The sequence below is a fragment of the Procambarus clarkii genome, chromosome 15, assembly GCF_040958095.1.
Source record: "Procambarus clarkii isolate CNS0578487 chromosome 15, FALCON_Pclarkii_2.0, whole genome shotgun sequence".
NCBI classification, from domain to species: Eukaryota; Metazoa; Arthropoda; class Malacostraca; order Decapoda; family Cambaridae; genus Procambarus; species Procambarus clarkii.
This window is the reverse complement of record NC_091164.1, coordinates 21,806,107-21,875,571: the sequence shown is the minus strand read 5'-3', so window position 1 is coordinate 21,875,571 and position 69,465 is coordinate 21,806,107. Positions and strand designations below refer to the sequence as shown.

Genomic DNA, 69,465 nt, shown 5'->3' with positions numbered 1-69,465 from the left:
TTTTGTTGAGAATGGAGAGTTAGAGGAAGAAATTCTAGAGGAGTTAAGAGAGGAGTCGAGTGATCAGATGACATTAAAGCGTCTTGAGTTAGAAGCGCAAATAGCCAATGCTAAGCTTGAAGCTCAAAAAGAACAGAGAATATTAGAGGCTGAAGCTCGTCAAAGAGAGATGGAAGCTCAACAGCAACAGCAAATATTAGAGGCTGAAGCTCAGCAGAGGGAGCTTGAGACTAGACGTTTAGAAATTGAGGCACAGTTGCACATAGAAGCCACAAAAAAGCAACAATTAGAGATTCAACAACAAATGGCTGACACTAACTTCAGGCTTGAATCACAGCGTATGGCAGCTGGGCATGGAAATACTAGTAATGTTTCAATAAATAGTGATAATAATCCCATAAGGATGAATAAGTATATAGAGTTACCAAAGTTCAATGAGGAGGATCCTGAGGTTTTCTTTGCCCATTTTTATAAAATTGCCATCAGTATGAACTGGCCAAGGGATCAGTGGGTAGCCATTATGCAGTCTCAATTTAAGGGGCGTAGTCAGGAGGTTTTTACATCCCTACCTGACGCTCATAGCTTTGATTACGAATTTGTAAAGAAAAGCATCTTAAATGCATACCAAATAAATCCAGAGGCACACAGGCAAAAGTTTAGGAACCTAAGGAGGATAAGGGATCAGACAATAGCAGATTTTACTCGTCAGAAGACGAATTTTTGCAACAGATGGTTAAAGTCACTTTCAGTCACTGACTTTGATGCTCTAAAGAATCTTCTTATAATGGAAGAAGTATTGTCATGTCTCCCAGACCAGTTGTCTACTTTTATGGCAGAACAAAAGAATGTAACAGACATTTATGAGCTGTCAAAGCTCGCGGATGAGCATGAGTTGTTGACTAAGGCCCAGTTTACGGCCACTTCACCTAAGTCTAGTCGTAGAGTAAATTATAATGCTCACCGAACTCCTTATCAGAATCCATCCCGTCCTAGTGCTCCAGTTACTCCCATGAGCTCTTCTCTTACAAAACCTAATCCTGCTACTTCATTGTCAGGAATGTCAAATAATAATAAGGTTATTTCTAAACCTACAGTTGGTTCTACCAGTGTGTCCACTGTAAGGTCCTGTTCCCATTGTAAGAGAAAAGGCCATGGAATTAATTCCTGTTTTATATTGCACCCTGAGTTACGACCAACTGGTCTCATTTATTGCAGAGGTGTGCAAAATAAACTTACTAATAAACATGTAACTGTAAACCCCAATTGGGTGAAACAGTATTCACCATATATGTCTTCAGGTGAAGTTTTGTGTATTAATGGGAAGTGGAAGCCAGTGGTTATTCTTCGTGATACAGGTGCTTCCCAAACCATAATTTCATCCAGTATTCTTTCTGATGTTGAAAAGAGAGAGACTGGAAAGTTTGTTGTTCTTCAGAGTGTTGCAGGATGTAAAACTGTACCTCTAATAGACATTAATTTCAGATCCACCATTACACCAAGTTTATGCACTGTGGGTGTTAGTACACAGTTGCCCATCCCAGGTGTGGATGTTATATTGGGTAATGATGTGGCCATAAATCATGTTGTGGGTGAGATTGATCCCCGTTTGTGTAAACAGCCAGTTGCAGACCATGTTTATTCTGCCTGTGCTGAAGTTAGTTCTATGAATGAACAACCTGTTGTAGAAGATGGTTTTGTCCATTCTACCTGTGCTGATGTCAGTACTAATATAAATCCAGTTGTCAGTTCTGATGTTGTTACTCAAGCATTTGTTCCAGAAACCAGTACCCTTTCAGTGGAGAAGTGGGATGTGGTTGTTCCAGATTCCTGTGTGGCCGATTTAGTTGTTGAGAGTAAGCCTGATACTATGACTCTGCTTTATTCCAATAAATTGGGAAAGGATGTCCATGTACCATTGTCTTGCCGCTCACTACGAACGTTGTGCCAGGAGTTGAGAGAAACTTAAAAGCCACGACTCTGTATTCCAGCCAAGTGAATGGTTTAGGACAAGATGTCGGGTTGGCAGAAGTATTCCCGCTCACTCAAAGTTTAGAATCAGTTGTCGAGAGTAAGTCCGTTGTAGAGGCCCCGCCTCACCCTAGTCAAGGTGATATAATAGGGGAGGAGGTCAAACTACCTGTTACTTGCCCGCTCGTTTCAGATTCCCTTAATTTAAGTGCATTGAGTAGAACTGACCCTAAGATTTCAGAGAGAAGCAAGGAGACAGTCTGTACTGTAGATCCAGTTTTGGAGAGTGTGGGAAAGCAGCCAGAGGATCAGCTTCTGTTGAGTAGATGGAGACCCATTGAGCCTCCCTCTTCAGTTGTCTGTGAGGATGTGACCCAGCTTGGTAGTGATATTATTGATTGTGAGCAGACAGTACTCCGAGCAGCTCCAGAAGTCATGGGAGGAACTTTTAGTAAAATCATTGAGAGTGGTAAGGTAGCATTTGGATCTAAGTTGCGGAGTTGTGATTCTTATTCTATGTGGAGTAAGTATTTCTCATTGTGTACATTGAGTCAGAGTGTGTGTAGGATGTTGAAATCTATTTTTATTCTGCAGCCATTTTCTTGTGAAGTAATGGACTGTGGGACATCTTTGTCAAGCCTTGTGGTTGAGCAGAGAGAGTTTACTCAAGTAGGTTGTGCACCCAGCAGTTCTGAGGAAGTGGTGAGTTATGCTAGAACAGTGTCTCTATATTCAGATCCAGGTTATTTTGATGCACGAGTGATAAAAGTGTATGTTCCACTTAAGTGTGGTGTTGACTTTCAGAGTCATATTGGAGTTGATATTCAGAGTCATATTGTGGGTGAAGGATTAAACCATACTGGGGAGCAGATGTTTGAGGCTCCAGGTGTGTATTTCAAGTTGGGGGATAAGGTTATCCTACCTAGAATTAATCATTGTGAAGGGTTACAGATTATCCTTGGGTGTTTCCCAGGTAATCTGCTGTTCATCTTCAAGATGTTAAGACCCTTAAACCTCTTGGTTGATTGGTTGTCATCAGACGTAAATCACTTGGGAAGTGATGGTGAGGGTTGTAAAGTTTTCGGCATGTTTTATTTAGTCTTTTGGAAGACTAGACGGTTGATGAAAGTGTGTGTTGTGTTCAAGTTCACCATCAGGGGGTGTGAACTTGTCTTCGGAGTTATGATTGAGATATGGTGCCTAGGCATATGCCTGTTTTCTTTCACTGATCGTTATGACAGAGTTATGAGGCAATTGATTTCTGTGTTCCTTATGGATCATCTGAGTCAGTTCGATCTGGTAGTCTTTGCACTTATCTTGGGTTGTATTTCTTGGTTTGAAGGTCAAAGGTTTGCTAAGTCGGTGTCTTGTGTTTCGGAAGGTTCTATGAATGGGAAAGTCTTATGCATAATTGTGAGGTTTAATGCTAATTTCTCTAATTTTAGTATCCATTGGGCGAGAGTATGTGTTCCACAGAGGATCAAGAGTGATGAAGAGCAGATGTCTGTGTCAGAGCATACCCAGGAGAAGTCCCAAATCTACTCAACATCCAGTCAGCTTCAATTAAGCAGTTCAGCTCCAGAAAAAGGGAGTAATGGAAAATGGAGTCTGTCTTGGAAAACTTCACCATGTGGAAAAGGGATCACATGGAAATACGGAACTGATCTTAGAGAAATAGTAGAAACAAATGAAAAGCTAAATTGCCATGATAACTGTGTGAAAGCAGCTACCTTTATTGACAATTCTATTCATGCTAATAATGATAATGTTGTAGATAGGAGTGTGAAATATGATCTGCAACAAAGTGAAATAAATGAGATAGTACCTTGGAGAGATAAATTTGCATACTCCAGTGACACATATGTAGAACATAGTCATAAGACTGAAATTTCTGAGTTTCCTGTAAGACTATATTTGGCGTGTTTTCATTTTTGTCCAGAAATGTGTTCTAATTACTTTTACATGTTTGGTGTAATTAATAGCATAAATCTCAAGTGTCATACATTTTACTTTGAAAAAATGCCATTGATCTTCAATCTATTGCATTTTTTTCTTGGAGGTGGAAGTGTTACGTACTCCTAGCAGAATACGTATATAAATTTAAAATAACTTGTTTTGTTCCATTATATCATTGCCTGTATATGTACACACATTGTGTTTTTGTAAATTATCGTGTGGTGTGGCAGTGTCAGTGGAGACAGGAGCGCGGTTGCTTTGCACACGTCTAATACCTGTTAAATTCGGGAAGCTGGACCTGTTCAGTTGGGAGTTCCAGATGTCACTTTTATTTAGTTTAGGTAATTGTTTATTTTCTGTAATTAAACAGGTGGCATTGTACTTATATATTTTGTAAGTAACTATTATATGTAATTTGCAGTCTTATGTGTTTTGAGAACAAGTGGTTGTTCAATTAGTTTTAAATATTAAAAAGTCCTTGGTTTCCATCCCTCATCCTGGATGAGGCAGAGGAGGTGAGGATTTGGGTAGCGACAGAGCGAGAGTTCAGTAGCTGATACGGGCCAAGGGAGATCACACCTTTTTAGAGTTAAGTCTGTAACATTCATGTTGTGCCATATTTTATTATGTTATATTAAGTGAGATGACAATACTTTTGGTTTGTTGCATAAGTTAACTTTACCATCTGTGTTTTTTTATATTATACTGTCTTGAATATATATCTATATAATATTTTGTATCTATTCTTCAGTCCTAAAGGAAGATTTTTATTTATGTGCTCATTACTTATCAAGGGGTTATACTGGTGACCCGCTCTTGAGAACAGCAGTTTTCCCGTATCCCTAGACGTAATTAAAGCTTGGCTGCTGTAGGGTCACGAGCCGTAACGAACGATAGGTAACACTATGCAAGGCCCGATTTGCCTAATAAGCCAAGTTTTCCTGAATTTATATATTTTTCAATATTTTTTTCTTATGAAATGATAAAGCTATCCATTTCATTATGAATGAGTTAATTGTTTTTAAATTTGAGTTAAATCTAATTTAGATATATGACCGAACCTAACCAACCCTACCTAACCTATCCTAACCTATCTTAACCTAACCTAAACTAACACAGTTAATAATTTAAGTTCTTAATATAATATAATATAATAATAATTCAAATAAACTAATTGGAAACAATTTATTGAAAATAAAGAAAATTACTCGGCCTATTAGGCAAATCGGACCTTGCATATTAGGTCGAGAATTTTGTTCTGGCTACTAGGTACGACATTATATATATATATATATATGAATGAAAACTCACACCCCAGAAGTGACTCGAACCCATACTCCCAGAAGCAACGCAACTGGTAACTACAGGGCGCCTTAATCCGCTTGACCATCACGGCCGTCAAAAGGAAGTGATAGCCGAGGCTATTTGAGCCACTTCCCCGACGGCAACTCGGATGGTAATCTTGGGCATAGCATTTCACCAAATCACCTCATTCTTTGGGGCACACGTGAGGAACACAAATGCGAACAAGCCTGAATGGTCCCCAGGACTATATGCGAATGAAAACTCACACCCCAGAAGTGACTCGAACCCATACTCCCAGAAGCAACGCAACTGGTAACTACAGGGCGCCTTAATCCGCTTGACCATCACGGCCGTCAAAAGGAAGTGATAGCCGAGGCTATTTGAGCCACTTCCCCGACGGCAACTCGGATGGTAATCTTGGGCATAGCATTTCACCAAATCACCTCATTCTTTGGGGCACACGTGAGGAACACAAGTATGGGAGTATGGGTTCGAGTCACTTCTGGGGTGTGAGTTTTCATTCGCATATAGTCCTGGGGACCATTCAGGCTTGTTCGCATTTGTGTTCCTCACGTGTGCCCCAAAGAATGAGGTGATTTGGTGAAATGCTATGCCCAAGATTACCATCCGAGTTGCCGTCGGGGAAGTGGCTCAAATAGCCTCGGCTATCACTTCCTTTTGACGGCCGTGATGGTCAAGCGGATTAAGGCGCCCTGTAGTTACCAGTTGCGTTGCTTCTGGGAGTATGGGTTCGAGTCACTTCTGGGGTGTGAGTTTTCATTCGCATATAGTCCTGGGGACCATTCAGGCTTGTTCGCATATATATATATATATATATATATATATATATATATTATTAAATATGACCGAAAAAGTAAGATTAATAATTCTAACACGAATTTTCTCAATCTTTCGTACATTTCGTTTCACTGTTGGAGGTAAATCAAAAATCAATTCTCCAAAATTCATTTTTATTTCTAGTCTGACGCGACACGAGCGCGTTTCGTAAAACTTATTACATTTTCAAAGACTTTAGTTCACAAATACACAACTGAATAGAACTTACGCATCTCCGATTTTATATCTACATTTGAGTGAGGTGGAAGGGGTGATGTGGCATTAACACAAGACAGAACAAGGTGTGGTATTAATAGGGTATTAATTTCATCAACACAAGACAGAACAAGAGTATTAATAGGGTATTAATTTCATCAACACAAGACAGAACACGAAACAATGGATATTGAATAGAAGTGTTTGTAGAAAGCCTATTGGTCCATATTTCTTGATGCTTCTATATTGGAGCGGAGTCTTGAGGTGGGTAGAATATAGTTGTGCAATAATTGGCTGTTGATTGCTGGTGTTGACTTCTTGATGTGTAGTGCCTCGCAAACGTCAAGCCGCCTGCTATCGCTGTATCTATCGATGATTTCTGTGTTTTTACTAGGATTTCTCTGGCGATGGTTTGGTTGTGGGAAGAGATTATATGTTCCTTAATGGAGCCCTGTTGCTTATGCATCGTTAAACGCCTAGAAAGAGATGTTGTTGTCTTGCCTATATACTGGGTATTTTGGAGCTTACAGTCCCCAAGAGGGCATTTGAAGGCATAGACGACGTTAGTCTCTTTTAAAGCGTTCTGTTTTGTGTCTGGAGAGTTTCTCATGAGTAGGCTGGCCGTTTTTCTGGTTTTATAGTAAATCGTCAGTTGTATCCTCTGATTTTTGTCTGTAGGGATAACGTTTCTATTAACAATATCTTTCAGGACCCTTTCCTCCGTTTTATGAGCTGTGGAAAAGAAGTTCCTGTAAAATAGTCTAATAGGGGGTATAGGTGTTGTGTTAGTTGTCTCTTCAGAGGTTGCATGGCTTTTCACTTTCCTTCTTATGATGTCTTCGACGAAACCATTGGAGAAGCCGTTATTGACTAGGACCTGCCTTACCCTACAGAGTTCTTCGTCGACTTGCTTCCATTCTGAGCTGTGGCTGAGAGCACGGTCGACATATGCGTTAACAACACTCCTCTTGTACCTGTCTGGGCAGTCGCTGTTGGCATTTAGGCACATTCCTATGTTTGTTTCCTTAGTGTAGACTGCAGTGTGGAAACCTCCGCCCTTTTCCATGACTGTTACATCTAGAAAGGGCAGCTTCCCATCCTTTTCCATCTCGTAAGTGAAACGCAGCACAGAACTCTGCTCAAATGCCTCCTTCAGCTCCTGCAGATGTCTGACATCAGGTACCTGTGTAAAAATGTTGTCAACATACCTGCAGTATATGGCCGGTTTCAAGTTCATGTCGACTAAGACTTTTTGCTCGATGGTACCCATGTAGAAGTTTGCAAACAGGACACCTAGGGGAGAACCCATGGCGACCCCATCTACTTGCTTATACATGTGCCCATCCGGGCTTTTCCCCTCTGTATCACCACACTGAGGCGCTGGAAAAGAAAGCTTGCAGCTCTCGGGTCCCTTGTCTTTTCAATGAGCCTAGAACCCAGTTCCTTCAAAAAACTGGTAGCACTTTTACCCCAGGCGCCGAGTGTCTCAGAAGCAATGGGGACAAAATTGTAGTGGTGATCCAGTTCTCTATACTTACGGGATTTTTCTGCTTCCCTGTGGGTGGCAGCGCCACCTGGTTGTGCAACACTGAGGTTAATGTAGGTGTTAGCCAGGGTTGATACGCACGTGTAGTCCCGTACCAACTGCTTGCCATTCTTCCAGGGGTTCACTGTGATACCATCCGGGCGACCAATAAGAGCATCAGAGTTACGGGGCGTTAGGTAACGGGGCTCTCTTTCAGCTGGGCATCCAGCTGTGGTGAGGCTCCTCTTGATGATGTCGTTAACTTCACTGTGCCTCGAGTGCCATCCCCCTGTGCTTTGGCAGAGTAGACCATGGTGGCCGTACCTGTCAGCCACCACCTCGCCGCAAATACACCTATATCTGGTGTGGATTGGGGCAGCAAGGCGGAGGGCCACAGCAATTCGGAGGGCGTGTGGTGTGAGACGCGTGCCAGTTGCCGACATTGGGGTTGCTAACAGGAAATCCCCTGCATGTGGTGCTGCTACTGCTGTGAGGCGAGCAATGTCGTGTTGTGTTGTTGCAGCACCCAGGCACTCTGCAGCAACTTGGTCTATAATGGGGCCATCCCAGCTGGATTGCTTGTGGGCTTTTGGGGATGGTGGTTGAGGTGATTGGCCTGCACGAGAGGCCCACTCTGTGGCACAGCGTGTAAAATTGGGATCATGTATACCTGCCAGCTGATGTAGGTGGGCAGGTAGAATTTCCTTCACAAGGTCGTCGGATGCTGATAAGGAGGACAGGAAGGCTGGAACAGCGATTTGCGTTGCTGTTCGAACTCCGAGGCCCCCAAGTCTTACGGGAAGAGAGGCTTGTTTCCACTGTAGGTCGTCGAGAGAGAGGTTAAGGGCTTTTTCTAACATTGATTTATATATATATATATATATATATATATATATATATATATATATATATATATATATATATATATATATATAAAGTATATTTTGGTAACAGTCTTTCTTGTAAACATATGTTGTTGAATATGACCGAAAAGGTATGATTAATAATTCTAACACGAATTTTCTCTATATTGCATTAGTTTTTCTTCATTATCGGTGGTAATATAAATATCAATTCTCCTAAATTCATTTGACCCTTTCCTCCATTTTATGAGCTGTGGAAAAGAAGTTCCTGTAAAATAGTCTAATAGGGGGTACAGGTGTTGTGTTAGTTGACTCTTCAGAGATTGCATGGCATTTCACCTTCCTTTTTATGATGTCTTCAACGAAACCATTGGAGAAGCCGTTGTTGACTAGGACCTGCCTTACCCTACACAGTTCTTCATCGACTTGCTTCCAATCTGAGCTGTGTCTAAGAGCACAGTCGACGTGAGCCTTGACAACACTCCTCTTGTACCTGTTTGGGCAGTCACTCTTGGCATTGAGGCACATTCCTGTTTGTTTCCTTAGTGTAGACTGCAGTGTGGAAGTCTCCGCTCTTTTCCATGACTGTTACATCCAGAATAGGCAGCTTCCCATTATTCTCCATCTCGTAAGTGAAACTCAACACAGAAATCTGCTCAAATGCCTCCTTCAGCTCCTGCAGATGTCTGACATCAGGTACCTGTGTAAAAATGTTGTCAACATACCTGCAGTATATGGCGGGTTTCAAGCCCATGTCAACTAAGATATGGGCTTGAAACCCGCTATATACAATTTATTCCAATATTCTATATTTATTCCAATATTCTATATTGTTGTATATCCAATATCAATTTTGGAGAATTGATATTTGATATACAACAAGAAGCAATTACATTTTCACCAATATATATTATATATCCAAGTATATCTACACATATTTAGACTGTGTCGCTTTCACCTAGGACACTCAATAGCTCTGCAGTGTTCATCAAGTCCCGGTGAGTTCACTATCTTCACATGTACGTCGTCCACACTCAATAGCAATCACCGACGAGTTCGCCTTTAACATGGGCCAGTCCACACATCATATCGTCACAATGTCCCAATACCGGACATTCTCTCTCCAGAAACACACTGGCAGAAGGCTTCAGCAACACGCTGACAGGGGTTACAAATAATCAATTACAGGGGTAACTAACACCTTGGCAGAAGTCTCCTGCAGCACGTCTCTAGCAGCACTTCTCAACAGACGCATCACTGTCATCTCGTAACTCTTCTTGGCCAAATCTCGGGTACGTCAGCCAATTCAATACTGCATCAATCCAGCAGCTAACACACTGCTACTACCGACGGCGGCCACTTTGTCCTCTCACAGGACCATGTCAAGAGTTCTGGACTGCCCGAGGTGAACTGCCCTCCTCAGCTTAATCTCCTCCTCGCGTCACTTCTGTAAACATAAACGTCATTAGACAGACAGTATACTGGGTGGCCTTAGGATAACACCCCTCCTCCGGGGAACTGAAATTGTAATTCTCTCCACAACCTAGATAGCGTGGGTATCGTTACGCCACCCATCATCGACCTCACCTCCTAACTGAGGCATGAAACAAGAGCCTTTTACTGACGCCACACCACAGCCAACAGATGACATTGTCAGCGTCTCACCTAATATTTGGGAGTTGGGGTGCAGGTTCATAGATGGTGCCGAAATCGCCACTCAACACTCCAGCGATGGTGTTGATATCGTACCATGCCACCATAGTCAAGCACTGGGCAGCGTCACTCACCCTGTGAGTGAACACACTGCTATAACACATCAATACAACTCCATCAAGTGAAGAAACCTGATGAGTTGTTCATCATGTCACTTGTACCCAGACATACAGGCATTATGTATTATTTCTACACTTTCACACAAGCTGTATAGTTCCCCTGCCATCAATACACCTTTGTTGTATTGCTCCTCCGCCACCCTATATATGTTGTATTGTTCCTCCACCACCACACATGTTGTATTGTTCCTCCACCATCCTCCACCACCACACATGTTGTATTGTTCCTCCACCATCCTCCACCACCACACATGTTGTATTGTTCCTCCACCACCACCACACATGTTGTATTGTTCCTCCACCACCACCACACATGTTGTATTGTTCCTCCACCACCACCACACATGTTGTATTGTTCCTCCACCACCACCACACTTGTTGTATTGTTCCTCCTCCACCACCACACATGTTGTATTGTTCCTCCTCCACCACCACACATGTTGTATTGTTCCTCCACCACCACCACACATGTTGTATTGTTCCTCCACCACCACCACACTTGTTGTATTGTTCCTCCACCACCACCACACTTGTTGTATTGTTCCTCCTCCACCACCACACATGTTGTATTGTTCCTCCTCCACCACCACACTTGTTGTATTGTTCCTCCACCACCACCACACTTGTTGTATTGTTCCTCCACCACCACCACACATGTTGTATTGTTCCTCCACCACCACCACACTTGTTGTATTGTTCCTCCACCACCACCACACTTGTTGTATTGTTCCTCCACCACCACCACACATGTTGTATTGTTCCTCCTCCACCACCACACATGTTGTATTGTTCCTCCACCACCACCACACATGTATTGTTCCTCCACCACCACCACACATGTTGTATTGTTCCTCCACCACCACACATACGTTGCATTAAACAATAAAACAGGCAAGAAAGAGAGGTGTGGGCAGACTGCATATAGTTGGATTGCACGAAAGCCGTCGACACAGTACCACACAAAAGAGTAGTGCATAAGCTGGAGATGCAGGCAGGAGTGAGAGGGAAGGTACTCCATTGGATAAGGGAGTACATAAGTAACAGAAAACATCGAGTCACTGTGAGTGGTGAGGTCTCAGAGTGGCGAGGCGTCACTAGTGGAATCCCTCAGGGTTCAGTCCTTGGACCTATCCTGTATCTGCTGTATGCAGAATCTCCCAGAGACTAAACTCTTTCCCTCTCAGTATATGCTGATGATATTGTACAGTGCCCATTGTGCAGTAGTAAAACACTCACCAGGCACATCGCGATCTATTTGGCCTGGGTTCGTATCCTGACCGGGGAGGATTAACTAGGCACAAGTTCTTAACTGTACGCTTCTTTTCACCCAGCATTAAATGGGTACCTGGTTGTTAAACGATTTGGTGGGTCGTATTCCAGGGAAAATTAAGATTAAGGACCAGTCGGAAACGCTATGCATGCTGCTGGCTTTACAAGAATGCAAGAACTGATATTCATAAACAAAATAAAATAAATTTAAAATTATAAAAAAAATTATGAGGAGGCTTAAGACTTAAGAGGCTGCAAGATGACCTGGGCAAATTGAAGAAATAGTCCAACTAATGGCTACTAAAGTTTATCCCAAGTAAATGTAAAATACTGAAGCTAAGTGGAGGGGGGGGGGGAGGGGAGGAGGCCAGACATAAGGTACCGAATGGAAGTCCTGCCATATTGTACCTCTGGTCTATGAGCTGATACCCCGCCTGTAACTCTCGGGGAGACCTGCCCGTCTGCCCGTAGGTCAGACCCAGGTGACCCTGACCACCTGCAGAGTTGGAGTTTGTTTCGGTTTACAACGTCTTTATGGAAACATTCCTGTTTCAAGCCCTCGTCTGGTGTGGCACTGTGTCAAAGGCTTTCTGGCAATCCAAAATTATGCAGTCTGCCCACCCCTCTCTTTCTTGTTGCCTGGTCGTAGAATTCAATTAATCCTGCTAGGCATGACTTGCCATCATTGAAACCATGTTGGTGTTGTGACACAAAGTTCCTTCGCTCCAGATGCTTCACTAGTTTTTTTCGCACAATTTTCTCCATTAGCTTGCATGGTATGCAGGTTAGGGACACTGGCCTGTAGTTGAGTGCCTCCTGTCTATCCCCCCTTGTATATCAGGACTACATTAGCCGCCTTCCAAATTTCTGGCAGTTCACCTGTTACCAGTGATTTGTTACACACTATTGAGAGTGGAACGAAAAGTATTTCTGCTCCTTCCTTTAGTATCCATGGTGATATTCGATCCGGGCCTATAGCCTTTGTCACATCTAACTCTAGCAAAAGCTTCCTTACATCTCCACTGGTAATTTCAAATTCCTCTAGTGGTGCCTGGTTAATTATTCCTTCTCTTATCTCTGGAACTTCTCCTTGCTCTAATGTGAAGACTTCCTGGAATTTCATATTGAGTTCCTCGCGCACTTCTTTGTCGTTTGTAGTGCCCCTATCCTCAGTTTCATTACCAGTTCCTTCACTGTTGTCTTTCTCCTGATGTGGCTGTGCAGCAATTTGGGTTGGGTCTTAGCCTTGCTTGCTATGTCGTTTTCATATTGCTTTTCTGCCTCTCTTCTCACCATGACGTATTCATTCCTGGTTCTCTGGTAACCATCTCTGCTCTCAAGTGTCCTGTTAATTCTATAGTTTCTCTGTGCTCTTTTACTTTGTTGCTTAGCTATCTTACATCTCTGATTAAACCTTGGGTTTCTCATCTACATTTAATTTTTTACTTTTTGAGCAGGGATAAACTTTTCTGCTGCCTCCTTGCTCTTCTGCATGCAAGTTAGGAATTTTCTTATCTCCTCGTAATTTCCTTACGGAATGCTTGCCTTTTTGCTTTCAGTTCCCTTTCTCGAGTACTTTAGCCCTTCTTCGACCAGATACTCAAACGTCAGTACACTGTGATCGCTCATTTCTACTGGGGCCTCGAATTCAATTTCCCATACGTCAGAGTCATTCAGAGTGAAGACTAGGTCGAGTCTCGCTGGTTCATTGTTTCCCCTCATCCTAGTGGGTTCCCTGACATGTTGGCTTAGAAAGTTTCTTGTCGCTTCCTCCACTAGTTTGGCTCTTCATGTATCCTCTCCTCCGTGCGGTTCCCTGTTCTCCCAGTCTATCCTTCCGTGATTGAAGTCGCCCATGATGAGCAGATGGGATCAATTTCTACTGGCAGCAGAGGCTGCCCTCTCAATTATGTTATTAACTGCCATGTTGTTTCTGTCATACTCTTGCCTGGGTCTTCTGTCATTTGGTGGAGGGTTATATATCACTGTCCCTAAGTCCCTTCATCAGTGTGTAGGGACTTAGAATCTGAGGAGGATATCATAATTTTGACTGCTAAACTCTTGTTAAAATTCCATCTGTATGTGTCACTTGGTCCTCGCCGCCTGCCATCTCCCGTGTGTGTCATCAGAGACAATGAACCTCCCAAGTTCTCCAGCATCATTGTTTAACATACTGTCAGTAAGTGATTACATCAACAGAAGAACCCTCTCAGTACAGCAGTGTTTGTCACATTGTGGTATATGTTTTAAGATGTCATTGAGGCATGATAGTGGCAGCATTAGTGATAAATTTCTCAGTCTTCACTTTATACTAGTTCCCCTCTACCTCTCTTACCCTTCCCGTTTTCTATTCCCTTCCCTCCCTCCCTCTCTCACTCATCCTCTTCCCTCCTTCCTTACTCGTTCTTCCATACTCTTCCTTCTTCCCACTGATGTATAAACATTCACATCTTGTTTCTCCTTCTCCTAGTGAGGTTAAGCAGTCCCCTGAAACCATACTATTAGTCCCGTGTCACTCAGTGAGTACCAGGTCCCGTGCCACTCAGTGAGTACCAGGTCCCGTGCCACTCAGTGAGTACCAGGTCCCGTGCCACTCAGTGAGTACCAGGTCCCGTGCCACTCAGTGAGTACCAGGTCCCGTGCCACTCAGTGAGTACCAGGTCCCGTGCCACTCAGTGAGTACCAGGTCCCGTGCCACTCAGTGAGTACCAGGTCCCGTGCCACTCAGTGAGTACCAGGTCCCGTGCCACTCAGTGAGTACCAGGTCCCGTGCCACTCAGTGAGTACCAGGTCCCGTGCCACTCAGTGAGTACCAGGTCCCGTGCCACTCAGTGAGTACCAGGTCCCGTGCCACTCAGTGAGTACCAGGTCCCGTGCCACTAGGTGAGTACCAGGTCCCGTGCCACTCAGTGAGTACCAGGTCCCGTGCCACTAGGTGAGTACCAGGTCCCGTGCCACTCAGTGAGTACCAGGTCCCGTGCCACTCAGTGAGTACCAGGTCCGGTGCCACTCAGTGAGTACCAGGTCCGGTGCCACTCAGTGAGTACCAGGTCCGGTGCCACTCAGTGAGTACCAGGTCCCGTGCCACTCAGTGAGTACCAGGTTACCCTCACCTCTACATATTGGGGAGACGGTTTAAGGAAATATAACTAAGAGCACCAGTTGGTAAGTTGGTGTTACAGAGATATCAGTCTTGGCTTACACTTAACGTTTTCACTTGATGTTATAATAACGTTAAGTGTTACAATGGTGTCAGCTGGTGTTACAATGGTGTCAGCTGGTGTTACAATGGTGTCAGCTGTTGTTACAATGGTGTCAGCTGGTGTTACAATGGTGTCAGCTGTTGTTACAATGGTGTCAGCTGGTGTTACAATGGTGTCAGCTGTTGTTACAATGGTGTTAGCTGGTGTTACAATGGTGTCAGCTGGTGTTACAATGGTGTCAGCTGGTGTTACAATGGTGTCAGCTGGTTTTACAATGGTGTCAGCTGGTGTTACAATGGTGTCAGCTGGTGTTACAATGGTGCCAGCTGGTGTTACAATGGTGTCAGCTGGTTTTACAATGGTGTCAGCTGGTGTTACAATGGTGTCAGCTGGTGTTACAATGGTGCCAGCTGGTGTTACAATGGTGCCAGCTGGTGTTATAATGGTGCCAGCTGGTGTTACAATGGTGCCAGCTGGTGTTACAATGGTGCCAGCTGGTGTTACAATGGTGACAGCTGGTGTTACAATGGTGTCAGCTGGTGTTACTATGCCATAATAACATACTATGTATGTTACTAATGTCTGGTCAACTTACTTTAGCCACGTTATTGTGACTCATCGCCTGCATAGCTGTTAGGTGCACCACGTATGATTAAGCGAGCTCGCGTTTTAGTTGCTCGGAGCCACACATAAGTTTTAAGTGAAGATCATTTATTGCATCATGGTACACCAGCTGGGTTAGGCGCATGCGTTCCGCTTTGAGATTTACGAACGGGAAGTTCATCTCGTTCCTTCCCATAGCTTTCAAAGGTGTTCAACCGAGTCATTTTTTATCTTTTCATAAAATACATAAATATAATATAAAACAAAGCAGCAAACACACAGAGAGCACAGACACCAACACAGGGAAACAAACCAGCCATCCCGGGGACAGAGCAACAAGGCAGTACATAAATAAATGACAGGAACATGAATGAAAACGAGACGGAGGGGAACACAACAAGAAGACAACACAAGGGGGAAGGATTACACCCGCATACCTCAACAGTTCACAACCCAGAAAACACAGGACACACAATGCAATATAATTACTAAAAAGTATAAATACCTAACCCACCTCGACCGTAACACTGACGAGACAACACACAGACCCGATGGCCGGGGACACGCAGTAGAAAACATGGACAAAACACACACAAATATATACACAAATTATACACAAAACACTTAAATTATTAGGTATAAACAAAGTTCAAAATTAGAAACATAAAAAGGCACCTGAGCGCCACAGCAAACCAAAACTACACAACAGGAAAACAGGAAAAACAAAGGAATATAAAAAACAAAAAAACTATACAATCGAAACAACATGCGGAGAAACACCTGTGAACTAGCTCAGTAACATGTATACTTTCCCAGAAACATAACTTAGGATATTTTTAACAGTACGCATTCCACACATGGCACTCATCTTGCGTCGGGTAGACACCTGCATGTGAGCGCCGCGGACGACACAAACTCTGGAACAACTTGCACGAGGCCCAACACCTCCGGTGGGGGGGGGGGAGCCTCGTGCCGGTTGCCTACAAGGCGACGGCTGGACAGAGTCCCTCACCACAGGGCCTAGCAGTACGAAGTCTCCGGACAGCGTCCTTTTTCAGCACGAGTACTTACTCACGGTTCGTACCAGCGTTCACATCAGGGGGCAACAACCCCCGGAGAACCGGCACACAGAGGCGGGGAGGGGGGGGCGGTACACAGGAGTAACATCGGAAACTCAGGCAGGAACAGGCACCACACCACTCCCACCTGTTCCCTCCGCAGGCACCTCCACTATCGCCTCATCCTCACGGCTCACACCCTCACCGTCAGGAACTCCCACAGAGGCCACACTGCCCACATGTTCCACATCATCCTGGGGACACCGGCGCGCACTCTTCTGCAAAAGGAGTAAGTCATCAGAACTGTAGTGCGCTATACTCACAGGCGCGACCCAGGCGCCTGTGAGTATAGCGCCTCCTCACCGACCCAAGCTGAGGCATCTTCTCCAGATCTGAAGACACTGTGGCCCTGGGAGCCGGGGCCCACAAGGGCAGGTGGGAGCAGGACCTCCACCAGGGCGACCCCAACCAACGGATGGTCCACCGACACCGTAAATGAAGGACCTGCCGACGTCCTCTTCACCGGAGGCCGATAAGTCCCCATGTCAATTCAACCGGCGCACCTCGCCCGCACAGTCGTCAGGGACACCTTCCTCACACACCCGCTAGGTCTGAACTGACGAGCGCTGCCCGTGACACGTCCACACCCTCCATCGGGTGACGAGCCAATCACAACCGTGTTATTGATTGCACAGCAATCTGTTTGGCAGGTTGTCTGGGAATTGTTAAGAGAGGGTACGTTTTATATATATATATATATATATATATATATATATATATATATATATATATATATATATATATATATATATATATATATATATATATATATATATATAAATATAAAGTACATGGAGTTGCTTCAAGTTCTAGATTTTTGACAGTAAAGCTGTTTTTTTTATTATTATTATTTTCTACCATAGACGTGGCCACACATTTACAATGCTAACCAGCATATATACATTTTCTTCTGTCCTCCATGGACAGGGTGAAAGATTTGTCAAACATACAGTTCAGAGATTTATTGAACAACCACAGAAGGTGATCGTAGTGCTTTTAAAATGTTAGGCTCAGCTACATACGTAAATACATAGATACAAGATTTATGAATGCATTAATGTGAATTTATAATGGTGAAATGTAATTCTGATCAGCTTTGTACTTTATACACATACATACACACACATACATACATACATACATATATACACATACATACAAATATATTTGTCTCTTTTACTCTGACAGGGTGAAATACCTGACAAGAGAAACTAGTGTGCAATTAAGAACTTAACCACTGAAGGTGATTAAGATGCTTTTACAAGCTCAGGTTATAAAGTTACATCTATGGTTAATTTAGGGTACAAGTCCAATATATCATCAAGTGTTCCAGTACTCATATAGTAGTTACAGAGTTCAGCATACCTCAGCCCAGGAGGGCGAAAGTCAGACAATATGCGACATTCTACAATATAAGTAAGGCTGTGGACGGTGTCCACACCACCTAGACCATAGCTCAGTTACCATCATAGAAGGAGGCAAGCTTTAGCAACGAAACTTATCTCAAAAATTCTGGTCGTTAATTGTGTCCTCGTTAGGGCGGCTTGTAGTGTCTGACACTGTGACCAGAAGGGCAGGTCAACACTAGTTGCAAGTCATGGATTAACGGGGAACAATCGTAGTTTTAATCAAGACGAAAACTAGTCTTAAATGTTTAAGACACACTGACAACGCCCCACACACTGACAGTGACCCACACACTGACAGTGACCCACACACTGACAGTCTCCCACACACTGACAGTCTCCCACACACTGACAGTGACCCACACACTGACAGTGTCCTACACACTGACAGTGTCCAACACACTGACAGTGACCCACACACTGACAGTCTCCCACACACTGACAGTGACCCACACACTGACAGTGACCCACACACTGACAGTCTCCCACACACTGACAGTCTCCCACACACTGACAGTGACCCACACACTGACAGTCTCCCACACACTGACAGTGACCCACACACTGACAGTGACCCACACACTGACAGTCTCCCACACACTGACAGTGACCCACACACTGACAGTGACCCACACACTGACAGTGACCCACACACTGACAGTGACCCACACACTGACAGTGACCCACACACTGACAGTCTCCCACACACTGACAGTCTCCCACACACTGACAGTGACCCACACACTGACAGTCTCCCACACACTGACAGTGACCCACACACTGACAGTGACCCACACACTGACAGTCTCCCACACACTGACAGGGACCCACACACTGACAGTGACCCACACACTGACAGTCTCCCACACACTGACAGTGACCCACACACTGACAGTGACCCACACACTGACAGTCTCCCACACACTGACCGTGACCCACACACTGACAGTCTCCCACACACTGACAGTGACCCACACACTGACAGTGACCCACACACTGACAGTCTCCCACACACTGACAGTGACCCACACACTGACAGTGACCCACACACTGACAGTGTCCTACACACTGACTGTGACCCACACACTGACAGTGTCCTACACACTGACTGTGACCCACACACTGACAGTCTCCTACACACTGACTGTGACCCACACACTGACAGTGACCCACACCCTGGCAGTGTCCCACACACTGACATTGACCCACACACTGACAGTGACCCACACACTGACAGTGTCCCACACACTGACAGTGACCCACACACTGACAGTGTCCCACAAACTGAAAGTGACCCACACACTGACAGTGTCCCACACACTGACAGTGACCCACACACTGACAGTGACCCACACACTGACAGTGACTCACACACTGACTGTGACCCACACACTGACAGTGACCCACACACTGACAGTGTCCCACACACTGACAGTGACCCACACACTGAAAGTCTCCCACACATTGACAGTGACCCACACACTAACTGTGACCCACACACTGACAGTGACCCACACACTGAAAGTCTCCCACACACTGACAGTGACCCACACACTGACAGTCTCCCACACACTGACAGTGACCCACACAATGACAGTGACCCACACACTGACAGTCTCCCACACACTGACAGTGACCCACACACTGACAGTGTCCCACACACTGACAGTGTCCCACACACTGACAGTGACCCACACACTGACAGTGACCCACACACTGACAGTGACCCACACACTGACTGTGACCAACACACTGACAGTGACCCACACACTGACAGTGACCCACACACTGACAGTCTCCCACACACTGACAGTGACCCACACACTGACAGTGTCCCACACACTGACAGTGACCCACACACTGACAGTCTCCCACACACTGGCAGTGTCCCACACACTGACAGTCTCCTACACACTGTGACCCACACACTGTGACCCACACACTGACTGTGACCCACACACTGACAGTCTCCTACACACTGACTGTGACCCACACACTGACTGTGACCCACACACTGACAGTCTCCCACACACTGACAGTGGCCCACACACTGGCACTGTCCCACACACTGACAGTCTCCTACACACTGACTGTGACCCACACACTGGCAGTGTCCCACACACTGACAGTCTCCTACACACTGTGACCCACACACTGACAGTGACCCACACACTGACAGTCTCCCACACACTGACAGTGACCCACACTTAGGGGCCTCGTAGCCTGGTGGATAGCGCGCAGGATTCGTAATTCTGTGGCGCGGGTTCGATTCCCGCACGAGGCAGAAACAAATGGGCAAAGTTTCTTTCACCCTAAGTGCCCCTGTTACCTAGCAGTAAATAGGTACCTGGGAGTTAGTCAGCTGTCACGGGCTGCTTCCTGGTGTGTGTGTGTGTGTGTGTGTGGTGTGTGGGAAAAAAAAAAGAAGTAGTTAGTAAACAGTTGATTGACAGTTGAGAGGCGGGCCGAAAGAGCAAAGCTCAACCCCCGCAAAAACACAACTAGTAAACACACACTGACAGTCTCCTACACACTGTGACCCACACACTGACAGTCTCCCACTCACTGACAGTGTCCCACACACTGACAGTGTCCCACACACTGACAGTGTCCCACACACTGACAGTCTCCCACTCACTGACAGTGTCCCACACACTGACAGTGTCCCACACACTGACAGTGTCCCACACACTGACAGTCTCCCACTCACTGACAGTGTCACCCACACACTGACAGTGTCCCACACACTGACAGTGTCCCACACACTGACAGTCTCCCACTCACTGACAGTGTCCCACACACTGACAGTGTCCCACACACTGACAGTTTCCCACACACTGACAGTCTCCTACACACTGTGACCCACACACTGGCAGTGTCCCACACACTGACAGTTTCCCACACACTGACAGTGTCCCACACACTGACAGTGTCCCACACAATGACAGTGACCCATACACTGACAGTGTCCCACACACTGACAGTGTCCCACACACTGACAGTGTCCCACACACACTGACAGTCTCCCACACACTGACAGTGTCCCACACACTGACAGTGTCCCACACACTGACAGTGACCCACACACTGACAGTGACCCATACACTGACAGTGTCCCACACACTGACAGTGTCCCACACACTGACAGTCTCCCACACACTGACAGTGACCCACACACTGACTGTGACCCACACACTGACAGTGACCCACACACTGACAGTGTCCCACACACTGACAGTGACCCACACACTGAAAGTCTCCCACACACAGACAGTGACCCACACACTGACTGTGACCCACACACTGACAGTGACCCACACACTGACAGTGTCCCACACACTGACAGTGACCCACACACTGACAGTGACCCACACACTGACAGTGACCCACACACTGACTGTGACCCACACACTGACAGTGACCCACACACTGACAGTGTCCCACACACTGACAGTGACCCACACACTGAAAGTCTCCCACACACTGACAGTGACCCACACACTGACAGTGACCCACACAGTGACCCACACACTGACAGTGACCCACACAGTGACCCACACACTGACAGTCTCCCACACACTGACAGTGACCCACACACTGACAGTGTCCCACACACTGACAGTGTCCCACACACTGACAGTGACCCACACACTGACAGTGACCCACACACTGACTGTGACCCACACACTGACAGTGACCCACACACTGACAGTGACCCACACACTGACTGTGACCCACACACTGACAGTGACCCACACACTGACAGTCTCCCACACATTGACAGTGACCCACACACTGACTGTGACCCACACACTGACAGTGACCCACACACTGACAGTGACCCACACACTGACAGTGACCCACACACTGACAGTCTCCCACACACTGACAGTGACCCACACACTGACAGTGTCCCACACACTGACAGTGTCCCACACACTGACAGTGTCCCACACACTGACAGTGACCCACACACTGACAGTGACCCACACACTGACAGTGTCCCACACACTGACAGTGACCCACACACTGACAGTCTCCCACACACTGACAGTTACCCACACACTGACAGTGTCCCACACACTGACAGTGACCCACACACTGACAGTCTCCCACACACTGGCAGTGTCCCACACACTGACAGTCTCCTACACACTGACTGTGACCCACACACTGACTGTGACCCACACACTGACTGTGACCCACACACTGACAGTCTCCTACACACTGACTGTGACCCACACACTGGCAGTGTCCCACACACTGACAGTCTCCTACACACTGTGACCCACACACTGACTGTGACCCACACACTGACAGTGACCCACACACTGACAGTCTCCCACACACTGACAGTGACCCACACACTGGCAGTGTCCCACACACTGACAGTCTCCTACACACTGACTGTGACCCACACACTGGCAGTGTCCCACACACTGACAGTCTCCTACACACTGTGACCCACACACTGACTGTGACCCACACACTGACAGTGACCCACACACTGACAGTCTCCCACACACTGACAGTGACCCACACTTAGGGGCCTCGTAGCCTGGTGGATAGCGCGCAGGATTCGTAATTCTGTGGCGCGGGTTCGATTCCCGCACGAGGCAGAAACAAATGGGCAAAGTTTCTTTCACCCTAAGTGCCCCTGTTACCTAGCAGTAAATAGGTACCTGGGAGTTAGTCAGCTGTCACGGGCTGCTTCCTGGGGTGTGTGTGTGTGTGGTGTGTGTGGAAAAAAAAAGTAGTTAGTAAACAGTTGATTGACAGTTGAGAGGCGGGCCGAAAGAGCAAAGCTCAACCCCCGCAAAAACACAACTAGTAAACACACACTGGCAGTGTCCCACACACTGACAGTCTCCTACACACTGTGACCCACACACTGACAGTCTCCCACTCACTGACAGTGTCCCACACACTGACAGTTTCCCACACACTGACAGTGTCCCACACACTGACAGTGACCCATACACTGACAGTGTCCCACACACTGACAGTGTCCCACACACTGACAGTGTCCCACAAACACTGACAGTCTCCCACACACTGACAGTGTCCCACACACTGAGAGTGTCCCACACACTGACAGTGACCCACACACTGACAGTGACCCACACACTGACAGTGACCCACACACTGACAGTGTCCCACACACTGACAGTCTCCCACACACTGACAGTCTCCCACACACTGACAGTGCCGTTTGTGCAAAACACAATCTTTAACTCTTGAAAATTATATAATGCGGATGACTTTAATAGAACAAATTATATAATAGTATAATTTAAATCATCAATTACTTATATTCATAATATCTCTAAAACGAGGATTTTACTTCAGTAATAAGAACTGTACGAGTTACTGTACCTCAGGCCAGGATAATGTGAGGTGCTGTGGGCGTGGCGTCACCTGGGAGAGGGAGGTGGGAGGGACTATGTGAAGGTCTGTGGGTGGAAGAGGAAGGTCAAGTGACCTTACAAAACACACATATAAATGCACACATTATACAGATAATTAATTAGTAACAGAGTGAAGATATGGACGATATTACTATGGACAATAGTCAACAGAGATGTTGACTATTCAAGAAAATTGCAATATAAATTCGTAGAAAAAATATTTATATTCTTCACAATCCTTTTAACTCTTAATATCAAATAATATAACATAAATAACAAAATCCAAAATAAAATATTTTGACTTAATTCGTTTACCCTAAATATTTGAATTTCAAAATAAGTTGGCAGACAGACAGGAAGCCGCAGCTTAGTCAACAAATAAGATCAAATTTAAACGTAATTCCCGGGGAAATCCTTCAAAATCTCGTCTTCTAAATAAAAGTCCACGACTCTGATGGAACCAGAGTGCTCAACGGTGAAGCCATTCCTGTGTTTTAAAAAATGCTTAATAATACCACGTTTCTGGCAGGGATTACGAGAGGTGCCCTGAGTCTTGTTTATTGTCGGCGTCACATATATTTCTGGCTCCTCACAGCGTGATGTGAACACAGTATATACACTGAGAAGTGTATTCTAAGTGTATATACACTGAGAAGTGTATTCTAAGTGTATATACACTGAGAAGTGTATTCTAAGTGTATATACTGTGACGGTAACGCGTTGGTGTTCGGCTGTTCAAAAGCTAGGGGTATGGCCTCGTCACATATAGAAACAAAAAATAGAAAATCTGGAACTTCGTCTGTGGTAAGGTAATGAGAAGACACACAAAACACAAGTAAATTTAATAATGAAATTTTAATTAAGTTAGAAAAGCAAAACATGAATAAAATGGACATACAAATTCGTATAATAAAATCAATCAATCAAAATAGTAAGAATAATCAAATGACAAAATGAAAAGTTACGTTAAGACAAGTGAGTAATAACAAGTGAGCAATATACAATCAAATAAGAGGTGCAGAAATATTGGCTTTAAGCTATCACATCTCTTAGTACACGTAAGCCACAGCTTAGTCTACCAACGAGACGTGTTAACCTGATGAAAGCACTGGATATTCTGAGGACTGAGGTCGGCGCGGCCCCAGACATCAAGTAGTGTGGTGGGTGGAGTGCAGTTGCAGCTGGACCCGCAGCCAATCAGCGATGAGCAGGCGACAAGACAGGTAGTTTGGTGGTTCGAGGTGGAGCAGGTGTTCCTGGCTGCATACGTTTTGCTCTCTGGCAAACCTTGGAGATGTTGTCGTTGTTGGATATTTCTTCCAAACTAGTTTTATAGGGATTTATGTATCGACGTTTTTTGGAGGGAAGAGCAGGCTCAATCTCTTGAAGGAGATTATCGTCACAATACACTGAGAAGTGTATTCTAAGTGTATATACACTGAGAAGTGTATATACACTGAGAAGTGTATTCTAAGTGTATATACACTGAGAAGTGTATTCTAAGTGTATATACACTGACAAGTGTATATACACTGACAAGTGTATTCTAAGTGTATATACACTGAGAGGTGTATTCTAAGTGTATATACACTGAGAAGTGTATTCTAAGTGTATATACACTGAGAGGTGTATTCTAAGTGTATATACACTGAGAAGTGTATTCAAAGTGTATATACACTGAGAAATCTGAGAAATGTATTCTAAGTGTATTTACACTGAGAAGGGTATTCTAAGTGTATTTACACTGTGAAGTGTATTCCAAGTGTATATACACTGAGAAGTGTATTCTAAGTCTATATACACTGAGAGTTTAGTCACTGACTCTCTTTAGGATTAAACAATTCTTGCAAATTGAAAACTAAGTCTGTTTAGATATTATTACTGAAAATTAAACGTGTTAAAATCCCGACCCTCGACCTCAGCTTGTGGGAGGTGACTCCTATGTAAGGACTCTCCAGCATAAGTAAATCAATTATGTAAATAACTCACCCCAGGTAAAGTACCGTTGTAAACAATGCCAGTCGTAAATGACAACAAGTTCATGGGTCATCACACACACTTAACCTACAAAGACCTTCACTACAGACTATTCCGTCTTAATATGATTGATTAATTTTTTTTTTTTTTGAGATATATACAAGAGTTGTTACATTCTCGTACAGCCACTAGTACGTGTAGCGTTTCGGGCAGGTCCCTGGAATACGATCCCCGCCGCGAAGAATCGTTGTTACAACCAAGTACACATTTTACTGTTGAGTTAAACAGAGGCTACAGTTAAGGATTTGGGCCCAGTAAATCCTCCCCGGCCAGGATACGAACCCTATGACAAAGCGCTCGCGGAACGCCAGGCGAGTGTCTTACCACTACACCACGGAGACTAACCAGACATCTGCTCCCCGGCTCCAGACTGTTGTAGTCCTGCACCAGACTGTTGTAGTCCTGCACCAGACTGTTGTAGTCCTGCACCAGACTGTTGTAGACCTGCCCCAGACAGTTGTAGACCTGCCCCAGACTGTTGTAGACCTGCACCAGACTGTTGTAGTCCTGCACCAGACTGTTGTAGACCTGCACCAGACTGTTGTAGTCCTGCACCAGACTGTTGTAGAGCTGCACCAGACTGTTGTAGACCTGCACCAGACTGTTGTAGTCCTGCACCATGTAACAAACTAGGCTGGTTGTAAGAATTATCCAGAGTGGTTTATCGACAAAAGAGAATGGGAAGCTGAGCCGCGTGGTGACCCGGGACCTGACCCCAGGGGAATTCGCGGTGAAAATAATCGACGCCTTGTTCATAGCTGCGTATAATGAACCATCCTATAGTATTCAGTAAGTTAGAGAAACTAGCCTTTATTCATTTTGTATTAAAATTGTATTGTATAATAGTACTGGGTACAATATCAAGAGTATTCTAATTGAGTTAAGTCACCATCAGTGACGTCACGAATCAGATCTAAGTTGTAAGGTGGAGTGACTGGCGGTCATAGGTCATCAGGGTTGACATGTCTACTATTTTCAAAGTTCAATTAACCATTTTGGGGATCGGGAACAGCTCTACCGTTAGATGCTTGTGTAATTTAATTTCAGTAAAATAATTCAACCAGTCTGGATCAATTAAGTACAACAGAGGTTAATTGTTATAACTTAAACCTGGCTAAGTAACTTGGTAAAACTTAGACTATGCGGAAGGATACAATGCTCTAGTCTGGGGTAGACCAGACGAGGGAGAGATCAGTGTGGACTCCAGATCTACTGGGAGAGGTCACCCATCTTACCTCTCCCAAGACCAGCCCTCAACATCTAGCTGGTTGCCCAAGGTATAGTTGCTATGGTTATTTATAGGGATAGTCACATTGCCATTCAGGTCAAGTAGGGAGTGTTAAAGTGACAGGGAGTGAACATATTTAGATTTTGTTTTAGTTTTTCTTTTAATAAATTAATTAGTTAATATTTTGCATTTTTATTGTTTCCATTTGTTTATGTTTACTTGTCCTGGTCACGTGGTCCACACGAGGCAGAGTTGGATTGGGCGCCGATTCTAACACTAAATCGGAAGTCATCCTTACCGTGTAATTTATTCCACACTCAAGGTCATCGGTTATAGTGGGGATCAAGCCCCAAGGTTGATTAATTAGCATGATCAATCCAGACCTCGATCATTGCTCTGTGTTGCTGGTCTGGTGGTGGCGGCGGAGGCGACTCTAGGGTTTTGCTCAAAGCCTAGGTCACGTCATACTGGGTGTAGAATCCTAAGTCGGTCAATCGTCTTAGGACCACGTGGCGTGGAGTTGGCTTTGGTAAAAGTTTTGGAGTCCCTTGTAGAGAATAAAGAGTAAGAATGCGGGTAGAGGGGGAAAAGAAGAAGGAAAGATAAGCGGGAAACCCTAACCCGTGTTACAACCAGACTGTTGTAGTCCTGCACCAGACTGTTGTAGACCTGCACCAGACTGTTGTAGTCCTGCACCAGACTGTTGTAGACCTGCACCAGACTGTTGTAGACCTGCACCAGACTGTTGTAGACCTGCACCAGACTGTTGTAGACCTGCACCAGACTGTTGTAGACCTGCACCAGACTGTTGTAGACCTGCACCAGACTGTTGTAGACCTGCACCAGACTGTTGTAGTCCTGCACCAGACTGTTGTAGTCCTGCACCAGACTGTTGTAGACCTGCCCCAGACTGTTGTAGTCCTGCCCCAGACTGTTGTAGTCCTGCCCCAGACTGTTGTAGTCCTGCCCCAGACTGTTGTAGACCTGCCCCAGACTGTTGTAGTCCTGCCCCAGACTGTTGTAGTCCTGCACCAGACTGTTGTAGACCTGCCCCAGACTGTTGTAGTCCTGCACCAGACTGTTGTAGTCCTGCCCCAGACTGTTGTAGTCCTGCCCCAGACTGTTGTAGTCCTGCCCCAGACTGTTGTAGACCTGCCCCAGACTGTTGTAGACCTGCCCCAGACTGTTGTAGTCCTGCACCAGACTGTTGTAGTCCTGCCCCAGACTGTTGTAGTCCTGCCCCAGACTGTTGTAGTCCTGCCCCAGACTGTTGTAGTCCTGTGCAGGTGACATCTTACCTGCGCTGCGTTTTATGTTGGAATATCTGGAAATAGATGATAAATATATTAAAATTATCTAGGAACAGAATTCGAAAAGATATTTAACGCGGATGCCCTAAACCAGAGATGTTTAACATTGATTCAACAGAACATGAGGAGATGTTCAACATTGATGCAACAGAACATGAGGAGATGTTCAACATTGATACAACAGAACAGGAGATGTTTAACATTGATACAAAGCAACATGAAAAGACTTCAAACATTCATGTAAAAGAAAATGAAAAGGGTGTTTGACAGTGGTGTAACAGCAGGAACTAAGCTGTCTAAGACTGAAGCAGAAGAAGGAGAGAGGAGCCATAACAGTGTAGCAACAGAGCGTGAGAAGACTGACTCAGACCAACGGGAGGAGCTACAATAACAGGGATGCAACGGGACGCGAGAAGGTGCAATAACCCTAATGCAACATTTGTGTGCGAATGATTCAAGATTCAGGCCAGGTTTACCGGGCCATTACTTCCTTAGGTAAACTGTTTCCAGATAAGTTCCTGCGAGGTGATGTAAGTGAGGGAGTTTACCGTGGGGCGGATCTTCCAGCCCGCGGCGGCGCGGAGGGCGGGAGAGGTCAGGAATGTCGTGAAAGTGTTTTTAATAATTATATTTATACTAGAAAGGACACCATTCAATGTCCAGGAGAGTCTGTCACCCCCTCCATTCCACCCCCTCTTCCCTCCCCCGTCCACCCCATTACCACCCCTCCCCACACCTTCTCTCCCAACCAAACTTCGCCAAGCAGACACCAAGCGAGGGTAGACACTCTCTCTAGTAATATATAACAAAGTTAGGTAAAGTTAGGCGTGACGCAGATGGTGATGACTAGGGCAGTAGGTGACCTGGAAGCTGTTAGACGATGGTTGAACGTATCAACGTCTGAATGCTTCTAAGTCAAACAACCTCATCCAATGTTGATGATAGTTGGATGAAATTGCTTGATTTCTAATGTGTTCTGACGTCATTTCTTCTATTTTCGTTTTATATATTGATTATTTCGGTGAAGCTGTGGGAAAATCCCAGCTGGCAATTATTTGATTTTATTCTTTGTGAAGATTTATTTCTATTTGTTATATGATTATTGTTTAAGTTCAATATTGAATTATGATGATTCTAATTGGACTGTACATTTGATTCAGCCTGCCAGAATTATGTCCCCACATAGTTTGAAGGGATATTTATAGCTTATAGCACAATGGGTGCTCATATAATAAACTATAAATATTTACCTTATTTTACATATGAATTATACCACACATGGTGGTCTAAACTACAGTAGGATTAAATCTAGTGATCTACTGTGTTAATAAAAGGTAATTTGAGTCCTTAGCTATAATGTAGGTACGGCCTGATGAGGCAGTGAGATAGCTGTTAGGGCGTGGCTCATGTTGTCCAGTTGTAAGCTGGCGGCTGGCACTCAAGTGGCACCTGTGGCACAGCTAGTGTATGGTAACTGGCACTCAAGTGGCACCTGTGGCACGGCTAGTGTATGGCGGCTGGCCCTCAAGTGGCACCTGTGGCACAGCTAGTGTATGGCGGCTGGCACTCAAGTGGCACCTGTGGCACGGCTAGTGTATGGCGGCAGGCCCTCAAGTGGTACCTGTGGCACAGCTAGTGTATGGCGGCTGGCACTCAAGTGGCACCTGTGGCACAGCTAGTGTATGGCGGCTGGCACTCAAGTGGCACCTGTGGGGCGGCTGGCACTCAAATGGCACCTGTGGGCAGCAAGTGTATATCGGCTGGCACTCAAGTGGCACCTGTGGCACAGCTAGTGTATGACAGCTGGCACTCAAGTGGCACCTGTGGCACGGCTAGTGTATGGCGGCGGGCACTCAAGTGGCACCTGTGGGGCGGCTGGCACTCAAATGGCACCTGTGGGGCAGCAAGTGTATATCGGCTGGCACTCAAGTGGCACCTGTGGCACGGCTAGTGTATGGCGGCTGGCCCTCAAGTGGCACCTGTGGCACAGCTAGTGTATGACAGCTGGCACTTCAGTGGCACCTGTGGCACAGATAGTGTATGGCGGCTGGCACTCAAGTGGCACCTGTGGCACGGCTAGTGTATGGCGGCTGGCCCTCAAGTGGCACCTGTGGCACAGCTAGTGTATGGCGGCTGGCACTCAAGTGGCACCTGTGGCACAGCTAGTGTATGGCGGCTGGCACTCAAGTGGCACCTGTGGGGCGGCTGGCACTCAAATGGCACCTGTGGGGCAGCAAGTGTATATCGGCTGGCACTCAAGTGGCACCTGTGGCACAGCTAGTGTATGACAGCTGGCACTCAAGTGGCACCTGTGGCACAGCTAGTGTATGACAGCTGGCACTTCAGTGGCACCTGTGGCACAGATAGTGTATGGCGGCTGGCACTCAAGTGGCACCTGTGGCACAGCTAGTGCATGGCGGCTGGCACTCAAGTGGCACCTGTGGCACAGCTAGTGTATGGCGGCTGGCACTCAAGTGGCACCTGTGGCACAGCTAGTGCATGGCGGCTGGCCCTCAAGTGGCACCTGTGGCACGGCTAGTGTATGACAGCTGGCACTCAAGTGGCACCTGTGGCACAGCTAGTGTATGGCGGCTGGCACTCAAGTAGCACCTGTGGCACAGCTAGTGTATGACAGCTGGCACTCAAGTGGCTCCTGTGGCACACCTAGTGTATGGCGGCTGGCACTCAAGTGGCACCTGTGGCACAGCTAGTGTATGTAAGCTTCACAGACTGTTGAGCAGCTCACCTTCTCAGTAACTTTGCAGTGTACTGCTGGTGTATGGTATGATTATTCAGTCCTAGTGAATACTATTTTATTAAGCTTAAACAATAGACTGTAGTTTGAAAGAATAATTAGACTTCACTATATACGTGTTGTGATGACGTCACGGAATCTCCCATTTTCTTTAAATTCTTAGTGGGTAACTATATTATGTTGACATGTGGGTCAGATTTCCGACAGTAGCTGGTTAAGATATCGGTGAAGGTGGTTAAGATATCGGTGTAGCTGGTTAAGATATCAGTGTAGATGGGTAAGTTAAAGGGGTAGCTGGTTAAGATATCAGTGTAGATGGGTAAGTTAAAGGGGTAGCTGGTTAAGATATCGGTGTAGCTGATTAAGATATCCGTGTAACTGGTTAAGATATCGGTGTAGCTGGTTAAGATATCAGTGTAGATGGGTAAGTTAAAGGGGTAGCTGGTTAAGATATCGGTGTAGATGATTAAGATATCCGTGTAACTGATTAAGATATCGGTGTAGCTGGTTAAGATATCGGTGTAGCTGATTAAGATATCGGTGTAGGTGGTTAAGATATCGGTGTAGATGGGTAAGTTAAAGTGGTAGCTGGTTAAGATATCGGTGTAGATGATTAAGATATCCGTGTAACTGATTAAGATATCGGTGTAGCTGGTTAAGATATCGGTGTAGATGATTAAGATATCCGTGTAACTGATTAAGATATCGTTGTAGGTGGTTAAGATATCGGTGTAGGTGGTTAAGATATCGGTGTAACTGGTTAAGATATCGGTGTAGGTGGTTAAGATATCAAGTAGCTGGTGACGATCTGGTTGTATGTAGGAATTATACAACGGTCCTTGATGAAGCGTTGTTGTTTGTGCATTTGCATATACATTTAGAGAGATGTTTTTGTCGTGGCAGTATTTAGATATAGTTAGTGCTGACAGTCCCAGAGTGGAAGTGTCCACGTGCAGACTGTCAGCCTCAGAGATCAGTACAAGAGATTCTTCATAAGCAGGCGATGAGTCACATTAACGGGGCTAAATTGTGTTGACCAGACCACACACTAGAAGGTGAAGGGACCACGACCTTCTAGGGAAAGTGTGAAGGGGTCTAGAGGTCTAGGTGAAGGGACGACAACGTTTCGGTCCTGGACGGACCAAAACGTCGTCGTCCCTTCACCTTCTAGTGTGTGGTCTGGTCAACATTCTTCATAACTTAACGACAGGAAGAAACCAACTAATTGCCGCAATGTCCAGCAGAAGATGCAATATACGTTAAAGGAAAATGCAATAAGCTCCTAATTGTCAAAATTCGTCACTAATATGCACACCGAGTGCTCACACTGTATTTTTATTTTTGTTTCGAGAGAAATAGCTTCGATACAATTCATTACAGTTCAGTCTCGATATTATCACATGCAAGGCCAAATGCTTCTTACAAATGAACGTCATTCACGTTGATTTCTGAGTGACCGTGGTATATGTTAATTCACGTAGCAAAGTATATTTCCATATATGCAGAGGGGACACCAGAGCTTATGGCTGCACCTCCAGCTGTGGAGCCAGCAACTCAGATATGCTCTCAAATGAACATATTACTGCAGTAGCTGGTGATGCTGCTGATTTTGATAAATATGTTTTTGATAAAGTTTATGAAAACATCCTTAAAGATGTCCAACAAGAAGCGATATTTGTTTCCTAATTCAGATAATTCTCTTGCAATGACAGAAACTAAATATTATATGGCAAATATTTGTAAGAGGATCATCCTTGGCAATAAATGTTTACAAAATACGTTATATTCACATTGTACTCAATTACAATCTTATCTTATTGATAGAATCTTTCCTCTCTAAAAACGTCTTTTTAAACAAGAGAAAGTTCTCCCATAAAATATTTAACAAATACAGCAAGTCTCGTCGAATTGAAAACGAAATGTTGGTTTGTTCAACTATGATCAGATTGGTGTCAGAACTGTAAATGATAACTTTCAGAGGCCTCGACGCCTGAGGAATATAAAGTATTTGCTGCCTTAACAGGAACTCGCATCAAAGACCAGTGTGGCAGCAAAATATGCATGCAGATCAAAATACAATTTTGTCAGGAGAGACAGAAGACACAGGTCACAGGGCAGCCATTAGTGACATGGAATAGTGCTAAACGCCAGAAAGGAAGTGTTGATAATGAAAATAGAATCTTAAATATGATTATTGTTCTAGTAAATTAGCCATAAAGTATAAATCTTCAGGAGTTTAAGGACTAGCTGATAGTAAAGAATTATGCTTAGAAAACTTTACAAACATCATCTTGGTTGGTAATTTCATCTAATGTCACTGAAGATGAAAAAATATGGAAAATAGAGATATATGAGCCAAAGGAGTCTAGGTCAACACTCACAAATATCTTCTTACGGATGTATGACAAATTTGCCAACCAACAAGTAGTAAAGCCTACAACATATGAAAACACCTTAGACCTTATTTTTACAATGATATATTAATTAAGAACATAAGGATTATATATACAAGTTACTTAAAACACAGCCAAATCGAAGTTCAAATTAGCATGGACAACAGATCTGAGCAGGCGCTCCCAATCCAAGAGGAGAAGAGTTCAGCAAATTCAATTTATATAATAAATTGATTAAATGGGAACCAATTAACCGCAACTTCACATAATTAAGCTAAAAAAAAAAGAACAGGCAAACAACACAAGCCAAAATGAGCACCTCGAGAGAGTAGGCCCATGTGTGCCCACTGTACTATGATGGGTCCCATAAGGCAGTCCTGACGACGACTCGCACACCGTGTTCTCTGGTCTCGTCTGAAGGTTTTCCTTGCCAGTAGAAGGAGAAGGTTCTCTCTCTCTCTCTCACACACACAGATCCTGATCTTGTAAACCTGATCATTTGGAGAGCAACAATATCCATCCGCAGTCTGCTCAGCTCCTTATCGATGGTTACTGTTTTTCGGGCGTTGTTGATTTCCTGCAGGTCGTCATAGTAACCGGGTGTCAGTGTCCTGACGTTCCGTGTCCCAGCTTTAGTGCAGTTGATATTTTCTTTCTGGATCTGGTATTGCTTTGTGCAAAGTTGTTGGTCCGCTTGTTTGTTTTTACCCCTTAACCCCTCGCACCCAGTGAGGTTAATGGACTTTGGCGAGGCAACACCTTACTGGCTGGGGCTTGCCCGCGTGAGGGTGGGGGGGCGGTATGGGTGGGGGCGATGACCCCTCCCACCGTCGGAAGCAACCCCTGGCGTCGTCCTCTTGGCCAATCGAGCAGGAGACTAATAACCGGTAGACTGTCGCTTCCCGTGCTGGTTCGACGCTGTGAGGCGAGACTGGAGTGTCCTCTCCAGGGAGCAAAGCCTGGGTAGGTCGATATGGCAGGGAAGTTGCTACCCATGCAGCAGGTCCCCCCTCTCCACGTTGCTGTAATTTTCCAATGGAAAGGCAAACGTCAACATGCTTGGTTCCAGCGCCGTCGCAGGAGCTGCCAGAACGAGGTCCAAGTCAACATCGAACTGCCTCACGGGCTCCAGCTCCGGAGTTTTAACTTGTTTAACAACAGGGTCTCGCGGCCGAGTGATCACTGTTTACAATTCACAATCCATGGACCCAGGTTCGATTCCCAGATGAGACAGAAGCAAATGGGTAGTTTCTTTCACTTGATAACTCTGTTCACCTAGCAGTAAGTAGGTGTCGGGGAGTTAATAGCTGTTATGGGCTGCATCCTGTACTCACCTAGTTGAACTCACCTAGTTGTGCTTGCTGGGGTTGAGCTTTGGCTCTTTGGTCCCATCTCTCAACTGGTGTACAGATTGTGGAGCCTATTGGATTCTACCAAATCTACTTAATGCATTCCAATTGTTAACTACTCTGACACTTAGAATTACTTTCTAATGTCTCTGTGGTTCATTTGGGTACTCAGTTTCCATCTGTGTCCCCTTGTTCGTGTACCACCCGTGTTAAACAGTTATTTTTATCTATCCTGTTAATTCCTCTGAGAATTTTGTAGGTAGTGATCATATCTTCCCGAGCTCTCCTGTCTTCCAGCGATTAGAGGTGCAGTTCAAGCAACCTTTCCTCGTAACTCATGCCTCTTAGTTCTGGGACTAGCCTAGTGGCATACCTCTGAACATTTTCCAGCTTCGTCTAATGCTTGACATGGTACGGGCTCCATGCAGGGGCTGCATATTCCAGAATTGGTCTTACATATGTGCAATACAATGTTCTGTGTGTGTGTGTGTCTGCAGACATCACACCACTCCATAATGGAAGTAGTGAAGAAATTTGAAAACATTAAAGACTGATAAATATTATATACACAAAATCCATTAAAGAGTATTTAGAAATGAGATCACAGAACACGCGGAGTCAAAGCGTCTATATAACCCTTGATAACATGGGTTAAAGTCCTGAGGTTCGTGCCCCTCTCCGTCTTGTTAGACCACTGTGACACGCCTTACTGGCCATGGAAGACACTCAAATTGACAATAAAATAAACGCAGATTTCACTAAAGCATTCCATAAGTGACGAGTGTGCTGTCGCGCACAAAAAGAATATCTGGCAAACAATGAAGAGCGATCTTCAGTTCCTTACCCAACAGCACCCAGAGAGTAATAGTCAATACATTAAAAGAGCCTCGTCTTGTCACTCTCGTGTGGGACACAGACAACAACACAAACTGCTGTACTGTATAATATTTAGCAGATGACATTACGATATTTTATGAGAGTAGAGAATATAGAGGACTCGCCAAACCTCCAAATTGATGTAAATGAGATCTTCCAATTGGTTATAGAACGCAACATGCTCATTGATGATCGGTTCCAGCAACTCCGCTTTTGAAAACGAAAATATCAAAACGGAACCCACAAACAAAACTCAGTCCAATCACAACATCGAACGAAAAGGTTGAGACATAAACATAACAGTATAAAAGATTGGGGAGTAATCATGCCATAAAACTTTATTCTTAAAGAACGCCATAAATTTGCGCTCACAACTGCAAGAATATTGGCAAGCTAGATGACACGAACCTTCACACAAGAGACGCCAATCCAATGATGGTACTTTGAGACTCAAGTGCTCTCTAGGGTGGAGTATTGTTGCAACCTAACAACATCATTCAAAGCCCATGAATTATTAACCCTTGAGAATGCAGAGATCTTTTACTGCAAGAATCCACGCAATAAACCATCTTAATTTTTTGGAAACATTTACCATTTTTCAATCTGTCTTCTCTAGAGCATAGGCGAGATAATACGGCCACTTTGGGCCAGTCACCGGGTTCTTGCTGTTAATGTATCGTATAACCTCTTAGTCTTTAGCCAACCCCAAGTCGGTGGTAAGTTTCAAGAACTGGCTGAGGCAAGATGTAGTGCAAAGAATAAAGGGGGATAAACAATACACAATTAAACAATACACCATATATATATATATATATATATATATATATATATATATATATATATACATATATATATATATATATATATATATATATATATATATATATATATATATATATATATATATATATATATATATATATATATATATATTAGTATATTTTGGTAGCAGTCTTTCCTGTAGACATATATTATTAAATATTACCGAAAAAGTAAGATTAGTAATTCTAACACGAATTTTCCCAATATTTCTTATGTTTCTTTTCACTGTCGATGGTAATTGAAAAATCAATTCTCGAAAATTCATTTTTATTTCTAGTCTGACGCGACACTTGAACGCGTTTCGTAGTAACTTATTACATTTTCAAAGACTTTAGTTTACACACACACAACTATAACCTGCAAACACTAAACAGAGTCCTACTATGCTATAATTTAAACAGCTTTCATTTTATATACCCGCATTTGGGTGAGGTGATATGTTACAAGTGTTTTGGATGAGGTGAACAAAACTTTCAACACAAGACAGAAAAAGAAACAATGGGTATAAATTGGGTAAATTAAAGGGAAGAATGGAAGTAACTGCAAAGGGCCTATTGGCCCATATTTCTTGATGCTTCTATATTGGTGCGGAGTCTTGAAGTGGGTAGAATATAGTTGTGCATTAATTGGCTGTTGATTGCTGGTGTTGACTTCTTGATGTGTAATGCCTCGCAGATATCTAGCCGCCTGCTATCGCTGTATCTATCGATGATTTCTGTGTTGTTTGTTAAGATTTCTCTGGTGATGGTCTGGTTGTGGGAAGAGATTATATGTTCTTTAATGGAGCCCTGTTGCTTATGCATCGTTAATCGTCTGGAAAGAGATGTTGTTGTCTTGCCTATATACTGAGTTCTTTGGGGCTTACAGTCCCCAAGTGGGCATTTGAAGGCATAGACGACGTTGAGCTCCTGGTAGAGGAGGACCACCTAATTGTGTGCTCCTTCAAGAGGAGGGAACCAGGCAGGCATTTATGTGTGAAGCCTGTGAGAAGATTTAATGTATTCAAGTCAGGAGCAGAAGAGCTATGAGACAGTCTAAAAGAGACCTGGTTGGATGTCATAGGAGGGATGACATCTTGGAGCCACAGCTGATCGAGCGCCCTCCAGATACAAATTCTGCAGTAAGCTAATATAACAGTTGTTGCAGTGGTTGCCTGTGTTAGATCGTGTGCCCAGCGATCATGGCAGATGTTTATACATGTAGAATAAATATTTTATTAAGGCAGTAAGCTGATATAAGAGAGTAGAGATAGGAGAACATCTTGGAGGAAGGAGTGATACGTCCTCCCTCGACGAAGGTCAGGGAGGACGTATCACTCCCGGCCCCTAAGAAAAAAATGATATTAACTGAAGGTTGATTTCATTATTTTATTGCATGAAATATAACATGAAAATGCAACATGAAAATACTTCAACAAAAGCTCAAAGTAGAAAACAATGAAATTTCACACAGTAAAAAAAAATACAAAATTTACATACATCTTATGAATAAAGAACACTACATATTATGGCACTGCAACAGGAAATCCCCTGGATAAGGCATCAGCAATAACATTTTGCCTCCCAGGAATATGACGAATTACAACATTGAATTCTTGCAGAATCAATGACCATCTAAGTATTCTCTGGTTTTTACACTTCATAGAGTTGATAAATGTCAATGGATTATGATCTGTATATACTACCACTTGATTTCCTGACAAATATGTCTCAACTTTCTTAACTGCCAATATCAAACAAAGTGCTTCTTTCTCAACTACAGAATAATTAGTTTGTGTCCTGTCAAATTTACGAGAGAAATAATAAACAGGGTGTTCTAACTCATCTGGTCCTACTTGGAACAGAACAGCACCTGCTCCTAGGTCTGAGGCGTCTATGTGCAGAATAAAAGGTTTATCATACTGTAGTCTAGCTAGCACAGGTGAGGTTGAGAGAATTCCTTTCAACTTCTGAAAAGAGTTCTGACACTCCTGCATCCACTTAAATTTTACCTGTTTCCTTAGAAAATTTGCAGCAACAATGGAAAAGTTTTTACAATATCTCCTATAATACGCACACATTCCAATAAATCTCTGCACAGACTTCTTATTTGTTAGGACTGGGTACTCCACAATTGCCTGGATCTTGTCTTGCAATGGGACTATCCTTCCTTGTCCGACCTCATGTCCTAAATACACTATTGTTCCTTTAGCCCAACTACATTTCTTCAAATTCACAGTCAAATTAGCATGTTGTAACACAGTAAACAACTTCTTTAAACTGGACATATGAACTACCCAATTCTTACTGAAAATCACAATGTCATCCAAATATGCACTACAATCTGGCACATCCTTCAACAAAGAATCATTAACTTCTGAAAAGTTGCTGGAGCATTCCTTAATCCAAATGGCATTACATTAAACTCGAAAGCTCCATCAGGGGTGATAAATGCTGTCACTTCCCTTGCAAAATCTGTAAGTGGGATCTGGTGATACCCTTTAGATAAGTGCAATTTAGATACAAACTTAACATGACCTATAGTATCGATACATTCCTCCAATAAAGGTAATGGATATACATCAACTACAGTTACCTGGTTGAGTTTTCTATAATCCACTACTAATCTCCACTTATCTTCTGGTTTTGGTACTACTAAACACGGTGAACTCCAGGAGCTCTGACTGGGTCTAATGAACCCATGTTGAAGAAGATAATCAACCTCCTCCTGGATGATACGACGTTTATCGGGTGTCACTCGATAAGGGTGCAGCCGAATTGGAGTTACATTTGTCAGGTTAATGTCATGAGTAATGAGAGACGTCTGAGTGGGGACCTCCCCAAACAAGCTAGAAGACACCTCCAAAAGGTCCAGGAACTCTGCTCTCTCCTCATCCTGCAAATGACACAACAATTCTTCCCCGGAACTGGAATTAGACAAACACGAATTACCATCTTCTCTTGCAACACTCAACTCTTCAGGATTTACCTCCTCAGCAACACAACAAGCCACAATACTAGGCCCACAATAAGGCTTCAACCGGTTTACATGTACATTCATGGTCTGTTGTTTCTGTTTGGGATGGCAAACTTTGTAAATAACTTCCCCAAGACGTTTTACTACTTGATGCGGTCCTGCAAATTTATGAGACATATGCCATTATGCAAGACAATAACACTACCTCTCCAGTGTCTTCTGTGCTAACATCAGTAAGAACACAGCGAGAAATTAAAGACTGGGAAGCACCAGTGTCCCTTAACAACTGAACTGGTTTCCAGGTTCCACTAGTACATAATAGGGTTCCCGAATGTAGGTATGGATCAAAATTAGTCATCCACTTGGGCATGACTGGAGCAACATTGGCATTAAAGGTTTGCAAACCCCTACTCATAATCAGACCAGTTGGTCTCAACTCATTGTGCAAAGCATAACAGGAATTTACCTCATGACCTCTTCTCCTGCAATGCGTGCAATATCTGCCAGTGGTCGGAACAGCCGAACCCACTGCAGGCTTAATCACTACGTTACTTGAGGTTGACAACCCTGTCTGTTGTTTCTCAGATTTAGGCTTTACAGGAGAAGGGTTAAGGGGAGAAGGTGAGGTAGCTGGTCGAGTCTGGAAAACATGATTTTTAGGCGCATAATGATTAGTTTTAGCATTACAATGATTAATTGGTGCTCTAAAAGGCACTTTAGTAAGTAATTCATGCTCATCAGCTAGCTTGACTAGTTTTATAAGATCAGTGGTTTGTTTATTTTCATCCATAAACAAAGCTAATTTCTCTGGTAGACATCCCACTACTTCCTCAGTTACTATGAGGTCTCTCAAAGTCTAAAACTCTATAATATTAAGTGCTTTAATCCATCTGCCAAAGTGATTTAATTTAACCCGTACATAGTCAGAAATAGTCTGATCATGTGCTCTTTTTAAACTTCTGAATTTTTGTCTATGTGCCTCTGGGATCTGCTGGTATGCATTCAAGATGCTCTGTTGAATAAATTTAAAATCGAAAGAATTCTCAGCAGGAATAGATGCAAATACCTCCTGAGCTTTCCCCTTAAATTGTGCTTGCATAATGGCAACCCATTGATCCACTGGCCAGTTCATGCTGACTGCTAAATTCTTAAAATGTAAAAAAAAATCTTTCTGGATCTTCCTCATTGAACTTAGGTAAATCTACATGTTTACTGTACTGGGAAGAACTAATTGTACTCTCTGGATTATTACTAGTGTTACCCAAACCTGCTGCAATTCTCTGCTGTTCCAACCTGTTATTATTTTCAGCCATACTCTGCTGAATTTCTAATTGTTGTTTCTTTGTTGCCTCAAGTTGCAACTGGGCCACTAAACCACTATTTTGTGCCTCAATCTCCAACCGTTGAGCTTCAAACTCTAATACTTTCTGTTGCTTCTCAGCTTCAATCTTAGCATATGCTACTTGCGCTTCTAACTCAAGACGCCTTAAAGCAATCTGGTCACTAGTCTCCTCTCGTACCTCATCCAGAATCTCTAACTCACCATTCTCTACTAAATGGATCACAATCACTCTCAATATTTGTGCCTTAGTCATTTTATTGTTGGCTGTTAATTCTAGCTTATTTGCCATATTTATTAAGGCAGACTTTTTTAAGTTTTTAATTCCCTCAAAGTCTGGATTAGCCAACAACGACTCAACTTGCTCCTCCATGGTTGGCTCAATTATCACAACTTAGCACTTGAAAAGACACTGAAAATTATGCTTGGCCCCTGGCACAAGATGGTCTGGTAAACTTACCTCAAATCGTGAAGAGTTGAGAAGTTTTCACAGCAGCTCAGATTGACATAGAAATGCACATAGGCTTGATTAGGTGTCACTAGATAATCACAGAGCACCTAGGACGGTAATTGCTATTAATAATTAGCACTGTCACTTTGTACATACATTACAGGGAATTAAGGTTTAAGATCCCGGACAGTGGTCCTCATTTGTTACAACCCTTGAGACTTAGTAAGATTCTTTTCCCGCAGTGATCAAAGAATAAGAAAATCGGCCTTGCCAAAAAGTGTCTAGGGTATGAATAAAACACTACATGAACGGGAAAACAATATAACTATGCTAAGGGTGACACAATACAACATATAAATGGTAAAAATATTGCAACCAGAAATATTCTTCAGCATGCAATAATATAAATGAAAACCCTTAATAAACACAGACCATCACTTAAAACACATGAATGAATAAATGGTGTAGCACAGTTAGGCATACCAAGGGAATTAACTGGGTAAGGAGCTAAATAAACAATATCCCTGACTTAACTTGTACACGTCTCCTCTCCATGCAGCTCACCCACGCGTCTGAGTAAGTCCTGGCTCGCAGGGCAGGCGTCCTACCAACACATCAACTAAGCATCCACATGAACTCTTGTGAAACTCTACTAACAAAAGTATAGTACTAATAACCATTAATTCCATAATCTTAAGAGTATATAATACTGTTACATTACTCTCAAGAATTTAATGGCAAACAATAATAGGAATTAATCAAGGTTGAAATATAAACGCTCGCTTGACAACCAGCCCCACTCTGGACACATCCAGACATGGTCATCTCCCCACACGGAAGAAACCTCACTCCCTCCAACAGGAAATAACTTGCACTCATAAAATAACAGTGCAACTCAGGCACACCACAGCATGTTACAATATACAACATACAAGTCTATAATCTTACAACGTCAATCGGATACACAACTGGATACTATACTAATTATAGAATAGAACAATAATTATTTAATAAGCATCATGATAATGTTAGGATTCATGTAGGATTCGTAGCAGCATGACAATGGAATTGCAGGTTTGATTGGGAAGAAGTTAATGGAGGAAACTTCGAGGCTGGAGAAGTGTCTGCTGAACTCTGTGGGAGAGCAGGACTCTAGAGTGAGGAGTCGACTATAAGCAGTGTCAAGGTGCAGTGAAGAGGAGTTTCACGTGTCTCCGTGGGATCAGTGGTGAAGCATAACTGGTGTTTGAAGAGGACTTCCTTGTGCAGCAGTTTTGGGAGAACTGCAGAAGAGCCTTCTTGAATATTTTGGAGGACCCAGAGATGTACATGGTAGTGAGCCTCCAGGAGCAGAACAGAGGTTTATGGAGGATACACAGGAATGTATAAGGGGAGTGTTTGAATGCTTATTGGCGTGTAAGACGCAGTGTAAGGTGAGTGATTTCTTCTTGTGTTGGGGAATATTCATGCAGATTTTTCTAGTGTTTGAGCCCCAGGCTGAGTATTATATACTCTCAGGGCTGATTGTACAATATTATTGTTAGGAGATTTCAGCCTCATTTAGTGAAGGAGTGGTAAGTGGTAAGCCAAGAGTTGGGCAGCCACTTAATATGGACGGTTGGTGAAGACAGGATATCATATTGGATTGCTACCAGGTTGTAGTAGCTTAGACTGTTGTATGTCAATATTTTATCTTTTGTATATCATGTATTGTATCTGTTATTTTTTTTCATTTATTAAATGTGTATTGTTAGCTAGCTTTTTCTGTTGTCCTGGTGAGGCTTCCCAGAGCGAGAGCAAGAGAAAAGATCACAGCTGCGGACAGGGTAGCAGAGAGTACTAATTCGTAAAAGAATGATTTAGGAGATCATACCAAACAAGGAGAGAGTGGGGAGTCACGGCGGCTCAAGTAGGGTGTGTACACACGAGAATGAAGCCAGTGTTGGAGCTTCACCTCTAAATGTGTGATGCTGAACCCCTCTCCAAGATCACGAAGCGCACAGGGTGATCTGAGTAAATTACAAGCACTCCAGTGTTCATTGTTGGTCGACCGGCGGTAGCGGGAGGGTGGCTACCGAGGTCGGCTGTTTGGTCCGTCAGGGAGTGGTTGGGGGACACTGTCTGCCTGTACACAACTAACAGTCTGCTGCAGCAACCAGAACTCTCTTTGGAGGTTTAAGTTCATAAACCCCATTCCCTTCAGATCAGAACAGTACTCACCACTGTAGAGTGTACTCACCACTGTAGAGTGTACTCACCACTGTAGAGTGTACTCACCACTGTAGAGTGTACTCACCACTGTAGAGTGTACTCACCACTGTAGAGTGTACTCACCACTGTACAGTGTACTCACCACTGTAGAGTGTACTCACCACTGCAGAGTGTACTCACCACTGTAGAGTGTACTCACCACACTAGTGTGTACTCACCACACTAGTGTGTACTCACCACACTAGAGTGTACTCACCACACTAGTGTGTACTCACCACACTAGAGTGTACTCACCACACTAGAGTGTACTCACCACACTAGAGTGTACTCACCACACTAGTGTGTACTCACCGCACTAAAGTGTACTCACCACACTAGAGTGTACTCACCACACTAGTGTGTACTCACCACACTAGTGTGTACTCACCACACTAGAGTGTACTCACCACACTAGAGTGTACTCACCACACTAGAGTGTACTCACCACACTAGTGTGTACTCACCGCACTAGAGTGTACTCACCACACTAGAGTGTACTCACCACACTAGAGTGTACTCACCACACTAGAGTGTACTCACCACACTAGAGTGTACTCACCACACTAGAGTGTACTCACCACACTAGTGTGTACTCACCGCACTAGAGTGTACTCACCACACTAGAGTGTACTCACCACACTAGAGTGTACTCACCACACTAGAGTGTACTCACCACACTAGAGTGTACTCACCACACAGAGTGTACTCACCACACAGAGTGTACTCACCACACAGAGTGTACTCACCACACAGAGTGTACTCACCACACAGAGTGTACTCACCACACAGAGTGTACTCACCACACTAGAGTGTACTCACCACACTAGAGTGTACTCACCACACAGAGTGTACTCACCGCACTATAGTGTACTCACCACACTAGTGTGTACTCACCACACTAGTGTGTACTCACCACACTAGAGTGTACTCACCCCACTAGAGTGTACTCACCACACTATAGTGTACTCACCACACTAATGTGTACTCACCACACTAGTGTGTACTCACCACACTAGAGTGTACTCACCCCACTAGAGTGTACTCACCACACTAGTGTGTACTCACCACCCTAGAGTGTACTCACCACACTAGTGTGTACTCAACACACTAGAGTGTACTCACCCACCATCATCAGTCGGCAAGTACTTACATGAAAACATTTTGTAATATAAATCACTAAAGTTTCCATTATTAATAATTCATAAAATGCAGCTTTAAGTGAAGGGTAGACCCAAACTTACACAGTGCAGGTGTGCTAGTGAAATACGTACATGTGAACGTCGCTACAACTGAGGTAGGCATGTGTGTGTGTATGAAGGGTCTATTTATTGTGTGAAGTGCCCAGATTTTACATATATACATATCTGCATGTATAAATGCATATTTTAGGATTTTTGTTGTCAGTGCTTATCAGAGCCTTTTATTATGTCCACTTGTTGGTTCCCTTCACGTTTTTTTTACTTGTTTACTTGGAATTAATAATATTTTGGTAAATTAATTCAATTTACATTTTTAATTTCAGAAAAAAATGGCTTAGGTAGAACAATCCAAGAAGAAATGTAAATAATATACCGTGGACCATCTGAGATATTAATTTATTCAAGCACCAAGTAATAAAATTCTAACAATGTGCCAACAAAAATTGTTTTGTTTATCTTTGGAGTTATCTTATCAGTTCCTGAAGAAGCTGGAGTACAGGAGGAACTAATTGAGCTGCAAAATATCATTGAGCAGAAGCCAAAGTTTAAGAAATCATACCAAATAATTTGGTTATTTGAGAGAAATTTCAGTTCACTAACTGGCATTTTGGACACTTTTGAAAGAGGTCATGTTCCCATCCCCACACTTGGTGTGGGGATGGGATGTTAATGTTAACATTAACGTGATCAATGTTAGCGTGATCGACCACCACGCTTGGTGGAGCCCAATGTTAGCGTGATCCACCACCACACTTGGTGGAGTCCAATGTTAGCGTGATCCACCACCACACTTGGTGGAGTCCAATGTTAGCGTGATCGACCACCACGCTTGGTGGAGCCCAATGTTAGCGTGATCCACCACCACACTTGGTGGAGTCCAATGTTAGCGTGATCGACCACCACACTTGGTGGAGCCCAATGTTAGCGTGATCGACCACCACGCTTGGTGGAGCCCAATGTTAGCGTGATCCACCACCACACTTGGTGGAGTCCAATGTTAGCGTGATCCACCACTACACTTGGTGGAGTCCAATGTTAGCGTGATCGACCACCACACTTGGTGGAGACCAATGTTAGCGTGATCGACCACCACACTTGGTGGAGCCCAATGTTAGCGTGATCGACCACCACACTTGGTGGGCCCAATGTTAGCGTGATCGACCACCACACTTGGTGGAGACCAATGTTAGCGTGATCGACCACCACACTTGGTGGAGCCCAATGTTAGCGTGATCGACCACCACACTTGGTGGGGCCCAATGTTAGCGTGATCCACCACCACGCTTGGTGGAGCCCAATGTTAGCGTGATCCACCACCACACTTGGTGGAGTCCAATGTTAGCGTGATCGACCACCACACTTGGTGGAGCCCAAAGTTAGCATGATCCACCACCACACTTGGTGGAGCCCAAAGTTAGCGTGATCGACCTCCACACTTGGTGGTGCCCAATGTTAGCGTGATCCACCACCACGCTTGGTGGAGCCCAATGTTAGCGTGATCGACCACCACACTTGGTGGGGCCCAATGTTAGCGTGATCGACCACCACGCTTGGTGGAGCCCAATGTTAGCGTGATCGACCACCACACTTGGTGGAGACCAATGTTAGCTTGATCGACCACCACACTTGGTGGAGCCCAATGTTAGCGTGATCGACCACCACACTTGGTGGAGCCCAATGTTAGCGTGATCCACCACCACGCTTGGTGGAGCCCAATGTTAGCGTGATCGACCACCACACTTGGTGGAGCCCAATGTTAGCGTGATCGACCACCACGCTTGGTGGAGCCCAATGTTAGCGTGATCGACCACCACACTTGGTGGAGACCAATGTTAGCGTGATCCACCACCACACTTGGTGGAGCCCAATGTTAGCGTGATCGACCACCACGCTTGGTGGAGCCCAATGTTAGCGTGATCGACCACCACACTTGGTGGAGACCAATGTTAGCGTGATCGACCACCACACTTGGTGGAGACCAATGTTAGCGTGATCCACCACCACACTTGGTGGAGCCCAATGTTAGCGTGATCCACCACCACACTTGGTGGAGCCCAATGTTAGCGTCATCCTCCACCACACTTGGTGGGGCCCAATGTTAGCGTGATCGACCACCACACTTGGTGGGGCCCAATGTTAGCGTGATCGACCACCACACTTGGTGGGGCCCAATGTTAGCGTGAGCGCTTAACTTTTCACCAAGTAAACATATCAACATCAGATTACTAAATGCAGCGATTTAAGCTCCTGCTAAGTAATTTCCACCTGACATTGGACCAATGTTTTCCAGTTGTGGTCAAAAGTCAGGTTTAACGTCATTCTCGGCGTTATCGAGGCCGACGAGAATGGGGATTTAAGTCTTCACTATACTCAATTAATGCATTTAACTATTGAAATATATATTAGGCTGATGTGGGTTTATCGGATTTTTAATAACCGCGTAAGTACATTATATCAGGGGTTAAGGGTTTTATAAACTGGAGACTGATGTAACTGATACTTTACTTACTTGCGAACAGACCACAACCACTCACCTGATAAAATAAGACTGACCACGGCAGCCACACTGTTGTTGTCGTCAATAGATCAGCAAAGAAAACTGGAGTACATGTAATAAGTTGGGAGATCCCACTGAAAATGTTGTACACTCGGAGAGAGGTTCAATGTCACCTTTATTTGGGGGTACTCGTGACCTATAGGACAGGCTCCAGCCTGTCCTATAGGTCACGAGTACACACCCACTCGAGCCGCCGTGACTCCCCCACACTCTCATTATGGGATGATCCCCCTAAATCCCCTTTATGAGGTTACTGACCTCTGTCAACTGATTTGCAACTGTCTCTCTCTCGTTACCTAGGAAGCCTCGCCAGAATAAGAGCAAAAATCATCTGTCAACAGAGAAACATTTGTTACATGGAAACACATGTAAAGAAATATATAGATAACATTACAGTACAGCGCCCTAGGTGGCCACAAACTGGTAACACTCCACTAATATATCTTCTTCATTAAGTAAACTGTATTGTGCTGTTTCTCTCTATTTTCGCCCCACAACCAACTACCTCCTCACTGCCCGGGGCTGAATACCCGCCTCATAAAAATACCTCCATCAAGAAAAGAAATAAATTTCTCCCCTTACACTGCATCTTTCATGCCAATATGCACACAAGTACTCCCTCATACATATAGAGGTGGCCACACGAGTCTCTGTTCTACCATCCTGAGGCCCACTGCTAGGAGCATCTGTCGGGGTCCTCAAAAATCAGGAAAAATGGTCCTCCTGCAGTCCTTCCAATATCTGCTGCACCTCAAGTCCCACTCAAATGTCTGTGAAGTTCCACTATGCGGCTTCACAACAGAAACGTGTAGCTCCCCTACACTCGAAGTTCAGCTCCACACTTGGAGTTCATTATATAATCTTTCTCAGACCGACGTTGCTCCATTAACTTCTCCCATACAAACCTGTAATTTCATTACCTTGCCATAATAAAAAAAAATCTAATTAAACATAAATAATGAACTTTTATGCCAAACATTAAATCTCGCCCTCTAACGTCGCTCCACGCCGGTCGAATGGTGCTGGGACCTCCCCCATTCTGGACGAGTCCACATTGAAATCAACCTGCGTCGGCCGCCCGGGGGCTCTACCCCCTCAGTTGCACACTGACCTCAGTGAAGGCTGTGCTGATCTTGTCTCCAACATGTCTAATCATCTCTAACTCTTTATATCCTCTTACTATCTTTCTAAAATATTCAACCTGTGTACATAAACGTTTCCTACGATCGCTGGGAACACAATCAAACACTAATAAACAGTCTGTCAACTAATTAAGTGCGCTTACCGCAGAAATGACGATGGACGGCACTTGCCCACGACGCCCTAAGTATGGCGCTCAATCGGGTCGTACACAAAAATCCTTTGGGACTCTCAAAGCTTCTTTTAGTGCCGACTTGTGTCTAGGACGTCGCCTGGCAGGCGTCACACAGAAACATCTGCTTATTTTCCTCCAGTCGAGGATATTACACCTACAGGAATACGACCGCCCTCTAAGCTTCAGGTCGCCTCTAATAATCACAGAGAAATGATGTACGTCGCGTCCCCAGCACCTTCCTCACCAGCTGTACACTGTAGCCTTCTCTCAGAAACTTTACCAAGAACTGTATTCATTTATCTTCCCAGGAGACGGTGGCGACCATCCATTCCTGACCACTGTCGCAACTCAAGTGATGTGTTACGACGTCCGTCGGCGTCACGTCACGTCACGTCGCAAAATGTCGACATCTCATTTCGACTATCTTCCATAAGATGCATGTCCTCTGTTTTTATTCTTTTTAGTCATAATTTACTGAAGTTTACTTAATAAACTTCTTTCCCCTGACCTCCTAATCTCTGGTCAGGTGTGGAGAATATCTCTCACCTGGAAGACTCACTTCATTAGGCTACCTGGGGTTGATAACAATTAATGCTTCTTATATAATGTTTGATTTAATATAATCTTTTGTGAGTCGCATACATTGTTATTGCAAATGGTTTCCATGGCCTTTTAAGCCTGGGGTTCTAAGTTCGATTCCCGGTAGATTTAGATTTATATAACATTGGACTGGTTTTCTGAAGTACAGAGTGGATCACTTAACCTTCTGGTTCAAAACTAGATCATAATAATCCCACGAGAGTACAGAACGGAGTCAGGGACACTGGAGAGGAGAGTACAGAACGGAGTCAGGGACACTGGAGAGGAGAGTACAGAACGGAGTCAGGGACACTGGAGAGGAGAGTACAGAACACAGGAGCGGAAGAACAAAAAAGACTGAGAATCACAGCTCAGGAGTCCAGACATATGAGGCATAACTTGCCGAGCTCTCACGGCGTAAGAAAGAACTTAATAAACAAATGACACGTGATTAACCGGACTGTGATTCCTACGTCAGACTGCGAGCAGCAGCAACAACAGCCTCGTTGACCAGACCACCAACCAGAAGACCTGGTCAATGATCGACGGGCGAGCGAATATTGATTCTCCGAATCAACAAATGGTTGCAGACTGCAGGATGAGAGGTGTTGAAGCACTGGACGTCTCCTACATACAGACACCTGCCACATATACAAACACCTGCCACACATACAGACACCTGCCAGATATACAGACACCTGCCACACATACAGACACCTGCCACACATACAGACACCTGCCACACATACGGACACCTGCCACACATACAGACACCTGCCACACATATCTTGAGGTTATCTTGAGATGATTTCGGGGCTTTAGTGTCCCCGCGGCCCAGTCCTCGACCAGGCCTCCACCCCCAGGAAGCAGCCCGTGACAGCTGACTAACTCCCAGGTACCTATTTACTGCTAGGTAACAGGGGCATTCAGGGTGAAAGAAACTTTGCCCATTTGTTTCTGCCTCGTGCGGGAATCGAACCCGCGCCACAGAATTACGAGTCCTGCGCGCTATCCACCAGGCTACGAGGCCCCTTACAGACAGGCCACATACCTGCGAGGCCACATACAGACACCTGCCACACATACAGACACCTGCCACATATACAGACACCTGCCACATATACAGACACCTGCTACATATACAGACACCTGCCACATATACAGACACCTGCCACACATACAGACACCTGCCACATATACAGACACCTGCCACACTTACAGACACCTGCCACACATATACAGACACCTGCCACACACATACAGACACCTGCCACATATACAGACACCTGCCACATATACAGACACCTGCCACATATACAGACACCTGCCACACATACAGACACCTGCCACATATACAGACACCTGCCACACATACAGACACCTGCCACATATACAGACACCTGCCACATATACAGACACCTGCCACACATACAGACACCTGCCACATATACAGACACCTGCCACACATACAGACACCTGCCACATATACAGACACCTGCTCCACACATACAGACACCTGCCACACATACAGACACCGGCCACACATACAGACACCTGCCACACATACAGACACCTGCCACATATATACGCGTCACATAACAAAGGCTCAGCATGTGGGACACACAAAATGGTCCATTAAAGGCTCCAGATCCTGGCCACGACTCCGGCTCCAGTATTTGTCACAGAAAGTAACTGTCGATGCCAAACTTGTGTTGAATTCGGGCACATTTGTCCGTGTCAGAAGTGTGAGTCAGGTTATTAGTAACGGTAAACGGCTCTCACCACACCACTTCTTTACCTCCACTTGGCCTCTTATTATATTATTTCTACTGTAGTCTTTTGTCCTCTCATATTGTGCTTATCTCACTCATATTCTCTTTCTCTGTCACTTTCACAGTTTGATTACTCTAACCTCTCTTTACACTCCTTTTCTCCCCTCTCTTTTTAGTCTCCCCTCTTCTTCCTCCGCCTCCTCCACTTCCATCGCCTCGTCGTCGTCCTCGTCATCCTCCTCGTCCTCCTCCTCGTCCTCGTCCTCCTCCTCCTCCTCCTCCTCTCTGGGGCCTGGAACTGAGCCAGCAACTTGACAACTTTGGTCCCCTCAGCTGTGTGCAGCGAGTCTCCCCTCACCCAGCCCCGGGGTCTACACCAGTCTCCCCTCACCCAGCACCGGGGTCTACACCAGTCTCCCCTCACCCAGCCCCAGGGGTCTACACCAGTCTCCCCTCACCCAGCCCCAGGGGTCTACACCAGTCTCCCCTCACCCAGCCCCAGGGGTCTACACCAGTCTCCCCTCACCCAGCCCCGGGGTCTACACCAGTCTCCCCTCACCCAGCCCCAGGGGTCTACACCAGTCTCCCCTCACCCAGCCCCGGGGTCAACACCAGTCTCCCCTCACCCAGCCCCAGGGGTCTACACCAGTCTCCCCTCACCCAGCCCCGGGGTCTACACCAGTCTCCCCTCACCCAGCCCCGGGGGTCTACACCAGTCACCCCTCACCCAGCCCCGGGGTCTACACCAGTCTCCCCTCACCCAGCCCCGGGGGTCTACACCAGTCTCCCCTCACCCAGCCCCGGGGTCTACACCAGTCTCCCCTCACCCAGCCCCGGGGTCTACACCAGACTCCCCTCACCCAGCCCCGGGGGTCAACACCAGTCTCCCCTCACCCAGCCCCGGGGGTCTACACCAGTCTCCCCTCACCCAGCCCCGGGGGTCTACACCAGTCTCCCCTCACCTAGCCCCGGGGGTCTACACCAGTCTCCCCTCACCCAGCCCCGGGGGTCTACACCAGTCTCCCCTCGCCCAGCCCCGGGGTCTACACCAGTCTCCCCTCACCCAGCCCCGGGGGTCTACACCAGTCTCCCCTCACCCAGCCCCGGGGGTCTACACCAGTCTCCCCTCACCCAGCCCCAGGGGTCTACACCAGTCTCCCCTCACCCAGCCCCGGGGGTCCATACCAGTCTCCCCTCACCCAGCCCCAGGGGTCTACACCAGTCTCCCCTCACCCAGCCCCGGGGTCTTCACCAGTCTCCCCTCACCCAGCCCCGGAGGTCTGCACCAGTCTCCCCTCACCCAGCCCCGGGGGTCTACACCAGTCTCCCCTCACCCAGCCCCGGGGTCTACACCAGTTTCCCCTCACCCAGCCCCAGGGGTCTACACCAGTCTCCCCTCACCCAGCCCCGGGGGTCTTCACCAGTTTCCCCTCACCCAGCCCCGGGGTCTACACCAGTCTCCCCTCACCCAGCCCCAGGGGTCTACACCAGTCTCCCGTCACCCAGCCCCGGGGTCTACATCAGTCTCCCCTCACCCAGCCCCAGGGGTCTACACCAGTCTCCCCTCACCCAGCCCCGGGGTCTACATCAGGCTCCCCTCACCCAGCCCCAGGGGTCTACACCAGTCTCCCCTCACCCAGCCCCGGGGTCTACATCAGGCTCCCCTCACCCAGCCCCAGGGGTCTACACCAGTCTCCCCTCACCCAGCCCCGGGGGTCTAGTCTCCCCTCACCCAGCTCCGGGAGTCTACACCAGTCTCCCCTCACCCAGCCCCGGGGGTCTACACCAGTCTCCCCTCACCCAGCCCCGGGGGTCTAGTCTCCCCTCACCCAGCCCCGGGGGTCTACACTAGTCTCCCCACACCCAGCCTCGTGGTCTAGTCTCCCCTCACCCAGCCCCGGGGGTCTACACCAGTCTCCCCTCACCCAGCCCCGGAGGTCTAGTCTCCCCTCACCCAGCCCCGGGGGTCTACACCAGTCCCAAAGGCGTGTGGGTGGTCCCAGCTCCCCAGGGGCGTGTGACTGGTCCCAGCTCCCCAGGGGCGTGTGGGTGTTCTCAGCTCCCCAGGGGCGTGTGAATGGTCCCAGCTCCCCAGGGGCGTGTGACTGGTCCCAGCTCCCCAGGGGCGTGTGAATGGTCCCAGCCCCCCAGGGGCGTGTGGCTGGTCCCAGCTCCCCAGGGGCGTGTGACTGGTCCCAGCTCCCCAGGGGCGTGTGGCTGGTCCCAGCCCCCCAGGGGAGTGTGGCTGGTCCCAGCCCCCCAGGGGCGTGGTGCTGGTCCCAGCTCCCCAGGGGCGTGTGGCTGGTCCCAGCCCCCCAGGGGCGTGTGGCTGGTCCCAGCCCCCCAGGGGCGTGTGGCTGGTCCCAGCCCCCCAGGGGCGTGTGGCTGGTCCCAGCCCCCCAGGGGCGTGTGGCTGGTCCCAGCCCCCCAGGGGCGTGGTGCTGGTCCCAGCTTCCCAGGGGCGTGTGGGTGGTCCCAGCTCCCCAGGAGCGTGTGGCTGGTCCCAGCTCCCCAGGGGCGTGTGACTGGTCCCAGCTCCCCAGGGGCGTGTGGCTGGTCCCAGCCCCCCAGGGGCGTGTGGCTGGTCCCAGCCCCCCAGGGGCGTGGTGCTGGTCCCAGCTCCCCAGGGGCGTGTGGCTGGTCCCAGCCCCCCAGGGGCGTGTGGCTGGTCCCAGCCCCCCAGGGGCGTGTAGCTGGTCCCAGCCCCCCAGGGGCGTGTGGCTGGTCCCAGCCCCCCAGGGGCGTGGTGCTGGTCCCAGCTTCCCAGGGGCGTGTGGGTGGTCCCAGCTCCCCAGGGGCGTGTGACTGGTCCCAGCTCCCCAGGAGCGTGTGACTGGTCCCAGCCCCCCCAGGGGCGTGGTGCTGATCCCAGCCCCCCAAGGGCGTGCTGCTGATCCCAGCCCCCCAGGGGCGTGGTGCTGGTCCCAGCCCCCCAGGGGCGTGTGGCTGGTCCCAGCTCCCCAAGGGCGTGTGGCTGGTCCCAGCCCCCCAGGGGCGTGTGGCTGGTCCCAGCCCCCCAGGGGCGTGGTGCTGGTCCCAGCTCCCCAGGGGCGTGTGGCTGGTCCCAGCCCCCCAGGGGCGTGTGGCTGGTCCCAGCCCCCCAGGGGCGTGGTGCTGGTCCCAGCTCCCCAGGGGCGTGTGGCTGGTCCCAGCCCCCCAGGGGCGTGTGGCTGGTCCCAGCCCCCCAGGGGCGTGGTGCTGGTCCCAGCTCCCCAGGGGCGTGTGGCTGGTCCCAGCTCCCCAGGGGCGTGTGGCTGGTCCCAGCTCCCCAGGGGCGTGTGGCTGGTCCCAGCTCCCCAGGGGCGTGTGGCGGGTCCTAGCTCCCCAGGGGCGTGTGGCTGGTCCCAGCTCCCCAGGGGCGTGTGGCTGGTTCCAGCTCCCCAGGGGCGTATGGCTGGTCCCAGCTCCCCAGGGGCGTGGTGCTGGTCCCAGCATCCCAGGGGCGTGTGGCTGGTCCCAGCTCCCCAGGGGCGTGTGGCTGGTCCCAGCCCCCCAGGGGCGTGTGGCTGGTCCCAGCTCCCCAGGGGCGTGTGGCTGGTCCCAGCCCCCCAGGGGTGTGGTGCTGGTCCCAGCTCCCCAGGGGCGTGTGGCTGGTCCCAGCCCCCCAGGGGTGTGGTGCTGGTCCCAGCTTCCCAGGGGCGTGTGGCTGGGACCAGCCACACGCCCCAGGGGCGTGTGGCTGATCCCAGCCCCCCAGGGGCGTGGTGCTGGTCCCAGCCCCCCAGGGGTGGGGCAGACACGGCCGGGGCTCAGACCCACAGCACGTGTGACACACCTCAGCTGAACCTCACAACAGGTTACAATTGAAGGTCACAGTGACCGGGTTGTGTCCTTGATCAGGGCCTAACCTGCTCAGAGTTATACTTGTGCTAACAGTGCCAGCGAAGAAAGGGCCCAGTGGTTGTGGTCCTCGGGTTGTGGGTGTCATAACCTCGCTACAATCTGGCCACAAAAGTTTATTTAATACCTAGCAGTAAGTTGATGAGAAAATCAGTAAGAGCCATGAGGAGGATTCGAACCCACAGGGTACTCCTAATTACACGCCTTAGACTGCTGTACCACATGTACTGGGGAGCACCAGGTGCGCAGCTTCGAATCCTCCCCGCGACTCCCATTGACACATCATGTTAATGTGATGTGACTGTCACTTCACAACCTGTGCGGCCGTCAGTCACATATGCTGTGAGGGTACCGGGCACACCGGTCACGGGGCGCTGACCAAGCTGTGAGGGTACCGGGCACACCGGTCACGGGGCGCTGACCAAGCTGTGAGGGTACCGGGCCACCGGTCACGGGGCGCTGACCTAGCTGTGAGGGTACCGGGCCACCGGTCACGGGGCGCTGACCAAGCTGTGAGGGTACCGGGCCACCGGTCACGGGGCGCTGACCAAGCTGTGAGGGTACCGGGCCACCGGTCACGGGGCGCTGACCAAGCTGTGAGGGTACCGGGCACACCGGTCACGGGGCGCTGACCAAGCTGTGAGGGTACCGGGCACACCGGTCACGGGGCGCTGACCAAGCTGTGAGGGTACCGGGCCACCGGTCACGGGGCGCTGACCAAGCTGTGAGGGTACCGGGCACACCGGTCACGGGGCGCTGACTAAGCTGTGAGGGTACCGGGCACACCGGTCACGGGGCGCTGACCAAGCTGTGAGGGTACCGGGCACACCGGTCACGGGGCGCTGACCAAGCTGTGAGGGTACCGGGCCACCGATCACGGGGCGCTGACCAAGCTGTGAGGGTACCGGGCCACCGGAACCTGAAATATCCAGTGATACCGCACAAGATGGCGCCGGACCGTTGCTCTCCTCCCCGCAGAGGAAGCGCGATATACTGCTGCCATTACCACCCAGCACAGACTCATATTGGCATTTATAATATTAACTCCAGACCAGCTTTTATCTCCACAGCCAGTCCTCACCCGCCGTCGTCCTCACCCGCCGTCGTCCTCACCCGCCGTCGTCCTCACCCGTCGTCCTCACCCGCCGTCCTCCACACCACCAAACTGCGGTTCGTACTCAGTAAATACGACTATTTCCTGCGTTACAAAGATTTTCCGAGAATTCAACTGTCGACGATGGTGAGAATCTTTTTGTGAGGTGACTGTCCTACCCCCGTCACTCTTTACTGTCCCACCCCCGTCACTCTTTACTGTCCCACCCCCGTCACTCTTTACTGTCCCACCCCCGTCACTCTTTACTGTCCCACCCCCGTCACTCTTTACTGTCCTACCCCCGTCACTCTTTACTGTCCTGCCCCCGTCACTCTTTACTGTCCCACCCCCGTCACTCTTTACTGTCCTACCCCCGTCACTCTTTACTGTCCTACCCCCGTCACTCTTTACTGTCCCACCCCCGTCACTCTTTACTGTCCTACCCCCGTCACTCTTTACTGTCCTGCCCCCGTCACTCTTTACTGTCCCACCCCCGTCACTCTTTACTGTCCTACCCCCGTCACTCTTTACTGTCCTACCCCCGTCACTCTTTACTGTCCCACCCCCGTCACTCTTTACTGTCCTACCCCCGTCACTCTTTACTGTCCTGCCCCCGTCACTCTTTACTGTCCCACCCCCGTCACTCTTTACTGTCCTACCCCCGTCACTCTTTACTGTCCTACCCCCGTCACTCTTTACTGTCCCACCCCCGTCACTCTTTACTGTCCTACCCCCGTCACTCTTTACTGTCCTGCCCCCGTCACTCTTTACTGTCCCACCCCCGTCACTCTTTACTGTCCTACCCCCGTCACTCTTTACTGTCCTACCCCCGTCACTCTTTACTGTCCCACCCCCGTCACTCTTTACTGTCCTACCCCCGTCACTCTTTACTGTCCTGCCCCCGTCACTCTTTACTGTCCCAACCCCGTCACTCTTTACTGTCCTACCCCCGTCACTCTTTACTGTCCTACCCCCGTCACTCTTTACTGTCCCACCCCCGTCACTCTTTACTGTCCTACCCCCGTCACTCTTTACTGTCCTACCCCCGTCACTCTTTACTGTCCTGCCCCCGTCACTCTTTACTGTCCCACCCCCGTCACTCTTTACTGTCCCACCCCCGTCACTCTTTACTGTCCTACCCCCGTCACTCTTTACTGTCCTACCCCCGTCACTCTTTACTGTCCCACCCCCGTCACTCTTTACTGTCCTACCCCCGTCACTCTTTACTGTCCCACCCCCGTCACTCTTTACTGTCCTACCCCCGTCACTCTTTACTGTCCTACCCCCGTCACTCTTTACTGTCCCACCCCCGTCACTCTTTACTGTCCCACCCCCGTCACTCTTTACTGTCCTACCCCCGTCACTCTTTACTGTCCCACCCCCGTCACTCTTTACTGTCCCACCCCCGTCACTCTTTACTGTCCCACCCCCGTCACTCTTTACTGTCCCACCCCCGTCACTCTTTACTGTCCCACCCCCGTCACTCTTTACTGTCCCACCCCCGTCACTCTTTACTGTCCCACCCCCGTCACTCTTTACTGTCCCACCCCCGTCACTCTTTACTGTCCCACCCCCGTCACTCTTTACTGTCCCACCCCCGTCACTCTTTACTGTCCCACCCCCGTCACTCTTTACTGTCCCACCCCCGTCACTCTTTACTGTCCTGCCCCCGTCACTCTTTACTGTCCCACCCCCGTCACTCTTTACTGTCCTACCCCCGTCACTCTTTACTGTCCCACCCCCGTCACTCTTTACTGTCCCACCCCCGTCACTCTTTACTGTCCCACCCCCGTCACTCTTTACTGTCCTGCCCCCGTCACTCTTTACTGTCCCACCCCCGTCACTCTTTACTATCCTACCCCCGTCACTCTTTACTGTCCCACCCCCGTCACTCTTTACTGTCCTGCCCCCGTCACTCTTTACTGTCCCACCCCCGTCACTCTTTACTGTCCTACCCCCGTCACTCTTTACTGTCCCACCCCCGTCACTCTTTACTGTCCCACCCCCGTCACTCTTTACTGTCCTGCCCCCGTCACTCTTTACTGTCCCACCCCCGTCACTCTTTACTGTCCTGCCCCGTCACTCTTTACTGTCCTACCCCCGTCACTCTTTACTGTCCCACCCCCGTCACTCTTTACTGTCCTGCCCCCGTCACTCTTTACTGTCCTACCCCCGTCACTCTTTACTGTCCTACCCCCGTCACTCTTTACTGTCCTGCCCCCGTCACTCTTTACTGTCCTACCCCCATCACTCTTTACTGTCAGACCCCCGTCACTCTTTACTGTCCTACCCCCGTCACTCTTTACTGTCCTGCCCCCGTCACTCTTTACTGTCCTACACCCGTCACTCTTTACTGTCCTACCCCCGTCACTCTTTACTGTCCTACCCCCGTCACTCTTTATTGTCATACCCCCGTCACTCTTTACTGTCCTACCCCCGTCACTCTTTACTGTCCTACCCCCGTCACTCTTTATTGTCCTATCCCCGTCACTCTTTTTTGTCCTACCCCCGTCACTCTTTACTGTCCTGCCCCCGTCACTCTTTACTGTCCTGCCCCCGTCACTCTTTACTGTCCTACCCCGGTCACTCTTTACTGTCCCACCCCCGTCACTCTTTACTGTCCTACCCTCGTCACTCTTTACTGTCCTGCCCCCGTCACTCTTTATTGTCCTACCCCCGTCAGTGTTTACTGTCCTACACCCGTCACTCTTTATTGTCCTACCCCCGTCACTCTTTACTGTCCTACCCCCGTCACTCTTTACTGTCCTACCCCCGTCAGTGTTTACTGTCCTACCCCCGTCACTCTTTACTGTCCTACCCCCGTCACTCTTTATTGTCCTACCCCCGTCACTCTTTACTGTCCTACCCCATCACTCTTTACTGTCCTACCCCCGTCACTCTTTACTGTCCTACCCCCGTCACTCTTTATTGTCCTACCTCCGTCACTCTTTACTGTCCTACCCCCGTCACTCTTTACTGTCCTACCCCCGTCACTCTTTATTGTCCTACCCCCGTCACTCATTACTGTCCTACCCCGTCACTCTTTACTGTCCTACCCCGTCACTCTTTACTGTCCTACCCCCGTCACTCTTTACTGTCCTACCCCCGTCACTCTTTATTGTCCTACCTCCGTCACTCTTTATTGTCCTACCCCCGTCAGTGTTTACTGTCCTACACCCGTCACTCTTTACTGTCCTACCTCCGTCACTCTTTACTGTCCTACACCCGTCACTCTTTACTGTCCTACCTCCGTCACTCTTTACTGTCATACACCCGTCACACCTTACTGTCCTACCTCCGTCACTCTTTACTGTCCTACACCCGTCACACCTTACTGTCCTACCTCCGTCACTCTTTACTGTCCTACACCCGTCACTCTTTACTGTCCTACACCCGTCACTCTTTACTGTCCTACCACCGTCAGTGTTTACTTTCCTCTTAAAATTACGTCACTTTCCGCTTGTATGCGCGCTATGACCAAAGATGGACGTAATTTGAAATGAAATCGGCTGACGAAAGTGATGTAGTTCCGTTTTCTATTTGAGTCCTCCGGGTTATTCGGTTAGGTTTGAAGGGGAAACTTTTAATTAACGTTTTAACCATGACATTTTGAAACCTTACGAGAACTTCCTGTCCTCCTAACCTTCCAGAGGAACCTTAACTTGCTGTAATAAAACAAAAAAGTGTATTAAAAAATCCAAAATGTATTTTCATGTTTTTTTCTTTTTCAAATTACGTCCATTTTCGACTATACGGCAAATTGCCAAATTCAAACATAGTTTGTAAGAGGACAAGTTGCTCCCGACAGTGTTGAGAGAGAGAGAGAGAGAGAGAGAGAGAGAGAGAGAGAGAGAGAGAGAGAGAGAGAGAGAGAGAGAGAGAGAGAGAGAGAGAGAGAGAGAGAGAGAGAGAGAGAGAGAGAGAGAGAGAGAGAGAGTGAGAGAGAGAGAGAGAAAGAGACGGGGGGGGGGGGGAGAGAGAGAGAGAGACCATTGTCCTGATCTGATTTGGTTTAAACTTAAGTATTTCAGAACAAGGGACCTGAATAGAGGTGAAGATAATCGGACGATAATTACTGGAGGTATATCTTAAGACTCGTAAAAATGGTAAAGGGAGCCTGTACGAGAAGGATCGTTCAAAAGCCGCTGCGCGCGTCTTTTCCGGAGACTGGAAAGTAACGCCCACTGAGGTGGAGCCCGTGCTTCTCTTTCCATTCTGGGAGGCACTATTCTCTAGACCCACATCACCGGACCGCCGCCCAATTCGTGACCGTGATCTAGTTAATCAGCAACTAGAGGACCCTATAACACCAGAGGAAATCCTTGTTGCTCTCAAGGCAAGTAGTAATGCTACTCCCGGCCCAGACGGTATCACTATACGTCTACTTAAAGCTATACCAATCAGGGTGTTTGGAAAATTGTTCAATCTGTGGTTGGTAAACGAATCCCTGGCACAACCATTTTACAAGAATAAGAGAGTGCTGTTAGCTAAGAAACCTAACCCAGACTCTCCTTCCCATTATCGCTCCATAACTATGTCATCTACGATAGTGAGGCTGTTCCATAAGATTCTGAGCAGCAGACTCTCCGAGGCAGTCAGGATCGACAGACGGCAGAAGGCCTTCGTCCCTGTGGATGGATGCCCTGAAAACCTGGTGATCCTGGATACACTCCTAGCTGAGGCTCGTGCGCTCAAGCACAACACGCACCTAGCGTTTCTGGATATGGAGAAGGCTTTCGATAGCGTCTCCCATCCGGCCATGAAACGTAAAGACATTCTGAAGCCTTTAAGGACATACATAATGTCGGGCTATGATCGGTCCTCAATGTAATAACCAGCCAAGGGGAGAAGTCGAGGGACATCCTGATCACTAGGGGGGTGAAACAGGGTGACCTCCTGTCTCCATTTCTCTTTAACCTAATAATTGATAAAGCAATTACTAGGGCTAAGGACTTGGGGCTAGGGGTTGGACTGGGGGTGAAAAGATATCAGCACTGGCATTTGCTGACAATCTGGTTGTGGCAGCAGAAACGGCTGCTGGACTACAGACACTCATAACAAGTATTTGCCTCACACTACGTGGCTCTGGGCTTAAAGTAAATGTTGCGAAATGCCATACGCTAAGCGTAACGATCGATGCACATCGCAAGACGTGGCATGTCCCCACCAGGAAGACATACTACGTCAGGGACGATGAAATCGGTACTATGAGTGTGGCAAACGAGTATAAGTACTTAGGAATACTTACTGGGGTCGGGGGCAGACGCTTATCCTATGGTTCCCTGTTTGAGGACGGCCTAACAACAATAACTAAGGCCTGACAACAATAACTAACCCCAACAGAGGCTGTACCTACTAAAACACCACCTAATCCCCAAGATGAACCACCGGCTTATTCTCGGACGCATGTTTAAGATGGAATTAGCAAGGCTTGACCGGCGGCTGCTGCATGCCATTCGTGGCTGGCTGCGGCTGCCTCATGATACTCCTAATGCCTATTTTCATGCCGACGTGAAGGCCGGTGGATTAGGAATGCCCGACTTTTCCACATCAATCCTCCTACAGAAGAACAAGCGGCTCGGGGCGTTAATAGAGTCAGTGGATCCAGTGGTAGTGGCAGCGGCTCTCCTACCCGTGTTCCAAGCGCAAATGCGTCGATGGGTAGACCTGACCATGGCCGTCGGAACCCCTTCTAACAAAACGACTGAGCGCTCTAGAAAATGGAAAGCAAAACTGTATAGCATGGTCGACGGTGCCGGCCTTGCGTCCTCTTTTGAGGTTCCGTCTTGCCACCAGTGGATCGCAACTAGTACCCGTCTGCTAAGCAGAGGAGATTTTGCTCATGCCATCCAGATTAGAGCAAACGCTGTAGTCACGCCATCTAGAGCAGCTAGGGGTAGACCTGAGGCTTCTGGTATCTGCGATGCTTGCCAGAAACCAGGGATACTGGGCCTCATATCCCAGGCATGCCACAAGACACATGGGGCTCGGGTTAAACGTCATGAAGATATCACCCGGTTCATAGCTGGCCACCTGCGGCAAAGAGGTTTTGAGGTGAAACGTGAAGTCCGTATACCGGACGGAGGGACCTTCTGGAAGCCTCACATCATATATTGCAAAGGTGATGAGGCCTTTATATTAGACACCCAGGTCTCTGCTGATAACTTCTCACTCTCCCGTCCACATCAGAGCAAGTGCGACAAGTACGGCACCCCAGAGATCCTTCAAAAGGTCAGCAAATATACCGGGAATTACACAGCATCCGCCTCTTCAATAATCCTTAATTGGAGAGGAGGATCGTGCATGGAGAGTGCACGTGGTCTTCAGGATATGGGACTCGCCAGGAGTGACCTTGAGATTTGCTCTGTGAAAGCTCTGACCTGGACATATTCCATCTACAGAATATGGTCCAAGACCACGTCTAGGGGCAGACCACCTTAGTCCCAGGATCACCGTGCGCAGGGTGCATAATGGTTAATATAGTCTTGCTTAGGTGAACCGCAGCCAGGATTGCTGGTAGCCAACTATCTAAGCAGAGTCGTCATCTGGAGTACCACTTCTCCTAATGGTGTCTCACAAGAGGGTGGATGACCTGGCCGGAGCCCACGAGTGGGTATGGCGCCGCCGGAGGGACCCCCATGCGCATACATGATATCCCTCCCGCTCCGGGGGCCTTGTTAGGAGCCTCCATTATGAATAGTTTTCTCCATGTATGCCGATGTCAAGTCACCAATCCTGCTGCTTAGGCAGCTTGTTGTTTTGCCTTCAGCTTTAGTTCTTTTTTAATGATATACTGTGCACCTCTCCCTTTGTGTGCCGGGTCCCATATAAGAAAAAACAAATACAAAAGAATTTTCCATTTTGTGTATGTCATTTTCATGTTATTATTGTGTGTTATTATTATCATCTTAACTCTTGTGGGTTGTGATGAGATCTGCCATTTATGTGTATTTTAGTTTGTGTTTGATAGGGAATTATATATGCTTAGGGGGTGCCTTCTCGCCATGCCCTGTGGCTGGGGGGATTGGTGCCCTGAAGCTACATAAACACCCTATACCCCCCCCCCCCCAAGTAGCAAGGGGAGTTAGGGGACAACAATATCTTGGCCCTTCACTCACATAATCATACAAACACTTAGTTGTTCACTGTTCAGAATATATGGATCAGAACTGGACACTCATGTATTAACTTACTCAGGGAGAAATACTCTGGTATAATTGTACCTCATCTGGTACAATTAACACATAAGGCAATGACTAAACAATAGTTTGTTCCGTTGACAGATAATCCTATCTATGGTTTCCTAATACAGGTGAACGGAACAGACGATGTAATGTTACAAGGTCAAACATTCAGTGCACAGTTACAGCGCCAACCACTCCATCTGAGGGCCAGGATGGTAATCACCAGAGGAACTACAACCAAACACTGTCCACATACATTCTGTCTCTCTCTCTCTCTCTCTCTCTCTCTCTCTCTCTCTCTCTCTCTCTCTCTCTCTCTCTCTCTCTCTCTCTCTCTCTCTCTCTCTCTCTCTCTCTCTCTCTCTCTCTCTCTCTCTCTCTCTCTCTCTCCCTCTCTCTCTCTCTCTCTCTCTCTCTCTCTCTCTCTCTCTCTCTCTCTCTCTCTCTCTCTCTCTCTCTCTCTCTCTCTCTCTCTCTCTCTCTCTCTCTCTCTCTCTCTCTGTCCTCAGTCTAGACATGGTACAATATACAGGTGTCAGGAGCAGGCGTGATCCTCAGCAACCTTTGGTGTAGAATACTACTCCCCAGTGGAGCAGCCAGAGGGGGGGGGGGCTAGGTGGCCCCCACCTGGTCACCTGCACCTTTGACCCGAGGTCTCCCGCACCTTTGACCCGAGGTCACCCTCACCTTTGACCCGAGGTCACCCTCACCTTTGACCCGAGGTCTCCAGCACCTTTGATCCGAGGTCACCCGCACCTTTGACCCGAGGTCTCCCGCACCTTTGATCCGAGGTCACCCTCACCTTTGACCCGAGGTCACCCGCACCTTTGACCCGAGGTCACCCTCACCTTTGACCCGAGGTCACCCGCACCTTTGACCCGAGGTCACCCTCACCTTTGACCCGAGGTCTCCCGCACCTTTGATCCGAGGTCACCCTCACCTTTGACCCGAGGTCACCCTCATCTTTGACCCGAGGTCACCCTCACCTTTGACCCGAGGTCTCTTGCACCTTTGATCCGAGGTCACCCTCACCTTTGACCCGAGGTCACCCTCACCTTTGACCCGAGGTCACCCTCACCTTTGACCCGAGGTCATCTGCACCTTTGACCCGAGGTCACCCGCACCTTTGACCCGAGGTCACCCACATCTTTGACCCGAGGTCACCAGCACCTTTGACCCGAGGTCACCCGCACCTTTGACCCGAGGTCACCCTCACCTTTGACCCGAGGTCACCAGCACCTTTAACCCAAAGGTCACCACCACCTTTGACCCGAGGTCACTCGCACCTTTGACCCGAGGTCACCCTCACCTTTGACCCGAGGTCTCCCGCACCTTTGATCCGAGGTCACCCTCACCTTTGACCCGAGGTCACTCGCACCTTTGACCCGAGGTCAAAGCGAGGAACGAGGAACTGAGGAATGTTCCAATTAATCAGCTAAAGCTAATCATCAGCTAATCATCGCCGCGTTCAGCTGTGCTTCATTGTTCAACTCTTGTTCAGATGTTCTGCTGTGTTCTGGTGTTCTCCTGTGTTCTGGTATTCTCCTGTGTTCTGGTATTCTCCTGTGTTCTGGTGTTCTCATGTGTTCAGGTGTTCTCCTGTGTTCTGGTGTTCTCCTGTGTTCCAGTGTTCTCCTGTGTTCCCGTGTTCTCCTGTGTTCTGGTGTTCTGTGTTCTGGTGTTCTCCTGTGTTCAGGTGCTCTCCTGTGTTCCAGTGTTCTAATGTGTTCCAGTGTTCTCCTGTGTTCTGTGTTCTGGTGTTCTCCTGTGTCCTGGTGTTCTGCTGTGTTCTGGTGTTCTCCTGTGTCCTGGTGTTCTGCTGTGTTCTGGTGTTCTCCTGTGTCCTAGTGTTCTGCTGTGTTCTGGTGTTCTCCTGTGTCCTGGTGTTCTCCTGTGTTCTGGTGTTCTCCTGTGTTCAGGTGTTCTCCTGTGTTCTGGTGTTCTCCTGTGTTCCAGTGTTCTCCTGTGTTCTGGTGTTCTCCTGTGTTCCAGTGTTCTGTGTTCTGGTGTTCTGTGTTCTGGTGTTCTCCTGTGTCCTGGTGTTCTCATGTGTTCCAGTGTTCTCCTGTGTTCTGGTGTTCTGTGTTCTGGTGTTCTCCTGTGTCCTGGTGTTCAGGTGTTCAGGTGTTCTCCTGTGTTCTGGTGTTCTCCTGTGTTCCAGTGTTCTCCTGTGTTCTGGTGTTCTCCTGTGTTCTGGTGTTCTCCTGTGTTCCAGTGTTCTGTGTTCTGGTGTTCTGTGTTCTGGTGTTCTCCTGTGTCCTGGTGTTCTCATGTGTTCCAGTGTTCTCCTGTGTTCTGGTGTTCTGGTTTTCAGGTGTTCAGGTGTTCAGGTGTTCTGGTGTTCTGGTGTTCTGCTGTTCAGGTGTTCTGGTGTTCTGCTGTTCTGCTGTCCTGCTGTTCTGCTGTTCAGGTGTTCTGCTGTTCTGCTGTGTGTTACGGGAAGTTTCTTTTATGATGTTATTGCTTGGCATGGGAGTACAAGTAATGGTACTTGAGAGTAATGCTTTCCTACTCAATGTTACCGGGGGAACGAGGTTAACAACCATGCAGGTCGTTAACGACCAGCACGGCGTGGCTCGTCCCGTGGCGGGAATTCTGTTGGCCAATCAGAATCACCGGGCGAGGCAACGAGTACAGGTCGGAACCTGAGCAGGGCAGTACTCTACACTCTTCCACCCGGTCGACACGGCCTAGTTGTGTGACCAGCCGTAAGGCGAAATTGCGACGCGGTGATCCACGCTCTTCTGAACTACGACCCGTGGAAGATGGTGACTGTCAACGCCGTGGGGGAGTGTTAGAGATCTACCGTCGACAGCAGGGTAATAATATTGAGCCACCTGAGAAGGTAGAAAAAGTTCTTGTGTAGTTGGCTGAGGGTCTCAAGAACTGTGCTTTCTAGTTTTATACTAGATACAGTCAAGAGAAGTAAATAGAAGTAAAACAGTCAAGAGAAGTAAATGGTTCGGAAGAGAACCATTATGACTGACGAGTAACGCTACTCTCATTGTGATTGTCTCGGTGTAACTGTACATCTAATGTACAGTGTCCAGTAATTTATATATATAACTCTACATATTAGGTACCCACGTGTTTGGGTAATATAAAGTATCTATGATAAAATTTTACCTATTTTCTTTTGTCGTTAGTGAGGGCTGAGTGATATACGCGCGTCGCACCTGACAACAGGTCAGGCTGAGCAGGGCGACACCTCACTCGGTAGGAGCTCACTACATTCGGATAATATCAGATTTATATATAAACTATAAATTATCAGAATAACTATACACTAGAAAAGACTAAATTAAATGTGTTGGGTTAAGTAATCGATAGTCCGATCCCAATGTGTTCTGGTGTTCTCCTGTGTAGTGCTCTCTTGTTGCAGCAGCTCTGCCATCCTACTAACTCTGTCTGCTCTTTTAATTCCATTCAGCAGTCAACTCTGATATATATAATCTGTACATTAAGAGCCTCTTATCGTGGCTCTTGCATTAGAAGACAATGATGCCAACACTGATACAACAAGAAGAGACAACAAGAGTAAAGAACAAAGCAGTAGAGACAAGGAAAGATGAGACACCAACAGAGTGAATAGTGAAATAAAAGTTTAAATTCTGTTTTATTAGACTCTAATGAGTCATATGTTCCAGCAAGTAATTATACGAGACAAATGGGAATTAGATTCTGTGATTACTATTAGCATAATTACTGACTTAATTCAGAGCCAGACGAATCAGAAATAATTTACACATTCATTCGAGCAATACTCGTAAAAATGTTGAATACAGATTTCCAAATGTTGAAGCATTTAATCTGCTTCTTTCAGAAGTGTTAAGCTGGTGGTGTGTTGTAGAGTCACTGTACTGTCTACCATGCTGTAGAGTCACTGTACTGTCTACCATGCTGCAGAGTCACTGTACTGTCTACCATGCTGCAGAGTCACTGTACTGTCTACCATGCTGCAGAGTCACTGTACTGTCTACCATGCTGTAGAGTCACTGTACTGTCTACCATGCTGTAGAGTCACTGTACTATCTACCATGCTGTAGAGTCACTGTACTGTCTACCATGCTGTAGAGTCACTGTACTGTCTACCATGCTGTAGAGTCACTGTACTGTCTACCATGCTGTAGAGTCACTGTACTGTCTACCATGCTGTAGAGTCACTGTACTGTCTACCATGCTGTAGAGTCACTGTACTCTCTACCATGCTGCAGAGTCACTGTACTATCTACCATGCTGCAGAGTCACTGTACTGTCTACCATGCTGCAGAGTCACTGTACTGTCTACCATGCTGCAGAGTCACTGTACTGTCTACCATGCTGCAGAGTCACTGTACTGTCTACCATGCTGTAGAGTCACTGTACTGTCTACCATGCTGCAGAGTGCCTGTACTGTCTACCATGCTGCAGAGTCACTGTACTGTCTACCATGCTGCAGAGTCACTGTACTGTCTACCATGCTGCAGAGTCACTGTACTGTCTACCATGCTGCAGAGTCACTGTACTGTCTACCATGCTGCAGAGTCACTGTACTGTCTACCATGCTGCAGTCACTGTACTGTCTACCATGCTGCAGAGTCACTGTACTGTCTACCATGCTGCAGAGTCACTGTACTGTCTACCATGCTGCAGAGTCACTGTACTGTCTACCATGCTGCAGAGTCACTGTACTGTCTACCATGCTGCAGAGTCACTGTACTGTCTACCATGCTGCAGAGTCACTGTACTGTCTACCATGCTGCAGAGTCACTGTACTGTCTACCATGCTGCAGAGTCACTGTACTGTCTACCATGCTGCAGAGTCACTGTACTGTCTACCATGCTGCAGAGTCACTGTACTGTCTACCATGCTGCAGAGTCACTGTACTGTCTACCATGCTGCAGAGTCACTGTACTGTCTACCATGCTGCAGAGTCACTGTACTGTCTACCATGCTGCAGAGTCACTGTACTGTCTACCATGCTGCAGAGTCACTGTACTGTCTACCATGCTGCAGAGTCACTGTACTGTCTACCATGCTGCAGAGTCACTGTACTGTCTACCATGCTGCAGAGTCACTGTACTGTCTACCATGCTGCAGAGTCACTGTACTGTCTACCATGCTGCAGAGTCACTGTACTGTCTACCATGCTGACAGAATTATCTCGCAACATGCATTATCACGCCGTTCATACTATGAAGAACTCGTAACACCATCTTCTAGGTTTATGTAATGATCCTGCAGCCTAATAGCACTGTCCACCAGGCAGCCATAAATGATGCTGCAACACTCACTGTCATGGTCTCCATGACATTGTAGGAGATGGTCTCCTTCATGAGGCAAATGCAGTGTTTGCAGCCCTAAAGGAAACTCACACAAAGGACTACCTTGATTGTGAAATATGGATCTCAGAGTACAATCTTTTCAGATGTGATAGGAAACACCGGCTTCAGGGTGGGGTCAGCCTCTACATCAAAGACACACTCGTCTGTACTGAGCTGCTAAACACCTCAAATGATATGGTGGAAGTGCTGATATTCAAAATAGAGATCCTAAATGTAGTTGTTGTCCTTGTATATAAGTCACCGGAGTCAAACCCTCAGCAGTTTAAAGACCAACTAATGAAAATAGAGCACTGCTTGGAAAACCTCACAAATCCAGCTCCGAACATCATCCTGCTTGGGGAGTTCAACCTACGGCACCTGAAATGGAAGCATCTGGCTAATACAGTTATATCAGAAAGAATACCAGGAAGTAGCCTAAATGAACAGGCACATGCAAATGACCTGCTACGGATGTGCGATAGGTTTGCCTTAAACCAGCAAATAGTAGAACCAACTAGGAAGGAGAACACGCTGGACCTCATTTTCACTAATAATGATGAATTGATCAGGAACATAATGGTTACAAATACCTGTTACTCAGATCACAACTTAATTGAAGTTCTGACAACCATGGGGAATGGACCTTCAAAACTTAGTCCAGATTCCCGGTGGAGGAGATTTCAGCAAATTCAACTTCAATAATAAACAGATAAACTGGGAGCAAATGAACCAGGACTTCACAGAAATAAACTGGGAAGAACAGCTAGAAAATGCAAACCTGAACCAGTGCCTGGAAAAAATAAGCTCAGTAGCACTAGAAATATGTTCAAACCGCATACCCCTAAGAAAAAAGAGAAAGAGATGCAGATTGGAATGGGAACGTCGTTCCCTATATAGGCGAAGAAAACGAATCGCGGAACAACTTGAGAGTCGCACCCCATCTCAAGACCGGCGAAGAAGGTTAGGTAGAGAAATAGAAACAATTGAACTCAAGCTACAACAATCATACAAAACCCAGGAGAGGCAAAGAGAGCAAAAGGCCATCAGTGATATAGAGAGAAATCCGAAATATTTTTTCTCCTATGCAAAATCAAGATCAAAAACCACATCTAGTATCGGGCCCCTGCGAAAGGGAGATGGAACTTTCACCTATGACAACAAAGAAATGAGCGAGTTACTGAGGAAGCAGTACGACTCTATTTTCAGCGAGCCATTAAACGCACTAAAGATTGATAACCCAAATGAATTTTTCATGGATATGATACCAACATCAAATCATATATCAGACGTCGCCCTATCCCCACTAGATTTTGAAGAAGCCATAAACAGTATGCCTATGCACTCTGCA

General features: G+C 47.1%; 1 protein-coding gene across 1 annotated transcript; it reads right to left on the bottom strand.

Moving 5' to 3' along the window:
* Positions 1-8,816: 8,816 nt before the first annotated feature.
* Positions 8,817-40,946, bottom strand: LOC138364975 (SUMO-interacting motif-containing protein 1-like). The gene is made up of 10 exons (XM_069325062.1): positions 40,502-40,946; positions 38,957-39,392; positions 27,396-28,098; positions 25,892-26,158; positions 16,784-16,913; positions 14,974-15,519; positions 12,180-12,267; positions 10,336-10,458; positions 9,076-9,163; positions 8,817-8,921 (listed from the first exon to the last, which is right to left on the bottom strand). The coding sequence occupies exons 1-10, from the start codon at positions 40,944-40,946 to the stop codon at positions 8,817-8,819; spliced, it is 2,931 nt and encodes a 976-aa protein (XP_069181163.1).
* Positions 40,947-69,465: the final 28,519 nt, after the last annotated feature.

What these genes read in the sequence shown, in the direction of transcription:
- LOC138364975 (XM_069325062.1), bottom strand. Translation starts at nt 40,946, where the DNA reads ATGGAGGAGCAAGTTGAGTCGTTGTTGGCTAATCCAGACTTTGAGGGA. An exon ending in AGCCGGGGAGCAGATGTCTG is followed by an intron (nt 16,914 to 25,891) that starts GTTAGTCTCCGT and finishes CTCCTTTTGCAG; the next exon opens with AAGAGTGCGCGCCGGTGTCC. An exon ending in CCCCAACTCCCAAATATTAG is followed by an intron (nt 9,164 to 10,335) that starts GTGAGACGCTGA and finishes CTGCCCAAACAG; the next exon opens with GTACAAGAGGAGTGTTGTCA.